The sequence below is a fragment of the Zalophus californianus genome, chromosome 4, assembly GCF_009762305.2.
Source record: "Zalophus californianus isolate mZalCal1 chromosome 4, mZalCal1.pri.v2, whole genome shotgun sequence".
In the NCBI taxonomy this organism is placed as follows: Eukaryota; Metazoa; Chordata; class Mammalia; order Carnivora; family Otariidae; genus Zalophus; species Zalophus californianus.
The window spans coordinates 6,870,858-6,941,118 of record NC_045598.1 but is presented as its reverse complement, the minus strand read 5'-3'; the positions used below and the strand labels follow the sequence as shown (position 1 = coordinate 6,941,118).

The window sequence follows — 70,261 nt, the reverse complement described above, 5'->3', positions numbered from 1 at the left end:
CTGCCATGTGGATTTGTGCTAATGTGCAGCATTTGGATGCATTATCTGGAATTTCCACTAGTATTGAAAGGAAGGAGTTAAATTCATTTACAGAAATTATTTCGGGGGCGCCTGGGTGGCTCAGTCGTTAAGTGTCTGCCTTCGGCTCAGGTCATGATCCCAGGGTCCTGGGATCAAGCCCTGCATCGGGCTTCCTGCTCAGTGGGAGGCCTGCTTCTCCCTCTCCCACTCCCCCTACTTGTGTTCCCTCTCTTGCTGTGTCTCTCTCCGTCAAATAAATAAAATCTTTTTAAAAAAAGAAAGGAAGGAAGGAAGGAAGGAAGAAGAAAAAGGAAGGAAGGAAGGAAGGAAGGAAAGAAGGAAGGAAGGAAAGAAGGAAGGAAGAAAGAAAGAAAGAAAAAAAGAAAGAAAGAAAGAAAGAAAAAGAAAGAAAGAAAAGAAAGAAAAGAAAGAAAGAAAGAAAGAAAGAAAGAAAGAAAGAAAGAAAGAAAGAAAGAAAAAAGAGAAAGAAGAAAAGAAATTATTTCTGCAAAAGGACCCGAGTGGCCCCAGAAGCTTTTCTGCGACCCATGGCACCTGCACTGCCTGATTCTGGCTGAGATGCCGTAGGCATGAATTTATTGATTCCCACACGGGATTCAAGCTACGTAAGTGACTATTTGATTCAGTTAAGTAGAGGAAAACATCAAACACGGAAAATGCTTCTCCGCACATAGATCTTGGACTCCGATCTTTTTTGGTTTTCCAAAAATTGAACAACTTTTAAGTTAAAAAAATTTCACCACCTGAAAACTCTTTCCGCCTTTAGAATCCATGGGAACAATGAAAAGACCCCAGTAAATTTCCCCCTGCCTCCTTAGCACTGAGTGCAGCAGAAAAACCCCTGGGAGTCACACCCGGCATTGCTGTCAACCCAACAGCGTGTAATAGAGGCGTCGCCTCTTCTGGCCCTTGGAGACTCTGTCTTTGATATATATGTGCTTTTTCTGGGCAGCAACAACTCAGTCAGTTTTTGGAGGTTCCCCCCCAAACCCCCGGGGCCTGCACCGAGTGGGAAACCTGGCCCTGAGCAGCTTCTAAGCATTGTTTGCTTGTTTGTTTTTTAAGATTTTTTATTTGCGAGAGAGAGAATGAGAGATAGACAGCATGAGAGGGAGGAGGGTCAGAGGGAGAAGCAGACTCCCCGCTGAGCGGGGAGCCCGATGTGGGACTCGGTCCCGGGACTCCAGGATCATGACCTGAGCCGAAGGCAGTCGCTCAACCAGCTGGGCCACCCAGGCGCCCGCTTGTAAGCATTGTTAACATTAGGTCCTTATTCGGCTTTCAGGGGCAGGACAGATGCCCCAGGGGTCAGCTGAGGCTTCGTCCCTGGTTCTGTGCGTCAGGCCCAAAGCAAGCAGCACCGCCCACAGTCACCACAGTCTGCATGCTTCTGCTGAGGTCCATCCCTGCGGTGGCAGCCAAGGCCATGACCGTGGGCCCCCGGGAGGCCATCCCTTTGCCCCTGCACTCCTCTGGGAGGGCCTACCTGCCGGCCAGCAGACCCACTGTCCCGTGAGGTCCCTCCCCACAGCCCCAGATCCAGCCTGACATCCTTCTCTTTGTTAGGGTCACAGCAGGTTGGTGGCCAGACCAGTCAGGACATTTGCAAATGCCTGTCCCCCCTTCCTCCTCCTGAGACACTCCCCGTTCTCTGACCCCCAGCCAGCACAGGTGCCTCACCTCTGAATGTGGGTGACAGGCACCTTCTCCTGAATGGATCCAGGAAGTCAGACCGGTTCCCCGGTGACCTCCAGTAGGAGACTGGAGCTGGGCTTCCACCCTGAAACACCCCCACCGACCTCATGGCCTGGGGACCCTCTTGCATGCAGGTGCAGTTCAGGGGAAGGGGGTCAAAGCTTGTGTCACTCAGGCCTCTGCAACCAGAAGTGCTACAAACCGTCAGGACCCCTTCCCTCAGACCAGCCTTCCGCTCCCTTCTGCCCCTACCCCCTCACACAGCCTTCCCCCCTGCCAGAGGGTGGAGGATTTCTGGGGTGGGGAGGGGCTTTGGGTGCCTCCTGGCCTCTGCTGTCCTACCTGATGTTCTTTTTTTTTTTTTTTTTTAAAGATTTTATTTATTTATTTGAGAGAGAGAATGAGAGAGAGAGAGAGCACGAGAGGGAAGAGGGTCAGAGAGAGAAGCAGACTCCCCGCCGAGCAGGGAGCCCGATGCGGGACTCGATCCCGGGACTCCAGGATCGTGACCTGAGCCGAAGGCAGTCGCTTAACCGACTGAGCCACCCAGGTGCCTTCTACCTGACGTTCTGACAGTAGTTCATTCTTTGTGACTGTTCCTTTAAGCCTGTGTCCCCTTGCTCCCCCCCCCCCGCCCCGCAAACCCTAGGGGGACAGGAACATGCCCCCTGTGGAGGCGGAATATGCGTGACCTCAAGCCTCCCTGGGGACCTGGTCTCACCCGTCTGCTCCGGTTCCGCGAGCTAGCTTCTGGCGTTCTTGCCTGGCTTCGGGGCGTGTCTCTCCTGTCACCTCTCCTCGGAGCTGAGACCGGGAAACACCTGCACGCTGGCTTCCTCGTGGACATCTCGTTCATTCAACAGTATTTCGTGAGCCTCCAGCTATGAGCCGAGGGGTCTGCCCCGGTGGGAGTTCCCTTCCAGAGGCGAGGCAGCCACTGCCGGGACTGAATGGAAGCGACAGGACACGGAGGGAGAGTCACGGGGGGATCCAGACAGAGGCCTCTCAAAGCAGGCGGCCTCTGAGCCGTGCCTGTGGCTGCGCAGTGAGGCGAGGAGGGCTCTGGGCAGGGCGCCCAGGGGCACGTGTCCGTCCGCTGTCTCCAAAGCATCCAACGCAAAAGCTCGAAGCTGAGTTTCACAGAACCCGTGCTCGGCCCTGTCCCCCTCCCTCCTAGTTTCCCTAGATTAGGAGGGGCCCTTCCATCCAGCCAACTGTGCAGGCCAAAAGCCCAGGGCTCCACCTGGACACCCCTCCGCCCCCACCTCCAATCGCCGGGTCCCGTGGGTTGTCCCGGGAATCCGGCAGTGTCCTCCATCCTCCTGGTCTCACTGCACCTGCTCCCCCCTGAACCAGGTGGCCCCCCCTGCTGGCTCCCTCCTTTCATTCTTGTGCTCTTCCAACCCGGGCTCCATATTGTGCCGAGTGACCTTTTAAATAATGCACATTTGCTCATGTCACTCCCTTGCTTGAATGCAGGATCGGCATTCCCTTTGCTCTTAGGATGAAATCGAAAATCCCAATGCATCCTTCGCGGGGGACCTCCTGCTCTCCTCCCTCCCTGGGCTCTTGCCACACTAATTCCTTGAAAGCCGGCTCCGGGGTCTTTCCATAAGCACGGACACACACCCCCCCACCCCACCCCTGTACAGTGATCTCCATCTTGTCTTTGAGCTTCCTCTCCAGCCTCCTGACCATTCTCACTGGAGACACCATGTCCTGGGACCTCACAGCCTTCTGCTGTGCGTGTGCAGAACGTGCTGTGGAAATCCCGGATCTCTCCCTTCCTTCACTGTGACCCAGCTCTCCCACCTAGTGAGTGGGGGGCACCCAGAACTCAAAGCCACCAAGTGCGCACAATCCCATGTTGGCCCCAAACCAAGCTGGCTGTACCCCAGCCTTCCCCATGTTCCCCAGCCCCCCGCCCCAGGTAGCAAAATGTCCTCAGAGCTGCTACCATAAAAAACATTTTGCAGAGGTGGAACCACTCTGTACCCCCCAGATGTGTCCTCACAGAGGGGGTCTTGTGTCTGATCACCTCCCAGAAGGACCAGATCAACTAGGTCCTTTGGCTCCTGCTGCACAGAGAGGTCCCGGTGTCACATGGCTTATTGGTAAGGGGGTGGCAGGCTAGCAGTGGTTTTGAAACTTTTTTAAAAGATCAGCAGAACTTTTCCTGACATAAAACTCAAGTGGAGCCCAGCAGAGAAGGCGGGGTGGTGCCAGGCACCCTGTCCCCCCCACTCCCTTCATCCTTCCCCAGATTCCCCCTGGAGCCCGGGGTGAAAACCATCTCTTCACAAATATTACTAGAACTCCAACCTGATCATCTGCCCATCCCACCACGTAAGCTGTCTGGTAACCAGGGTCAGGTGTGCAAAGCAAAAGTCAGCTCTGGATTTTTGAAAAACAAATGAACAAAAAACCAGCATAAAGCCCCACGACTACGTAATTTTCTGTCCTTTCTAGTATGCAACCAGGCATCACATATAGAAAGCTTTGAATCTTGATAAACCTTTGACAGAATGATTTGACTCTCAACTAGCCAAGGAAAGCCTTACATACAGAAAAAATAGGAGCCTACAGAGAGGTGAATGGCGGCCCCAGTTATAAATGCAGGGAGAACGGGCGAGTCTTCTAGGCGCTCAACAGTGAGGGAAGATCAGCCGCAGCGCTGCCACACGGGGTGGCCTCTAGGGGGAGGAGAAAGCCCACTTAATGGCATGGAAATAGGTTTACGACCGTATCAGGAGAAACAAAGTGACAAATGTTAGGTAGGTACAGAAAAACCCCATTTTTGCAAAAAAAAAAAAAAAAGATATATATGTAGATACAGATGTAGAGAAAAAAGGGTAGGTCAGTATTTTAGCTGTGGGACTGCGGGGGATTTTCTTTCTTGCTCACTGGTATTTCCAGGTTTTCTACAACGAACGTGTTTCCCACGTACAAGAAAGCAACAGAGGTGTTAGTAGAAGACGAACACATCTAGGGAAGGAGGAGAACCCCTCACAGAAACGACACGTTGGGACGGACTCTCCTAACGCCCGTCTGGTTCCCTCCTCGCGGTACAGGGCCCGGGGAGCCCGGGGCGAGGGGACACGCAGGTGCCTTGTGGGAGCCATGGGCTTGTCCTATGCACACACCTTGCAGGCCGGTCATGGCCTCAGGGGGCACGACAAGCACCCTCCCAGTCAATGAGCCCTGCGGTCTGTTTGAGGTTCCACGTGTGAGCGGCGTGTCCCTGCCATCGCAGAGGACCAGCTTCGGCGCCACGGGCGACTGGCCCAGCCCGGGCCCCTGCTGAATGGCCCCCGAGAGCCACCCACCCACCACCCGCCTCCCCTCGCTCACATTTGCTGGGCTGCCCCTCTGCATCGTGCTGTGCTTTAACCCCCCTCACGCCCACGCCTTCAGAGTTCAAGTGAGGCCACAGAAATGGAGACCCCACAGTCACCAGACAGCCCGAGCACAGAGCCCGTCCAGGGGACACTGACCAGGGCCACCCCTGCGCCCCTGGCTCAGCGTGGGGCCATTGGGGCACCTCCGAGCGCTTTCTCCGGGCCCACCCTGCACCTGCCCTCGCTAGGCCTGAAGCCTGGCCTCCTCACCCAGGCTGGGTAGTGTCTGTCTGCGCACCTCAGGGCGGGGCGGAGCACTCAGCGCCAAGCCTGGCTGCCAGGAGGTTCAGTGGGCCACTGGGAGGGGGCTCAGGAGAAAGCAAGGTCTGTCGGCCCTGCAGCTCTGGGGTTGGGTTGGGGATTGCTGGTTGGGACAGGCTTTCTGCCTGAGCCCTCGCTCACATGTCCCCTGGGATACCCTTCTTGACTCTGTGCTCAGCAAACTCCTGTCTGCCCTGCCCGCCCAGGCACCCCCCCCTCAGGCAGCCGGTCGCCTGGTTCAAATCCCTTCACCTCCTGGGGACGCGGTCACGCTGTACTTGCCACGGCGACGGCCACCGTAAGTCCCAGGACCCCACTCGCAACTCCATATTGAAGAAATGAGAGAAATCACTTCTTGCCGTTGCCAGGACCCCTCCCCCCTCCCGCAGGCCTTAGCGGCCCGAGGGAACAGAATGAAGACCAGACGGACTGAGGTATATAGTTCAAAGGTTGGTATCTTTTTTGGTTTCCTTTTTTGCTTTTGTAAAGAAAAATAAGGTTGTGTTTTTTGTTTGAAAGAAAACATAAGTAAGCCCCCCTCCCCACTCTGCCTCTCCCCTGCCCCCTGTGGGGTGCCAGGAGGGGCGAGAGGAGAGGGGCGGGCACTCTGTGCTGGGGCTTCCTCAGAGCCACAGAGGAAGGGTATTTGGGAATGGAGATCGGCTTTGTTAGGCAAAAAATAAAATTAAAAAACTTGACACGCATGCCCACTCTACAAACGGAGGCCCAAAGCACCACCTCCATGTTGGCATCATTTCTGGCAGTGGGACTCGGGGTCCTGGTGCGGCCCCTGGCCTCCCAGGCCCCAGGTGCTGGGGTGGGAGACTGGGCAGGAAAGAGCTCTCAGGACAGGAGTGGGGGGAAGAGGAGAGAGGAGGAAGTCAGAGCAGCTCCTTCCCCACATGGTAAAAAAAATTACTAAAAAAGCACCCAAGGCTTAAAAAAACGAAAGCTCCCTGGCAGGGAGAACTGAGGGCATCCTGCTGACCCGCAGAATGCCTTACCTGGCAACAATGTATAGAAAAATAAAACTAAACTTTATCCCTGAATGGTAAAGACCCTTCCTCCTGCCCTCACGACCACCACCCTCCCACCAGGCAGTCTCAGGACTCACCAAGACCGCCAGGCCCTCCCCAAGGGGCGCGGGCACCTGCAGGACACACACGCGGCCCATGCCCGCGGCCCAGGCCCAGGGCAGCAGGGACGGGGGTACTCGGAGGGCCACATGCACACACACACTCGTTCCTCACAGCACTGGGGGGGAGGGGGTGTCCCTGCGCCAGACCAAGGGCCCCTCCCCCTTCCGCCGCTCGGGGGCAGGACGGGACCCCGGCACAAAGGCAGGGGTAAGGGGCAAATCTGTGGTAGCGGTCGGCTGGGCAGCGGCAGGGCCTGAGGGGAGTGGGGTGGGAGAGAAAGCCAGCCGCGGTGGCCTGGAGACCGAGGTCACACTGAGCCCACAGTGACAGTACAACAAAAGGGAGGAAGGAAGTGGGGCCCTCGGGGGCCGAAAGGGGCCAGGTTGCTGGCAGGGCAGGGGCGGGGTCCGGTCTCCTCAGAGACCCACGGGCTGTCCCGGGCCTGTCCCGCAGGGCGATGCAGGCTGAGGGCTCAAGCGAGGCCCCTGTGGGCAGTGCACGGAGGAGGGGCCCAGGGCGCGGGCCTGGAAGGGGGGTGGGGTGGGCCCTGGGTAGTGTTCTCAGTGTCACGGGGCTGCTGCCTGGGAAGGTCACTAGAGGTAATAAGATGGGGGCACGAGAGGGCAGCAGGGAGGCTGGCGGGGGCGGGCGGAGGTGCTTACGCTAGAACTCTGAGGGGCCCTGGGCTGGGGACCCCAGGCACCCACCTGCCCGGCCAGGAGAGCCAGAGGGCGGGCCGGGTCTGGAGCTGATGGGACAGGGCAGGACCAGGGCAGGGGCTGCCCATCCTAAGAGGGCCGGCCCAAGGGCTCTGTTCTTCCCCGGGCAGGATTGAGGAGGAGGGGCACGGCCCCGTCCTCCCTCCTCCCCCAGGGAACCTGAGGCGGCTGCGTGGGACCAGAGCACAGTCCGGAGACGTGGCCCCGGCCCGCAGCGCAGGGTCGGGAGGCAGCCGGCTCCTGCTGTAGGTACAGTAGTAGTGGCCCTCCTAGCCGGCGGGCTGGGCAGTGGGGGAGGGGGCCCCGGGGATCCCCGGCTTCGGGATCAGGGTCAGCACCAAACACAAGTGATGTCAGCTGAGGAGGCAGGCAGGGAGGAGAGTGAGCCCACGGACCACGCTCAGCCCTGCGGCCTGTTGGGTGAGGAGGAGATATCCCGAGGACAGCACTGGCCCAGCGAGGTCACGGGCCCCGGAGAGGACAGCGGAGGCAGCCCCTCGGGGGGGGCGGAGGGGGGCTCCGAGGCCGGCAGTGGTGGGAGCGGCATGCACCTGGGCGCCGGGAGGCTGCGCACCACAGGTCAGCGCAGGGCCTGGTACAGATAGGCCGAGGTGAAGAGCACGTTGGCGGCCAGGCTCACAGCCAGGAGGCCCCGCACCGGGGAGGGCCTGAGACGACCTTGAGGGAGAGAGCGGAGAGACACAGTCAGAGGGCAAAGGTCAGAAGAAAGACCCGTGGGTGGCGGGGTCGCCGTGCCGCGGACCACCGGCCCAGCCCCCCCAGAGATGCTGCTGCGGGGCCCAGAGGCCAGGAAGACCCCCTGCGCCTGGGGTCACGTGGTCAAGCCCTGAGGAACAGGGCTGAGGAACTCCACTGTTACTGGTACTAAATGTTACTTCGGTCAAATCTCAGCAGCTCCCTGTGGCCAGGGGCGGCTATACCAGCGCGGATCCAGACCCTGATCCGAGGGCGGGTGCCGTCTGCCGAGGGGCGGCTGGACCCAGAAAGTGCTGGGCGGGTTAACCCACTGTCTTCCGCCACTCGAGAGCCCTGGAGGCCTTTTTCTCTCAGGGTCCCAGACAGACCAGGAGGGGAGGAGAGAGGCTGCAGCCCCATGGCCCCCACGCCCCCCTGCCTTCCACCCCCAGGTCGGAGCACAGACCTCGCCAGGCGGCGGCCTCCTCCGCGCACCCTTGGGTGGTGGTGTCCACCACGCAGGTGGATGACTGAGATGACTCGTCCTCTTTCTTGATGGACCGGGTACTGCAGGCACTGCCTCTTTCTGGCACTGACCTCATGTCTGCGGAGAGAAGGGGTGTCTCAGTGGACATCTCACCCCCAGGGACAGACGTGGGGCAGTGCTACCTCCAATCCCCGGACAGTCCTTGGACGTGGCCAGCCAGCCCTGCCCGTCCCAGCCCACTTGCCCTACCCTGGGCAACGGGAGAGGCCAGGTCCTCGATGTCCTGGCTGTGTGGCTGCCAGGAGCAGCAAACTCCAGGGCCAACAGGCGCTGACAGATGGTGGCCACAAGCAAGGCCGCGGGAGGCGGGGCTGGGGGGTGGCCAAGGCTGGGGAGTGGGGTCTCAACCCGTCCTTCCACCTGTCTGGCCAGTGTCCAGACCCACCGCGGCCGGATCTTCTGACATTGTAAGGGGCACAGCAAATCCACGCATTCATGTGAAAGTTCTAAATTTTAAAGGTTGAGGCCTAATTTTAAAAAATTTAAAAAATTGCTTGGCAGGACACCACCATTTGAGCAAAACAAAAATATCTGCGACCAGACAGGTGCAGGCTAGCAGGGCAGGATGCGTTTTTGATCCAACCCAAGGAACAAAGGACCCTCAAGGTCAACTGTAAAAGAAAAAAATAAAATCAGGCAATGGAGGGCAGCGTCTCAGATGGTTCAAGGTCACCAGAAGGCAGGCCGGGAGTGTCTGGAGCTTGGGAGAACGGCTGCACGTGCCCAGGGAGGAGCAAGGACAGTCCCTGTGCCGGGTCATCCCACACCTGCACGTGACCAGAGGCGCTGTCACAGCTCGGCCGGGCTCTCCCGACTCCCGGGGGGCGGTCAGAGGGTCGTACCCATGGTGAGCTTCGTGTCCTGTGCCGGCGATCTCTGGGGGACGTGGGGCGGCTCGATGGGGAAGAGGCTGCCGTTGTGGGGCGAGTGTTCGTCTGAGCTGCTGGGTGTGTTGGGGACCTCCCCGGGGGGTGACGGGAACAGCAGCAGCTTCTGCCCCTTCAGGTTGAGCCGGGCTGGGCTGATGAGGGGCCTGCGGTGGCGCAGAGAGCCAGAGCTGGAGGCCACGGAGCCGGCCACGGAAGGCGCCGGGGAAGGGAGTGGGGAGGAGGGGCAGCACCCCGACAGCAGAGAGAAGTAATCTGGAGGGCAGGAGGACAAAGACAACTTCGGGTAAGACTGGCGACAAGGCGTGAGTGTCCCCCACTGTCGCAGCTACCCTTGTTACGGCGGCCTTGTTCCTGGGGCTTCTCCCCTAGTAACCCGGGAAGAAAGGCAACGCCGCATCCAGACGGGGGACAGAGGGAGGCCTGCCGGGGCCTGAGGGCGGGCAGAGGATCACAGACCCTTTGCCACATCCCTGCTGCCCCGAGGGCACTCCTGACTTAACTAGGGTCAGTGAACCCCAGCCCTGCTCCTGGAGGGATCTTGCGTGTGCGTCTCCATCAGTCATCACTGGTAAGGGTGACAGCATGGTATCTACTCCTGGAAACTACCGCGCTCATGTCACAGAAGAGGAAAGCGAGGCATAGCGCTGTGAGTCACTTGCCCAGGGCTGCACAGCTGGGAGGCACAGGGCTGACACCTGAACACAGGCCCGTCAGACCCTAAAGCTCACGCTTAACCACACTGCTGTCCCACCCACAGGATGCTCTGGAAACCCCGGCCCCGCACTGCCCCCGCTGGAAAGCAGCTTCCCCGTCCTCCTTACCTGAAACAGGAACCTCTCCAGATCGAGACACCTGAGACGGAGGGCGGCTCCCGCTGAAAAGATACCCCGAGTCTGGAGAGGAAAGAGAAGGGCGACACGTGTCGGGCCGTGGTGATGACAGCCGCCCACCCCCTCCATTCTCCAGTCCCCGCTCTCCTGACATTTAACCTTTGTCACTCACGTCAGGCTTTCACGAAAACACACGCCCTCAACTGACTGCGTCTCTCAGCGAAGAGAGATCCGCTTGGCCCGCTCTCAGCTTGCAGAGAAAGAAACCCACAGCGGCCCCTTGCCCCCATAGCTACTCCTTCAGCCTTCTGGGGTCCCCCACTCCACTAACCTGCGCCTGCCGGCCGTGCTGCACCTCAGGGGGCACCGAACGTGCTGCTTTTCTTTTTCTCTTTTAAATATTTTATTTATTTATTAGACAGAGAAACACAGAGAGGGAACACAAGCAGGGGGAGTGGGAGAGGGAGAAGCAGGCTCTCCACCGAGCAGGGAGCCCGATGCGGGGCTCGATCCCAGGACCCTGGGACCATGACCTGAGCCGAAGGCAGACGCCCAACAACTGAGCCACCCAGGCGCCCCATCACATGCTGCTTTTCCTCAGCCAAGTACACCCCGAGGGCAGAGACACCACCCCACGTATCCTATGTTCCCCCAGCGCTCGGCTGAGAGCTGAGTGTGCAAAGATCCAGCGGCCGCCACGTGCCGTCCTCAGCGGTTGCTGCTCCACCACCCTGGGGGCTCTGAGGGTCCCTCGGTCACAGCATGCCGCCAGCCCCTTCCCCCACAAGGCCCGGGGACACAGAGCCAGGTCAACCCGTATCTGGGTAAGGGTGGCCATGTCGCCCAAGCACAGAGTCCTTTCCAGAACCTGCTCTGTAGATGCTAGGAGAGCAGTCTTTGTCGAGCATGAGCTGTAGGGGCGCAGGGATGAGGCCGGAAGCAGGGAGGAGCAGAGGCGAGTAGGGCGAGAGAGAGAGAGACAGACACACACACACACACACAGGAAACGGGAACCTGGCCTGGCGCCTGAGCCCCGGACCACCAGTGCCTCCTGGTTACCTGAGCCAAGGAGCTGCAGAAACTCATCCTCAACGCCCCCAGCAGGGAGACCCTGGGATCCCACCTGTCACCAGACACTCCGAGACCAGCCTGCGTCCCACAACTGCCCTGCTGTCCTTGCCTCCAGCCCCACAGGGCAACAGGGAGGCCGCGGGTCCTCCACAATGGGTGGGGGACCCTGCCTCCACGGCCTGCGCTGGTTCTGGGATGCCACCCACCGCTCCAAGGCGCTTGAAATGGAAGCCCCCCAGTTCGGCCCCCCGGGGTCAGCGTGCACGGAGAGTCGTCCCGGGAGCGTGGGGCCCAGGGCGGGGCTGCTCCTGGCTGGGCAGGTGCCGGGCTCCTGGCGCCCTCAGCAGTCGGACTGTTCCCTCCCCACGTTCTCTTCAAGGGCCACAGGGAACAGACAGGGACATCTCTGTTCAGGGGGAAAAGGAAAACCATCCGAGTGTGAACTCGGGATATGAGCAAAATGGCCTTTAACGGCCCTGTTCTAGAAGCTTCCCTGACATCATGCCCATCTCAGCCCTGAGGCATAGCCTCTGGCTCTAGACCCTCCCAGGGTCATGGGCTGGGGGCCTGCTTGGCTGCACCCAGCTGATGGTTCCTGGCACTTCAGTTGCCCACATCAGGTGCTCACAACACCACCACGGCGCGTGTATCATCACCAGCCCGGCTGGTGGTGAGGGAGTCTGAGCACCCCCATTTTGCCTCCATCAGACCGGCAGCTGGTGGGCTTTTCTCCAGAGGAAGGGGCCGTGGTGGGGAGCCTGGGGCTCACTTTTTCAACCCTGAGCTTGTCCTACAGGGAACAGGAGGGGTAGGAAGGTGCCCCTCGGAGGTCAAGTCCCTGCCTTTCACCCCATAGGACATTAACCGGAGTCATTTCTTTATCTTTCTTTCTTTTTTTTTTTTCAAGTAGGCTCTATGCCCAACATGGGGCTTGAACTCACGATCCCAAGATCGAGAGTCGTATGCTCTACTGACTGAGCCAGCCAGGCGCCCCAGTCATTTCATATTTTAAAGAGCAAAACAAGAGGCAGACTTCTCCCACAGTCTGCATCTCTGTCCCTAAGACGGCCATCAGAAGGCTCTGGCAGGACCCGAAGTGAGCTGGTCCCACAGAGGCCTGGGAGCTTGGGGCCCTGTCCCCACCTTGGCCCCAACCAGCCCCACCCTCATCCCCACCCAGAAGGCCTGATGGGACAGCTCCAGAGGACACTCTAGGGGAAGGGCCCAGCTGCTGGGCCTGTCAAGTTCCCACATTCAGGGAATTCCAGGGTCACCCCCACCCCCAGGGCCACAGGCAGGGGATCAAGAACTCTGCTGAATGACCATTCCCGGAGAAGGGCGGCTCGCCCAGCAAGCCAGCTCACTTCTGGTTATGCAGAACTATCTGGAGTCCAGGCGTCTGTACTCAGGGCAATCACACCTTTGGCCCTACCCCGAAGGCCTTGAACCCTACCCACCGTTATGACTTATGACCTGTCCCTCCTGCGGTGTGACCCACCCTCTACCCAGGAGGACGCCTCAGCTCAGGAGCCAGATGACTGGGCACAAAGCCCAGCCTGCAGTGGGACCCTGGGCAAGTCACGGGGGGAGACTGAAGCTCAGGGGAGCATCCGACTGGAACTGGAGCCTCCAGCCCGGCGGAGCTGCCGAGAGGCCTGAACGAGACACCGACTGCAGATTACCAAGCCTGGATTAACTGAGATGGCATCCACATTCTTGGAGGCTGGGATCCTGCCTCGTGGCTTCCTACTCCCAAGCCTGCTACCCACGCAGCCAGCCCCCAGGACACAGCCCGAGGAGGAGGCAAGCCCAGTCCGCCCAGTGGCTTCCCAGAGTGCCGAGGGCCATCACAGAGAGCTTGCCAGGCTCCGAGGAGGAAACACTCGATTTCATTTGTAACTGACTTCCCAGGAAGACTGTGCTGGAAAAAGGTGAAGGATGAGACTCTCGGGACAGGGACCAGGCAGGTCTCGGTCATGCCAGGGTCCGCATGCGGCAAGCACTCAATAAACGCGGGCAAATTTTCCAGCCCCCAAGGTCGCAAAACAACGACAGTAATAACGACAGTAAGGATGGTGGTAGAAGAGAACGTCCGACGTGTGTGGATGTCTACCGAGTGCCCGCCGACCTTCTAGAAGGTGCTTTGAATGTGTCACCTCAGTTTGCCACAAACACCCACAGGCAGGTTCTGCTACTAACCTCGTCTTCTTGGAGGGAAACCGAGGCTCAGAGAAGTGAGGCAGCTGCCGAATGGACGCCCCAGGATTTGACCCCAGTTCCGCCCGTCTCTATGGCAGGAGCTCTAAGCACCCTCCTGCCCCGCGGCCAGCCCCGCTCTGCCCGCCCTTGTCGAGCGCCCCTTACCTGCCCGCGTCAGGGAGGGTATGGTTCCCAGCGAGAGGGCCCGGCTGAGGCGGCCTGGCAGCGAGGAGGGAGAGGCCCGTCGAGGAGACCGGAACAGCTGCTGGCTGGCGAGTGGCAGGAAGCCGGGTGGGGTGGGGATGAACAGAGACGGCGAAGGGCCCGCGCTCGGGCAGGGCACAGCCAGGCTGGGGCTCGCGGGGAAAAGGCCGGCCGCGTCGCGTGGGAAATACCTGCAAGAGCCCGTTGGGCACGGGAGACAAGAGGAGGGTCAGCCCCGGGAGGCTCTGGAGGCGGCGGCCTCCGCCCAGGTCCCGTCCCCTCTCCCCTGGTGCCAGGTGGGGCCGGAGTCGGGGTCCCAGGGAGGCGTGCGTTAGTTGAAGCAGAAAAGCAGTCCGACCACATTCACGCCATTAGGAGCGGGTGGCTGGGAGGAGCCAGCGTGACCCACCCCTCCCTGCATGCCCCCTCCGATCCCACCCACCCGCCCCCTCGGCTTCACAGCAAACTAGTTCCACTACTAGTCTCGGTATTAAAGTGACACTGTCGCCCTTGCCAACCTCACGCCAACCCTTCGCCTTGAAGCAAAGATGCCCAACCCCATGCCAGGCACTCAGTGAAGGCCAAAGGCCTTGGGCTCCCACTGGCCACTTTGTGCCCGTGCCCAGAGCCTCCTGACAGGGCGGCTGAGCTCGGGGAGCCCCCTGCGCCCCAGGGCCCGGCTCCGGGAATCCCGCTACTGCTCTCTGGTCTTGGACACTCGTCTAAAGCCCCTTGCAGAGCGGAGGGGGAGGCGGCCAGGCTGGGGATCCTCGGGAAGAGGCTCTTGGGGGACACAAGCCTAACTCAAGCTTAGACAAGACCGGTAAACGATCGCAAGGCTGCCCAACAGACGGAAGGTGACAGTGTCTCTTTAACTCGAGAATGGGACAAATCACACAACAGGACCCGGTGGCCCCAAGCCAGATTGTCAACCATGCTTCTGATTAAGGCAACCGATTACAGAGGGAGGAGAGGGACAGAGGCAGTTAATACATTAGTCCGCCGTCTGGACGGAGCTGGGGGAGGTCCAGCCTTACCTCAGTCCCAAGGGACAATTGGGGCCATGGACAAGGTGCCGATGGACGGGCAGGCTGGCTCAGGCCCTGCAGCAGAGCCGGGGGCCTGCTAAGGGACCCACCCCGCGCCCCTCGTGACCAAACGCTCAGGGCACCGCCAGCCAAACTATACAGTCCACTTATTTCCCTATTTTTCACTCCCAGTCCTTGCTTTAAATAAATCCTGTGAGGCAAGCGTGGGGTCCACGGTTGCCCTCCTAGAGACTCATATGGGACCTTTTCAATGCTTTCCAAAGTGCCACGAGGCTACGTGGATGTCAGAACCAAAGGCGGGGCCCCCGGGTTTGGGGGACATGGGGAAATCGTGGCAGGAACTCATCAAGCCAATCACCAGAAGGATCTGGCCAACTCCAGGCTGGACGCACCCACACTCCACATGCTGACTTGTTTTGCCCAAGCCTATCGGACACCCACCTCCTTGCCCCCCAGACACCTGAGGAAGGTTTTGTCTCTACACAGATCGATTTGGTGTTGTCACTGTAGAACTGTGATACCATGTGGCAGGATGGCGCCACTACTGTGGGGGAAGAGCCAGAGGTCGGCAGGGGGGCACCTCACTCACTGTGGGGGCAGGGAAGACGCACTGGGGCCTTTGGTCAGCTTGCTCTGATCGCGTGTGAAGTTCTGTCCCCTGCCGGGGCCTGCGCCTCCCCGAGGACCGGGTGGGGGCAGGGCATGCCTAGGCCTGTCCAGCAGATGGCAGCAGGACTCTGCGCCGGGCCTCCTGTGCCCACCCCCTACCACAGAGTCCACAGCGTGCACCCCGAACCTGGGCAAGTGAGGGGAGAGGCTCCACGTCGGGCTGCAGGGTTCAGAGGTGGTCAGCTCTGCCCAGAAGAAGCTTCCAGGGTCTTTCCAGCTCTTCCCTGCTTTTCCCAGATCCTGCTCACACCTGGGGCCGCCCCAGGGCTTAAAACCCGAATCTCTCAGCCATGTGGCACAGGAGCCGTTCCCAATCTCTGATTCCACTAAGAACGCTGGCCCTAAGGAGCTGGTTCTTTGGTCCGAGCCCTCCTGCTGTGACACACAGGGACATCAGTCACCTGGCAGATCCTCTGTAAAGTGCCAAGGGAGCTGCCATCATGGCTCCGCAGCAGCTGGTCCCTGGGAACCTCTGCCAGGCTCCAGAGAGCTCAGAAGTATCGACGCTTCCTTTGGCTAGCAACCCCCCCCCCAGCCCACCCTGCACCCTCAAACCCCATCTCAGAGAGGCACTCAGCCCCGAATCCAAGTCTGTACGCTTACTGGGATAAACGGGTTCTGGGATGGGGCAGGTGGCTGTCCCATGTCCCATCTGACACTAAGGGGGCCGGCCGGTCTCTTTTGATCCAATCCCAGTCCGAGATGGGAACGGAAAGAGAGAAGGACTACATTTTAAGCAGCAGTTTATTGAGACGGGGGGAAAGAGGACCCAGCAGGGCACGGGGGACAGCCGGGCCCCGAGCCGTTCGGGGCCCGCGTCGCCAGCACCCAAACCTGACTCCTGTGGGCATGCCTGTGCCCCGAAGTCCCCTGCCCCGGCCCAGAAGCCTCTGAAGGAACGTGAAAGAACAAACAAAAAAGACATGGTACCTGATGCCCGCCGGTAAAAGCAGAGCCCCGGAGGCATTTATTGAAAATACAGCATGAAACACACGACATCTACGGCCAGGAATTACGGTTACAGCAAAGAGAGTCACCGGCCAATCCTCCGCAGGTGCGCTACACAACCAGAGAGGGCGAGCCACTTGGCAAGAGTCACAGACAGAAGGGACACGGGCTCCTCCCCGGGCGGGTGCGTCGAGGCGGTTGCTCAGCCCACGGTGGGGACCCCAGACTCGGAGAGAGAAGATAGCCAAGCGGGCCTCCCTCACGTCTTGGAGACAGTCACCCCGACCCCAGGTGGTCTGACAGTTGTCCCCAGTGGAGGGGACAGAGGTCCGGGGTAGGGCGACACATTTCCAGTTAATAAGCCACGATCCCAGTGCTGCCTGCACTTCCTCAGCTGTTGCCAGTAAACATCAGAAGGTGCTGGAAATATGCTCCAAGTAATGAAAGGACAGACACGTAATTTTAAAAAAGTCACACAGAACTCTAAAAAGCCCAAGCAGCCGCGCTCTGGTGAGGCTCATCTCAGGAGGGTGACTTCCCCTCCCCGCTAGAGGGCAGGAAAGACATCTGCTCAGCAGGGGCTCCTGGCCAGCAAGAGAGCTGGTTATGGTTATTATAAATAATTTAACTTAAATACACACATACACACAGATGTCCTGCTTCTACTCAACGCCAAGAAAAGCAGTAATTAGCATCACACTGTCCGTTTCCTTGAGAATGAGAGATTCCACGTACGAGGGCATGCACAGCCACAGACCACCGGCTCTCGGCCTGGTACCTGCGGCCTCCTCTCCCCTCCCGGGCAGACTGATGGGGGTGAAGGGACAGGCAGTGGGCCGCCCCCACCCCCCGCCACCGCCCAACAGCCAAGCCAGGCCAGCAGGGCTCGCTCCCAGTTCAGCCAGGCTCCCCCCTCCTCCTTCCTGGTCAGTCACCTTGCACCTCACCCTCCGCAGAGAACAAGCCGAGCCCAGCCAGGTGGGGCCGAAGGGGGCAGCTCCAGACCCACCCGGGGGCCAGGGTGGGGCAAGGGCTGCCGCACACGCATCTGAGTGGGGCGGGGTGGCTTCTTAGGACCCCGTGAGCATAGAAAGACCGTGACGGTGGGGCCCAGGCTCCATGAAGGGCCTGGCCAGGGTGCTCTCTGATGTGCCCCTCAGGCTCACATGAGCCTCACGCGCCCGTCATCTGCTTTGCCTTCCCCCAGCTCCGACGTGCAAAGGGGAGTGGTTGGCACCCTTGGGGTCCCATCTGGAGGGGGACTGATGCTCAGAGCGATGAGTGGCAGGGCACATCGGCCCTGGAGGGAGTCATCAGAGTGCAGAATGCAGGACGGAGACAGCCTTGGGCTGCCCACCTGCGGGGACAGCGCTCAGAGACGGCACCCTAGGCTAACTATTTCCTCTGCATGCGGGTGGCACTTCTGTGTCCACAGTGTGTCCACGCCTAGGGCAGCACTCAGGGGCCCTGGAGAAAGGTCCACCTCTCATTTCACAGACAGTAAACTGAGGCTGGGAAGAGCCCGAGGCCTGGCTGGAACCAGCTAGTGAGTAGCAGGCGTGCTTCCCCGGGAGCGGTGGCTCTGTCCCTACTACCCTCCTGCTGCCCCACAGGGAACTGGAACGCGGGAGCCTCAGTGGCCTCCATGAGCAGCGCCAGGAGCCAGGAGGATAGTGACAGGCCAGAAAGGGACAAGGTGACAAATGACCCCATGTCATGTGTGTCACTCTTGGGCCCCTGCCCCGTGCTATCTGCAGGGAGCAAGAACTTTCCCCAGGCACCATACGGGGGCTGAGTGGAGGGAACGGGACAGCCCAGGCACAGGGTAGGGGAGCGGGCCAAGAACACTCAGGCGTCCATTGCCAGGTGGGGCAGCCTTTGCTAGGGAGGCCTGCACCCCAGCCCCTGCAGGGGTGGGCGGAGGGCTTGGCCACCAGGACTGGGCCCTGGCTTTTAAGGGCAGAGCAGCTGCGCCTCAGGAGAGGAAGCAGCGCGTGCGTGCCCTGGTTCTGTCTAGCCCACAGCAGTGCCTGAAAAACAGATGAATAAAGGAAAGACTGCTCGGATCCCCACCTGGACGAACTCCCCCAGCAGCCTGGCTGCTAAGAAGACACCTGCTGACCATAGGAGCAGCAGGATTCTCTACTGTCCCCCTCGAGAGCCTTGCCCCACACACTCCTGGTCAGGCCCAGTCGGGACCCAAGAACTGTGTTCTCCATTCCTGGGGAAGGAAGCTGAGGGACCATGGGTCTCAGGAAGGTCTTGGAGCTGAAAGCGAACTGTAAACCTGAAGGCGCAGCCCTGTGTCCTCTTGCTGCCCCGGCTCTGCGAGGGGTGGCCGGACCACCGTCAGGCCCAAAAGGATGGACCAGGGAAGTGATGTGGGGACCAGGCGGCGGGGGGGGGGGGGGGGGGGGCCTCTGCTCCGGCCCCTGCTCAGCAGCACCTGCCCATGCCGAGCAGCCCAAGGAGACCATGTGGCAAGGGTCCAGCCCATAGCCACTGTCACCAGCCCGAGCCAGGGGCTCAGGGGTGGAGCAAAGTGAGAGGAGCAGCAGGGACCTGACGCTCACCCACCGTGTGAGAGCCTGGGAAAGGGCGCGGCCAGGGTGGGGGCTCCTGGAGCTGCCGGCTGGAGGCCCTGGGTCAGAGGCAGGCTATGTGGGTGCCACCCGTGATCCAGTCTCGGGGCACTGACGGGGTCTTTGGCCAGAAAGACAGCGGCAGTGGTGGGCAGCTAGAGGACACTTGGGAGGGTGGCTTGGTAGTGCCGGAAAGGACAGGGGGCTCTAGGCTGGGCAAGGGCAGGAGTGAGGCAGGTAAGACGCAAGTCAGAGGGGCCCTGCTCCAGGCCTGTCCGTCCGTCTGTCCTCCCCCCGCAGTCACTGCTGCTTCTCTGACCTTCGGGGCCGGAACCTCCGCGGGCCTGTCGCCTTCCTTGTGGCCACTGCTGCCGTGAAGCCCACCAGGCAGCACAGGGACGTGGTGCTGAACTTGAGTGTGTCCAGCCAGCCGGGTGAGGCGGCCTGCAGGTACTGCTCAGTCAGGTGCAGCCCCAGCAGCAGGGCCCACAGGCAGGTGGAGAAGGCATCGATCCTCCGGAGCCTGCGGGACAGAGCAGGGGCGGCGGTGAGGGCCCAGGGCGGGCAGGGTAAGAACCTATCCCCTTCTGCCACTTCCAGCCTCCCACGTCCATCCCTGGCTCTGCTTAGAGATCAGAGTCCAGGGCCAAGAGGAGAGCGGGGGCCTCTTCCCACACCCACACGCTGCTTGACTCTGGATGGGCCTCCAGATCCCAGCCTATACACCCGGGCTGAGGACCGTCCCTCAGAGCCACTGGCATGATGCGAACACCATTCGGTACAGTCTCCAAGTGCACGGGGGGGCTAGGGACCCACCTGGTCCCCCAACAACCGGAGAGGTACGCGGTCATTATCATCCCGACTCTGCAGGAGAGGAGCCTGAGGGGGACAAGCATGCCAGGTGGCCGAAGTGCACGGCAGGTAGGGGCAGGCCAGCTCTAAGGGCCACCACTCCCTCGGGCAGGTCACGCTGGTTTCCTCTGCCCGCCCCCCGACTCCCAGCCGCCAGAGAAGAGGGACCATGTCTTGTTCCAGCCACACCACGGAGCTTTTCCTCCCACCGAGTCCCGCCCCACCTGGCTCCACACGCACCTGATGCGGCCAGCCAGCAGCATGGCCAGCAGGCAGGTGAGCAGGCCCAGGGCCACGACGCCCATCTGGTGGCTCTGCCCGAAGGCCCAGGCCTCGCGCAGCTTCTCTGCCGCGTGCTCGGGCAGCAGGCCCAGCAGCTGCTGCCAGCCCTCGGCCCCCGGGGCGGTGCTGTTGTCGGGTGCGGCTGAGCCATTGCCACCGGGCGGCAGGGCTGGGGGCAGGGTGGCCTCTGGGGCAAAGGGGTTGCTGGTGCCATAGAGCGCAAGGGTCAGCAGAAAGGTACAGGCCAGGAAGGCGAGGGCGCGGAGCACGATGACCTGGACCGGGGCCTTCACCGCGGATGAGAAGCTCTGAGGGAGCGAGAGAGACTGGTTAGCGAGATGGCCAGCGCCACCGACAGCCATTCCCAGTGCCCGCTGTGCGCAGGGGTCTGGCCAGGGCCCCAGAGCACTTGCTGAAGAATCCACCCGGTTCCAGGGGCGCCTGGGTGGCCCAGTCAGTTAAGGGTCTGACTTGATCTCAGCTCACGTCTTGATCTCAGGGTTGTGAGTCCAAGCCCCCCGTGGGGGGGAAAAAAGAATCCACTTGGTTCCTGATGGTCAGAGACAGTGTCTTTACTGGGTCTTAAATTCTTACATACTCCCAGCTTTGTTTCTGGGTTTACTGCTGTGTTCCACTGATCTGTCTCCTTTCTCGGCCTCCAGGCACCGCGGAAATCCCTGCGCCGGGCGGGTTACTGCTCTACTGCGCTCTTTAGAGAAACCCCTCTTGATGTCACTGTGACCTGTTTTTTTCTAGTAAGATTTTCGTTTTGTCAAGTTCTCATCAAAAGTTCCTATCATGCTCTTAACTACACACAAAGATGACTCGGGCCAAAATGAAGTTAAAAGAACACAGCAATAAGTTGTTTCGTCTAGGAACACGGTGCTGAGGAGAAAACCAAAGGTCAGAGTGTCCGGCTTCTGGCTGTGCAGAGGTGGGCGTGGGGGCCGGGGCTGTGGCCTTGTGGTCAGGGGCTTGGGTGCAGCCTGGAATATTTCTGGGGTGGGTGGTTTTTTTTTGTTTTAAGATTTTATCTGTGAGAGAGAGAGCACAAGCAGGGGGAGCGGCAGGCAGAGGGAGAAGCAGGCTCCCTGCCGAGCAAGGAGCCCGATGCGGGGCTCGATCCCAGGACGCCGGCATCATGACCTGAGCTGAAGGGAGACGCTTAACCAACTGAGCCACCCAGGCGCCCCTGGGGTGGATGGTTTTACTTCTAAATGCACCTGTTTCACATTAGAGTTTTTAAACCAGAACATTCTATCAACCTAGTACAGTGATAATAATTAAAAACAGTTTTAGCAAGACAGTCCCGGGTTCAAATCCTGGTGTGTGGCGCTCTGCAAGTTAGTTTAACTCCCCAAGTTTGGTTTCCAGCTATTAACTGGGGGTCATGGGGCCGAAGGGCAGACCCACCATGAAGGGTGCCGTGGGGAACCCATGCCAGTGTCGGGGAAGCATCCACGTACAGCAGGGCCCTGACAACCACCCCCCCCCCCCCCCCGGTCAAGAGCACGAACACAAACGCAACACGATCCTGAGCCCCTCTTCCTGGGACCCTTGCTTGGGCTGAGGACACGAAGGGGCCTACGGACAGGCAGGGATGGGGCCCCTGGGAAGGCTCTCGGCTCTGAAGAGCTGCCCTCCACGCACGGGGCTTCTTGCCCCACTCAAGGGTGGGAGCCGCCGCACGCAGCGGGGGGGGGGGGGGGCCTCGCTCCAACCTGTGTGTGGGTCTGGTCGGCCTCCCGGCGCCGGAACTGGTGGCTGAGCAGCAGGGCGCGCAGCTGACGGTTCTGGTGCTTGATGTAGTACTCGACGGCCGCCTGGCAGGGCCGGCACAGCTTGTACATCTGCTCCAGGTGGTGGCGGTACACCTCGATCTCTTCGTCGTACCTGCCCTGCAGGGGCGGGGGCACGACAGCGGCTCAGCGTCCTCGGGGGCGACCCCAAGCAAGGCGTCCCTGCTGGAACCTGCTTCCGGTGGTGCCCGACCCGACCGATGGCCCGCTGCCTGCAGTGATGCCGGCGCCCGAGGGGCAGGCCCGGCCCAGAAGCCGGCACACAGCAGGGGCCCACGGGCGACAGGGGCCTCTCTAGCCAGGTTCTGTGGCCGCACGGGAGGCACCGGAAGCCAGGAGCTCGGGCCGTGGGCCCTGCTTCAGGCTCTGCTCCTGGGCTCCAGGAAGGCAGGTGAGTCACAGGAGAAACAGCTCCGGGCTGACGCTACTCAAACGCAGACAGAACCACCCAGAGGTAGGGCCCGCCCTCCCCCGAAGACCAAGCGTCCAGAAAACACTAGAGAGTCAAGGGCTTGCGTGGGAGCTGAGGGTCCTCTGGGCTTCAGAAAGAGCCCAGATTCGAGTCTCAGCCCTCCTGGCTCCAGAGATGCAGCAACACACCTCCCCTTCCCCAGGGGAGTCAAATATTGCAGTCTGCAGTGGCCAGGAAACTTATCAGCTTGGTGTCTCACTGGGATCGAATATGCCAGAACGACTGCTCTGGTTGCCAGACTGCACACGCGTTCCCTTCTTTGTGCAGGTTTCCCATCTCCCCCTGCTCAGCCATGGCTCCGTGCTGTACTCCTTCCCGCCCGCAGAACCGTGGGAAAGGTGGGCTCTTCTCCAGTGGTCAGGGGACCCCCAGACAGGGCGAGGCCTGGCGGGGGGGGGGGGGCAGGCAGCTGGGCTGTGCTAGCTAGCCAGGCCTGCTGGGCTCCGCGGTGGGCCCAGGGGAGGCAAGCTCCCAACACCGGGCTGCTCGGCAGTACCTAGTTTCCTCTCCCAGAAGCTGGGAGCGTCCTCCGCCAACTCCAGAGCAAACTGCCTGCCCAGCCAGTGGACAAGACTGACCCAGGGACACGGACAGGACGGCTCCGACAGGGCCTGCACGGGAGCCCAAGGACCCCCCCCCCCGCAAGCCCTGCACGGGGACAAACCCCTCTGGCAGGCGCTGGGGTCTCCACGAGGTGCCCGGGCCGGGAGCCCTGGTGGCCGCTGCCACACGGGGTGAGGAGGGGGCCCTGTGCGCGCCTCCCCGCAGCAGCTCCAAAGCGCCTGGCCCCCGCCTCGCGCCCACCTCACCTCGTCACGCGGCGCGAAGGCAGCCAGCTGCTTGATCTTGGTGGTCTGGTGGTGGCTGCACCTCCGGCACAGCAGCACCTGGCTGCTCACCCACTGCTGGGGCTGCGCGGGGGCGCGGGGGCCGGGCGCGCTGCTCACCACGTGGTTCAGGTGCTCCAGGTACTGGGCGGGGATGGGCTTGTTGTAGTCGCCATTCTGGGGGGCGGGGGGAGGGAAGGGGACAGGAGTCAGTGGGGGAGCCCAGCCCCCCCCCCCCACCGACAGGAGAGCCGGACGCCCCATCTGGCGCCACTCCAGAGAAAAGGTGGCGGATCTCATTACATGCAGCGGCGGGAGCTTTTCTTCCAAAAAGACTTCATGTGGAGCCCCCAGAGTGCAGCCTGCCCCCCACCCCGCCAACCTGCACCCCGCGGGCTGGCCGCCTGGGTTTGTGCGTGGAGTCTTCCCACAGCAGAGCCCGCGCGCTTGCTGACGCCGGTGGCGTGGCACAGCTGGGCGGTCGCGGCAGAGCATGGCCCGCAGAGCTGCCACCCAGCCTCTGCAGGGAGCCTGCCTCCACCTGGTCTGACGCAAGGCCGGCAAGGGGCTTTGGAGCCAGAAGGATCTGGCTATGGACCCCGACCCTCCACCTGTAGTGGCGTGACACTGCCACCCCAGCTCCCTGGGCCCATACCTCCTGGAAGCCATTGTACTGCTCGCAGTGGGGACAGTCCCAGCAGTTACGGTTCCCGTATGGCACGACCGTGTCCTGGTTGCAGAACCAGCAGTTGACGATGGTGTGCGTCGGCTTCATCCTGTGGATGAGGACAGGGTCACGTCAGCCAGAAGAGCTCTGCCTCGCGTGCTGCAGGGACCCGAGAAAAAGCATGGGAAGCAGGACGGGGGACCCAGAGCCGGAGACGCAGCGGGCTGGAGGAAATGACTCGGCGAGGGGCTTGGCTGCATGTTGAGGGCTCACCAGGAGGACCGGCAAGGAGGCAGAGGCTGGGTCAAGCTTCTCCTTAGGCCACAGGCAAAGCCTGCCCGCTCGTGCTCTGCCCAACCCCCTGCCCCAATGGGGACAGCTGAAGATGCACCCGACCCTTTAGCTCCTGCTGGTCTCCATGGGAACCCAGGGCCACCAGCTCCTGGCGTCCTGGGGCTCAGCAGGGGGAGTAACAGGGGGCCAGGCCCTAGGACCACCCTCCTGAGGCCTGCAGACCCCGGGCCTGTCCCTGGGCTGTGGAAACGGTGCTTCTCTGGGAGTTTCCAGATGGCAGGAGCCTCCTGTGCTACACAGATGAAAACCCCAAGAGATGGAGGCCGAGGACACTGAGGGGCGGGGACTAGAAACAGCTGCTCAGACTGGAGCCAAGCGTCCCTCCTGGGCCGGGCGGGGGGGGGGAGGTTACGGGGGGTGGGGGGGTGGGAGACAGGGCAGGCAATCCACAGTGGCCTTCGTTGGCCACACATGCGGAGACAGGTGGGGTCTGCAGGATAATCCCGGCCCAGACACTGGGGGATCTGTGCTCCGGGCCCCTCCGCCCACCTCACTGGCTGTGGCAGGGGCCAGGGGGAGTAGAGCGACTGCCCAACAAACCCCCCCAGCCCCAGGGATCTAGAAACCACGTAGGCAATGGGCGGCAGCTACTTGAGCCCTGGGGTCCTGGCCTCACGGCTCCCGCCCTCCCCGCCAAAGGCCACCCCCAGCTCTGGGGTACTGCCTGGGCCCCTGCTGCCGTCGGCAGCCACGACCTCGTGCTTCCTCAAGCCAGAGGCCCTGGCTCTGCCAACTTCTAGATGTTAGCCCCAGGAAGCTCCTTCTCGCCCAGCCGGGCCTGCACCTGCCAAGTGTGAGCGATCACAGAACCTGTGCATCCGTGTGTTACGACGATCCGAGGACACGAGACACATAAAGGTGCTCTGTAATGCAAAGGGCCAGCTCGGTCACTCTCCTGTCCCTGGGCTTGCCAGGGGCCTCGGAGGAAGTTCCTGGAACCGCAGCTGCCTCCTGGCCTTGCCCCTCCCTTGCCCCCTACTGACCATGGGCAGGTTATGAGGGTTGTCCAGGCCTCAGTCCAACACCTGCCACCTGGGGACAAGAGCATGTCAAGGGTGGGAAGTACCAAACAATGCCAGCCTAAGTGCCTAATAAATGGTCATGAGGCTGGGAAGGGGTTGGGGGAGAGGAGGATATGCAAGGAAGGACCCCAGGGTACAGAGGGCACCCTGCATCGCCCCCAGCAACCACAGCAGCACACTCTCTGCCCCTGTTTGGGCCAAAGCCCTCGTGATGGACAAGGGACCGCCGCGTCTTGTCAACAGCAGGAGGCCAGAGCAAGGCCTAAAAACGGCCCCGCCGCACAGCACCGCGATCACGGCTGTGCGGTGTGGCCTCTGGGCAGTCACCTACCCCCTGGACCCTCCGCTGCTTTGGGGATAATGATAATCCTTGCCCCAAACGGAGGCCGCCGAGAGGATCAAACCAGGGCATTTAGGAAAGTGCTGAGCCTGGCAGGTGGTTGGCTCAAGGCCCTTGGACAGCTTCCCTGGGCTCTGCGCAGAGAGCGGTGGGAGTGGCACCAGGCAGGGCAGGCAGTGTGGAAGCCTGCCCCGCTATGTGGGCACTTGGCTTGCCCTCTGCTAACTTGTACCTGCTTTGCAGGTGTCTCTGTGATGGCGCCAGCCGAGAGATCTCTCTCTCCCGCCCCCGGGGCCCCCCCATCCTCACCGTGGGCCTCCTCTACCCCCCCAACCAGGCCACGCCTGGCCTCTGGAGAGAAGCCAAGCAGAGGAACCTGCAGCCTCAGCGTCAAGGGCAAGCCAGGCAGGAGGTAAAGGCGCCGGCCCTGGGGACCCACGGGGGTGAGCGGGACCTGCGGCTTCGGCCCCAGGGAGCCCCCGGAGCCCATCCTGCCCCAGGAAGCCACCATTTCCACTCCGAGCCTCCAGCTCCACTGCTCAGGAAATGAGCCTGGCCTGGAAACGGGGGGCAGGAAGGGGAGGCAGGGGATGAGCTCTGGTCCCCGGGGCCAGCCAGCCGCTCTGGCTCCTGTCCCTCTCACCTGTGGCAATCCCTGCCCGGGGCAGGGATGCGGGCGGGGGTCTCCCGGCCACCGAGTCCTCCCCCACAGCTCCTATGCGGCCAGTCCTCAAAGGGTCCAGGGCCCGGGAGCGGCGGACGGGCCAGCGGGCCCTGGGGTGCCGGGCACGAGTCAGCCGCTCACCAGCGCTGCTCCTCTCAGGGCTGCACCCACCTCCGCCCCCACCTGGACCTGCACCAGGCCCGACGAAGGAGTGTTAGGGTCTCTATTCTGAGCCAGCACTGGTCCTACTCTTGCCCAGGGAGAGGCTCCCCCTGGTCCCCTCCTGAAACCTCCGAACGCTTCTCCCCCAGCCAACAACCCCCATCCCAGGGAGGCGCGAGGACAAACCACTCTGAGTAGTGGACGAGGTCCGAGGTCTGACAGCCTGTCCCTGTAACACAGGCAAGAGTGAGCCAGGGCCAGGCGGCCTGAGGGAGGAAGGCTGGGCCCCAGCAGGTGGGCAGACAGGAGGGTCTAGAAGGGTCCACCCAGCTTCTGCTACCTGCGTGCCGAGCTCCTGGGCTCTGCTGGAGCAAGAGGCCTGAAGCAGCCAGGAGCAGGGTAGGCCCCTCGGGAGAAGCAACGGGCAGCTACCTGCTCCAGACCCACCCCTCCACAAGCCCTTTTAAACACACAAACTGGGGGAAAAAGATGGGACACATGCTCTCAACAATGGTATCACCCCATCAGCTCTGATGGACATTTAGTTACAACACAGCTCATGCCCTGACATTTCCTACAGATGGCGGCGGGGGCGTCTGTTCTAGGAGTGAGCCCACCACTCTGAGGGATGCAGCTCTACACCCTCGACACCTGCTGGGAGCCCGGCACCGTGTCACATGGAGAAGACTCAAGGATGGGGCCCCATCCCTATCCAAGCGGGCTTAGCGTCTGGGGAAGACTTGTGTCCATGGGTCCTCCAGGCCCCAAGAAGGGCCCAGCCTCCCCTGAGAGGGGCCTGGCGGACAGACAGCTTATGACTCTGGGCACTGGTGCTGGCTGCGTGAAGTCTGGCAGACGGGCTCTATGAGAGTCAAGCTGGTTCCCTCAGGAACCAGGGGCAGGGCCCCAAAAGACAGCGCAGGACAACCTCACAGGTGAAGGGGGGCCTTGCTGGACCTCCAGGTGCCTCCTCACTTGCTCCTCTGTGCCCTGGGTGCACAGCACATGCCGTCCTATCCGGCCAGGAGAGTCCGAGCAGGTGCCCCTGGGGCTGCAGCACCAGCAGCACCAGCAGCACCAAAGACAACTTGGTGCCTCCAGGCCTCCTGCCCAGCCTCAAGGCAGTCCTGCCAGCACCAAGCCAGAAAGCCCCCAAATCCACCTCTCTGGGGGCACACCTGGCCTGGGGATGGCGGACTGCCCTCCTTCATGTCAGCACAACCGGTGTTTAACGAGCACACGCTAGGCTTGTAGGGAGACAGAAATGAGCAAGGCTCTCCACTTCTGACCTGGACACGACAATGAGAACAAGTTCACAGGGCAGCTGGTGACAGATGTCACAGGAGGCCAACAAGCAGAGCATTTGCCGTTACCCTAAGGAACGGGTTTGCTGGTCAGCAGGGCACAATGAGCAGATGGCATTCAAACAGGCGGGGCTGCTGGGCCGAGGGGGGAGGGGACACCCAGCGTGCATCCAGGGAGTGGTGGCCCCTCAGCTAGCAGCCGGAGTGTGTGGCCAGAGGTGGGCGGGAGACAGGGACTCTGGACGCCAGGATGAGGCTCTGCGACTTAACCCGGGAGGCCGCTCTTCTCCGTCTCCAAACCCCAGAAAGGAGATAATCCAACAAACACCCATGGGTGCCACGGGAGGCCCCTGAGGCCCTGGGCAGGGACATGCTGGCAGAAGATAAGACCCTGGACACAATGCGGAGCAGCAGAGTCCGGAGATGGGAGTCGGGTGGGGGCAGGAACAGGCAGCCATCGTGAGCGCCTGGAGGCAGGGCAAGCTAGCCCAGGGAAGTGGAATGCAGGCTCCCAGCCCGTGCAGACAGTGGCGGCCTCCGGCGCGTGCTCAGCAAGGACCCAGAGCGTGCGGCTTGGTCAGGAGCTGAAGGGCTAGAATGGATCTGCTGTTCAACAGAGGCAAGAGGAGGGCACGAGCCCAACCCCTCTGAGCCCCGGTTCCCTCATCTGGAGAATGGGTTTCTGGAGGGCGGTGGTGTGCAGGTACTACCCCGCATGTCAGCACCGAGTTACTAACAATCCGGGCAGGACCGGGGCTCGGGAGGATTGCAGCCCTTCCGAGAGGTGGCCTCTTCCTCAGGCTCCCGGGTCACTCTGCCCTCTAGGTCTCCGCCACCTCTGTGCCGAGCCCACTAACACCCCACCCACCCGAGTCGCTTTCCAGAAACAACTCTCCTCACACAGCCTCCCCCAAAGGCCACGCAAATCCCATGGTGCAGCCAAAGCCAACGTTCCTCACTGTCACAGCGTCTTCCCTGCTAGAGGGAGAAGGGCTCAATCTCTGCAGGGCTGGTCTTGCTTCTGGAGCCGGACAGCGGCCAACTTAGGATGCTCAGACAAAAACCAGTGCTTTTTGAAAATCTCAGAGCATCCTGGGAGAGGTCTGGTCCTTCTCAGCCCAACCAAGAGGTCCCCATGCCACACCATGACTCTGGGGTCATACCGCTGGAGTGAAAAGGCCTGCCAGGTACGCTCCTGGGTCCCCTCGAACCAGCTTGCCCAACACTGCCCCGAGGCTCCAGATTCCTGCCTCCAGGAGAGGGAAGGTTGTGGCTAGCAGCCCAGGGGAGGGAGAACACGACCCTGCGAACAGCCACAGCTAAAGACACAGGAGCGGGAGGTACAGTGAGCAAACCCAGTCCAAATTCAGCCACACTAACACACACACCCGAAGCCTGAGCCAGGCTCCGACCCTCGGTGTGTTCCCCACCCCAGGGTAGCCAGCAGACAGCAGTGTCCAGGAGACAGGCCAGGCCCTGGACTCCCCTCTGCTGTCCACATGCTCGGGGAATCCGAGCAAACCGCCACGTGCCCCTGCACTTCAGTTCCCTCATGTATAAAATGACCACTTTGAACCAGCTGGTCCTGGAAGCCCCTCCAGCTTCCCGAAATTGGGCAGGAACTGGAACACTGGGAGACATGGGGTGTCACGGACCCCCTGAATTAGAAGCTCCTTCTATCCCCAGCTATCCTCCCCTGGGAGGCCACCCCCTCCTCAGCCTGCCCGTCTGGCTCACCCTGCAGACACAGCTGATGTTCCTCCTACCCTTCCTCCTCCAGGAAGCCTGTGACTCAGTCGCCCTCACTTCTTTCTCCCTCAGATGAGAAGCAGCACATGGTGGCGGTTAAGGAAGAACCACCAGACCGTCCAGGTTCAAATCCCAGCTCTGCCACACCTGCCGCTGAGTGCCTGCAGGCAAGTCCTTCTCTTCTCCTACCCTGTATCTGAGCTTTGCGGGTCCCCGTGCTCAAAGTACAAACCCACCCACCCTGTCCCTAGGATGTGTTCACAGCCCTATCTTTTTTCCCTGTCATCTGCCGCTGGAGCAGATGCGGAAACAGCTGGGCTGCCTCTGAGGCCCTGCTCAAACAAGAGGCCACTTGGCTTTTATCCCTGACCACGGAGGCCCCTCAGAGGGGTCAGCATGATCTTTGAGCCCTGCCAGGGCTGGGGCAGCCACTGAACCAGCTCAGCAGCAGCAGCAGCAGCAGCAGCAGCAGCAGCAGGCTTTCCTGCCCCAGGGGTTAGCAATGCAGGCTCCAGGCCCAGGCGGCTTCAGTTCACACGGTGGTTCTTCTAATTAATGACAATTTACTCAGCTCTTTTGTCCCTGGGCTTCCTTCTCTACGGGCTGCTGGGGTCGTGACTCTGACTGGGCCCCTATGAAATTAGAACAACGCCTGAGACAGCGTACGCCGACCAGAAAGTGCTAGCTAGCATCAGTCCATTCCAACGTGTGCCCGGAACAGGGCTGAAGGCGGACAAGAGCGCAGTGCCATCTCGGCGGCTCTCTCCCGCAGGGTGTCGGGGTGGGCGTGGGGCGGCCCCGCAGATCCCGCGGCTCGGCAGGCACGCGTCTCCGCGGGGGAGGAAGTTTGTAACCCACGCGCTGGCCGTCCTCGCCCGCCCCGCATTTCTGGGATCCCCGAACCCACTCCCCGGCCGCTTCCCCACCACGAAGCTTCCCAACCCAGCAGCCCCCAGGGGCACGCGGGCGTGCACAGAGGGTCCCGGCGCGTGGGCGCCCAGGCCGGGCCCCCACCGCCACGCCGCGGCCTCGCGGGCAGGGAGGAGCCGTGCGGCCCCGGAGCGGGCCGGGGCGGGCGGAGGACGGCGGGCCGAGGCCGCGTGGGCCGCACGCACTCACCTCCGCGCGATCCGGTAGAGCAGAACGCCGGCCGCGGCGCACGCCGTGACCCCCAGGCCGCCGGCCAGGCCGGCCGTGGGGCAGCGGGCCAGCAGCGCGCTCACTCCCTCCATGGTTCCCCGCGCGGGCGGCGGGCAGCGGGCGGCAGGCGGCGGGCGGTGGGCCGCGGGGCTGGGGGCCCAGGGCCGCAGGCGGGACGCGGGGCGGCGGCGCGCGCCTTCTCGCGCCGTGACCTTCGCCGCTTTGTAGCCGGCGCGGGCCCGCCCCCTGACTCGGCGCGCTCCCGCCGCGCAGCCAATCGGGGCTCGGGGCGAGCCCGGGGGGCGGGGCGCCGGCGGAAGCGGCGGCGCTGGGCCGAGCGCGCCCCCCCGCGGCGGGAGGTGGGAGGCGACGAGGCGCCCGGCGCTTCCCCCCGGCCCCCCCCCCCCCCCCCCCCCCCCCCCCCCGCCTCCTGCAAAGTCCGCCAACCTTAGCGCCCTGGGGCACAGACTGTAAGTAGTCTTTTCTCCCGCTAGTCCGGTCTGCCCAACGCTGGCCAAGACCAGCCTGCGCTCGAACAGCTGTTTTGCTCCAAGTTGCAGCTCTTTTAAGCCACTCCATTAAACAAGTAATAGTTAATGGAGACATGAACGTCCATCCACAAGGGCGAGGTTGAACGAATCACAGGACAGCTCTACCTCGGAACTTCGGAACGTAAGGTGGGAGCTATAAGTATTGGCCTGGAGGGAGGATAGTTAAAAAAAAAGGGGGGCGGGACAGGCACACTGATTTTGGGAATAACTCAGTTTGAATAAAGACACTCCTAGAATGTGTGTACGCTTGTAGGAAGTCGAGGACTGTTAGCGTTGAGCTGCAAAGTTACCCCAGGGGTGTGGATTTAGAGAAGATTTTTATGCCAGTTTCAGTATTATTGGCTTGAGATGAATTACTTTCATAAATAAACAAAACAAAAAACCCAGCTGGTTGTAAATATTCGTATTCAGTTACACAATACATGTCTCAGTGTCCACACTTTTCCAGTGTTTCTGAGGTCAACATTGGAGTTCTTCCTGCGGTGGACAGTGTCGGTGTGGGGTCGTTTAGCAGCAAATGTTACCATTGTTTCCTGTTGCCAATTAATCTGTCCTGCACCCTAGTCACCGGCATTTCTAGGAGCTGCAGAGAGGGCAGGGAGCAGGGCACAGGACCCAGGGGCTGGAGAGAGGCTGCTCCTGTTTCTTCCACGTGGGTCAGAGCCAAGGCCTTGCTTTGGCCACTTTGCTGCTTTCACCACAAATGCACAAAGAGTAGTGAAACCTTCTTTATAATGTGTGGCACTGTATTTAAGTACCATTTTCTTTCCAAGTTAGATTCGGAGACTGCTGTGGACAACTGTGTCCTGGGGGTTACACTAGTGTAATCTCACCTTCATCGGCGGTAGTGCCCCTGGGCTCGTGATCCTTGAGTGAACTGAATGGTTTGCTGGACCTTGGCTTCGGTCAGACCATTCCACAGGCTCAGATGCCCCCTTTAGCTTATATTCATCTACCCAACACACACTACAAACCCACTACTGGCCATTTTACAACTTACCATCTCTCAGACCTCAAGTCATTAAACCTCTGAGCCTCTCTTATTTGTAAAATGTGGATTATGGTAATACCTGCCTCATGAGGTGGTGTCAGAAATAATTTCCATGAGAAAATACAGAACATCTTACACAGTGTTTGGTACCCAGTGGGTAAGCAATGAGGGTTTTCCAAGTCTTATGTATATAACTACTTAAAAATAATGAAATCCCAATGACTGAACTTGTGCCCAAGAGAGAAATCATGGGATCTCCCCATGGACAGCTCAAACAGCGACAATTCCCATTTTAAATCTGACAAGCCACTTTATGGTTTCTTGCTTTTCTTCCTACTTTTCTGGTGCTCACCTTTTTCATTTCAATGTTCTGGTGCAGTGCAGAAGCAATTAGAGAACTAAATGGTCAGCATCAAATTTATTAATTCAAGAATGTAGAAATGAAAACTATTTTCAAATAATTCTCATACCCAATTAGCAAATATTAAGCAACCTAATTTTTAAACCTTTAAATCTTGAGGGAAAAACTCAGATTTTAATATAAACACTAAAATAGAAAGATGTTGCTAAATGCCACTATCCAACAGTTAAACTGAGCTCCTGGAATAGAAATCTCTTGACTGCTATGCGGTTTACAAGCACTGATGCTTGACTAAAGTGATTTATTTGGACTTCCGCACAGTTGTTACAGTTCAAGCAAATTCTACCAGTGAGCTCAAGCACACCAACTAACCTCCTTCATGCCTAAAGGTGAGCAAAATTAAACTCCATTTAAATACAATTTGAAAATATCCTACTCTCGTCCCCACCAGTGCATCTGCAACTGAATCTGAAACTATAATGCATCAGTTATTAGAACCCAGTATCTTTCTAGATACTCAGACTGAAAACTAATCTCAATGGACAATAAAGCAAATTCCAGTGGAAGAGCTAATGGAAGGCTGTCCGTCCTACCTGCCTTCTGCATTACCTTTGTCCCTTATTAAAAATTTCCTTTAAAAGTGGGGAGTGGTGGGGTGTGGTTAAAATTCTGGTCATTTGTAGGCTTTTTTTTTTTAAACATTGAACTAGGGTATTTAAACACACCTCCTGTGAGAGTAAAAGTGAGAAAAGTGAGAGGTGGGCAATCAACCCTGTGTCACCTCCCTCTCCCCAGTGCTAGGGACCCAAGAACGGACTTAAAGACCTGACAGGAAAGGTCAATTACTCACCCTACTCCACATTCACAGCTGACACTTTTAAGGTACCTGGGCTTGACCAGACTTAAACTTCTGGAAATAAGTCCAGGAGTAAGACAGTCGGTGAATAGTTCATTAAAACTCCTGCCTTTGGTTCAAACTGGGGATAAAGGATAACTTTAGAAAGATGTTTACAGTTTAAAATATTTAGTATCAGAAAGTTGTACTTATTTTTTTTTAGCTTAGCAGACTGAAGGCTTAACTTATCAATTGGCATGAGACTTGGAAATGTACAGATAAGAAAAATGGCTGGGAGGCCTGCCCCGGTCCACCCAGTGCCACCAGAATGTGACACATCCTACCTGTTCGGCGGCGTACTGTCACATGAGACAATAAGCTATATTTTGATTTTGCAGGTTTTCTCTACATTTCTAGGGTCGTGTTTCACTGAAGTACAAGTTTGCAGCACAGTGAACATAAAAGAGGACACAAACCAAATTTATACTTAAATTAAGTAGCATGATTTAATTTAGCTGCTTAATCCTGAATCCTCTTAAGTTAAAAAAACAAAAGTTATAATTAACTATTAACGTTAATGAATTTAAACCTTCCAGAAAACATGAATCCAAAAGGAAATGTCCAACGGGTGATATAGGCCACGTATTTTATGGCCTTTCCTGTTTCAGTCTCAAACATTCTAAAACATCAATGGAAAAAAAGTTTTCTCTAGAGTTTTTCAATTTTATTCTTCGAGGGCACAATTTTCTGGCCCATTACTGGGCACGGTCTTCTAACAGGTACACAATTAACTCGTAGGTAGACAACACGATGGCAGTATTTGGTATCTGCCGGATGAGCTGGGCAAAGAGTCCTCTATAGAAGGCAAGGTAGCCTTCCTCCCGGAAGACCAGCCGAGCGGTCTGGACAAAAGACCTGTACTTGGTGCCTTCCTCCCGGAGCCGTGTCCTTATGACTTCTGCAGAGAGAAACACATACTTTATGCTAGAACTGCATCACCAAGCGATACAATGAGAGAATTCAAAGCACACAGCTCTGTAACTGTCAATGTACATCTCTGGCTATTTGCCATCGCAGTTCTACTTGGACAGCAAAGTCGCCTAGGGACAATGAAAAATTGCAGTCTTTTTATAACACTTTCTAATTCTGGGAAATGGTCAATTAGGGACATTACATATACAGACAAAAGTACAAAGTAACTTTTAAGGGACTGTAAAAGCTTACTTTGAATGGGACTTCATTTTAAGATAGTTTGTGGTTTTCTACTCCCAATTAAGCAAACGCTGTAATTTCACTGAAGGTGTAATTTGTATTAAGCACAGCAAATCATCAACGAGATTTTTTCATGTACTTGCCAACTTCCTCTCCCACTAAAACCCTTCTCCATCACTCTCTCCAGCTCAAAAGCTGCCTCCTACATTTTCAAACCTTTGCACACCTGGCCCTCCCCGACGCAGGCACCCCCAGCCTGACACCTGTCACTGCCTGACACGCTCTCGTCTTCCCCTCCCCATGGGAGGCAGCCCAACCTCTTTTCCCTGAGCCCTGGGGGGCCGCTTAGTGCCCCAGCATGTGACAGGGGCTCAAATACCTGCTTTGGAGCTGACCATGTCGCCATAGCTGACAGCGCAGTGGGCTTTTGAAAACAAAAACCTGTTTTGCATGGTACGATAAACTAAGCTATTCTTTTTAAAAGTAGGTCAGTGGATGGGGCGCCTGGGTGGCTCAGTCTATTAAGCGTCTGCCTTCGGCTCAGGTCATGATCCCGGGGTCCTGCGATGGAGCCCCGCATCGGGCTCCCTGCTCGGCGGGAGGCCTGCTTCTCCCTCTCCTACCCCTCCGTTTGTGTTCCCTCTCTCGCTGTCTCTATCAAATAAATAAACAAGATCTTTTAAAAAAAAAAAAGTAAAAAAATAAAGTAGGTCAGTGGAACATTAGGTCTCTAATTCCTTAAAAAATAGACTTAGCAAAGTAGCCTCACTCAGCACTCCATTCAAAGTGGAAGCTGATTTTTTTTTTTTTTTGGTTGGCACTCACGCCATTTTTTTAAATCGAGGAATTTTAAATAAAATCCAGATTTGGGGCTTCTCTGAAAACATGTGAAGTTCTACGACAGAGGGCCCACGTTCTGCACAACACGTTTTGGCCACAAGCAGTTGGAGCTGAGCAGAGCTGAGCGCCTGCCGCTCACATAGCCTACAGACAGTAGAAGCCAGCTCACTTGTACTCCGGCACCTCCATACCTACAGGCACTGGCACTGCACTGGGAGCTGCAGAGGTCTACATATACGGACAGTGACACAAAGCGCACAGCTGCTTTACTGTTCTGGAAGAAAAAGCAAAACATACCGTGCGGATAAGCGATGCAGGAAGCACATCCCTTAGAAATCGCAGCAGCTGCCATAAGTCCAAAAAAACTTGGGGAACTCTTCTCAGTCCCGTTTGTAGAAGAGGCTAATGGAGCTTCTTTCAGATACTTCTTCAAACTTTCATAAATAGCAAAACAGATGATAGTTTCTGAAATTCCAGCATACGAGGCCGTTAATCCCCTGTAGAAGCCACGGATGCCTTCTGTCTGGTAAACATAGCGAGCACACTGGAGTGTGTTCATCTGCTTAGAGCCTCTCACTCTGTGTAAAGATCAATGAAGAGCTGTTAAAATCCACACTCAGGAGGAGCTGGGCTCCTGTATCAAGCTGCAAAAAATTAGCGCTGAGTATAAAGAGAAATTATAGGGCAGATGAAATGTCTTCCGTGTCCTGTGTTCAGCTGAGCCCGGGCCCACCAGATGGGACACCTGATAAGCCACAGAAAGTATGTGCATCTGTACCAAGAGTCATGAAAACATGTCCACAGCCTCTGACCTAACTTTGGAAAGAGCCAGATGGAGGATGTTCATCACAGAGGAAAATATAACTGCGATATAATCAAAACAATCAGAATACCTAAAAATAGGGCGCCTGGGTGGCTCAGTTGGTTCAACAACTGCCTTCAGCTCAGGTCATGATCCCGGAGTCCTGGGATCAAGTCCCGCATCGGGCTCCCTGCTCAGCGGGGAGTCTGCTTCTCCCTCTGACCCTCCCCCCTCTCATGTGCTCTCTTCTCTCATTCTCACTCTCTCAAATAAAATCTTTAAAAAAAAAAAAGAATATCTAAAAATAGGAATAGATAAGTAAACTATGATACACACACTAAGTTAACATAGTTGAGCAGGCAGTCAGCTATGTGGAAGTGCTTTGTGTGGAAAGGAGGACACAATTATATGGTGAATATAATTACAATCACGGCACAAATGTGCTTTCAGAAAACGCCAAAGGAAAAGCCTCACCAACATTCCGCCTGGGCAGTGAGCGCAAGGTTGCTTACACTAGTAAGCTTTCTTAACTCTAGTCTCCAGATGGTGTGTTTTGATTCCATTATTTCTAAATTTATGGAATGATAAACATCGAATAAACTACACAAGAACTAATAAAAGGCTGGGGCACCTGGGTGGCTCAGTTGGTTGGGCAACTGCCTTCAGCTCAGGTCATGATCCTGGAGTCCTGGGATCGAGTCCCACATCGGGCTCCCTGCTCGGCGGGGAGTCTGCTTCTCCCTCTGACCCTCCCCCCTCTCCTGTGCTCTCTCTCTTTCTGTCATAAATAAATAAAATCTTAAAAAAAAAAAAAAAAAGAATAAAAGGCTTCAGGCTCACTGCTCCTGGCTCGTGATGGGAAGTATCCTAAACTGCCCGATGCAGAGTGAACCCCAGGGCCTGACAGCATATCCACTGGTCTGCACCACAGAGTCCTCCCTCGGCACTGAAGCCCAGCGCACCCCTTGCTCCAACCAGTCACAAGGGCTCTCCCTTCTTCATTGTGTCTTTCCAAGGCTGCTTCTCCACACCCTAGCTGGAGCGACCTTTCTTTTTAAAATTTTGTTATGTTAATCACCATACATTACATCATCAGTTTTTGATGTAGTGTTCCATGATTCATTGTTTGTGTGGAGGGAACTTTCTAATACAGATCTGACCACACCACTGCCCTGCTTAAAAGCCTCTAATGTAGAGTTTCTCAATCTGGGCACTACTGACACTTTCCACCAGATGATTCTCTGCTGTGGAAGCTGTCCTTGCACTGTAGGATGTTGAGCAATACCCCGGCCTTTACCCACCAGATGCCAGAAGCATCCCACCTAAGTTGTGACAATTGGAAATGTCTCCAGACATTGCCAAATGTCCCCTGGGGGGCAGAATGTTCCCCACTCCCACCCCAAACCACAGCTCTAATGGCTCCCCACGGCCCTCAAATTAGAGCCCGAAGCCAAACTCCAAGACCCTCCCAGGGCTTTGAAGGATATGTCCCCCACCCCATACATTTCTGCAGTCTTGGCTTTCTATGATCCCCACCTCCTCCAGCGTGCACGTGCACACCACACACACACACACACAGCACACTCCAACCATGCTTCCCTTCCTTCGGGTCCCCAGAAACGAGTGTTTCTTGTCTATAGATTTTCCACATACCCTGTTCTTGGCCTGAAGTACGTGCAGTGCCAGGACCCCTCCCCATTACTTTTCAGATGGTAGAGGGTGGACATCACTGCCGCAGGAGGCCCTCCTGTGCCCGCCCTGCCTGGATGGCATGAGGGACCCTCTGGGGTCCTTAGCATTTCTGGCCCCTATTTCATCAGCCTACAATTCTCTTTATTTTCTGTAAAGCTGTGAGCTTCTGGAAGGCAGGGCCTATGGCTTATCTCCCGTTTCCCCAGTGACTAGTACATAGCAAGCATGCAACAAATCAGCATTGTTGCAGGACTGGTTAATAGAGCCCACCCAAACGAAGCTTTTTAAAATGTCCTGAGCATGGGGGCGCCCGGATAGCTTGTCGGTTAAGCGTCCGACTCTCGATTTGGGCTCAGGTCATGATCTCAGGGTCCTGGAACTCATTCCCGAGTCAGGCTCTGTGCTTAGCAGGGAGTCGGCCTGAGGATTCTCTCTCTCCCTCTGCCCCTCCCCCCACTCAGGCACGCTTTCTCTCTCTAAAACAAATAAATAAATCTTAAAAAAATAAAATAAAAATACAATGTCCTGAGCATGGACATTGCATGGAGCATGGAGATTTAAAAGAGTGCACGTCCAGGCTCTTAGCTGACTTGTGCATGTACCTGCTGCTAAGCAGGAATGATACCAGCCAGGACTGTGTGGGGCACAGCTGGAATGGGGAGTGATTACCAAAGGTTTCCAGGAGAGGATGCTGGTCAGAAGCCTGAAGGACAAGCAGGTGTTCTTTTTTTTTTTTTTATTTATTTATTTGAGAGAGAGAGAGTGAGAGAGAGAGAGCACGTGAGAGGGGAGAGGGTCAGAGGGAGAAGCAGACTCCCCGCTGAGCAAGGAGCCCGATGCGGGACCCGATCCCGGGACTCCAGGATCATGACCTGAGCCGAAGGCAGTCGCCCAACCAACTGAGCCACCCAGGCGCCCAGACAAGCAGGTGTTCTTGAGCGACAAGAAGGGGAGAGAGATTCCTGGTGGGGGACAGCACACTCGGGGAGATGGGAAGCCTAAGAGCACATGACAGTTTTAGAAAATTGCAAAGAACCTTGACTGTTAAGCCCAGGAATTAGGATTTGACTGTGAGAGTAAGCAAGATTCATTGAAGGATTATCAGCTAGCGATCTGTCCAAAATGATGAGATCTGATGCATTCTAGAAGGTTCTTTCACACAGAATGGATTGGGGGAAACATGGAATCTGAGACCAATTCAGAGGTTTTTGTGGTCATTAGAAAAAACAAACGAAGGCAGACCCCTAGCTACACATCCAGAGGGGTATTCTTGCTGCTTCTCTCTTTTCTTTACAGGTTGCTTAGAGTTCAGCTGGACTAGCTGAAAGCTTCCAGTGCCCACACATATTTCCAGGCCACACAGTTATACAAGAGTTCTTAGAATTTGATGAGAGTGTCCCTTATCACCATCACGTCTTTGAAATTATGGTGGTTATTGGGCCACTGTTTGATCTTATTTACTGTATTAAACAAGTATATTACTATATTGCATTGATAATTATACTTCAACAATTGGTTTCCACTGCTTTCAAAAATATTACTCTGAAGGGACGTCTGGGTGGCTCAGTCGGTTAAGCGTCTGCCTTCGGCTCAGGTCATGATCCCGGGGTCCTGGGATCGAGTCCCGCATCGGGTTCCCTGCTCCGTGGGGAGCCTGCTTCTCTCTCTGCCTCTCATGAATAAATAAATAAAATCTTTAAAAAAAAAAAAAAAAAAAGAACCACGGGCGAGAGTTTCAGGGCAGAAATCCAGTAAATCTGAAGACCTTGGAGATTACAATGACCCTTTGCCATTCTACCCTTACTGGCTTCTTCCCACTTAAAAGAGAGGCCATCCGGAGGAGCCCACGGCGCTCTAGTTGACGGTGGGGTCAGCCAAGAGCGGAGACCCACCAACTATCTGAGAAGTCAGGAGCAGATCAGGGGCCATAAGCTTCCAACCTCCCCGAGTGGTAACTTCTGTTGGCCCTCATAGCCCCACAATGGCTGGCAGCACACATCTCAAAACAAAAGGAGTTTCTACATAGAGCTTATATTTAGGAAAAAACAAGGATGGGGATGTCTAAGGGCTCTGTACACCTCATTTCACAACTGGAGTTGGGAGGAAAAAGAAAATCTCCACGAATATTTAGGGAGGAACAATTAATAACTTACTTCCGTTCTAGCTGCATCCGGGTTTTAACCATCCATATAGGATTCATTAAGGTATTTGTGACAAAAGCTGGAAGAAAATAAAAGAAACAGAAAACATCACTGAACACAGTCCATGCTTATTAAAGCTGTCTATTTCATATGATAAACTTTGAGATCAGGATTTAAATGGCTTAAGAGTAAAAATGAATAGGAAGCAGTTGTATTTCCAGACTGCAGATGGAAGGTACAGTCCCCTAAAATGTAACATCTACTGATATGTTGGACCTAAAAGAAATCTCTCAATTTTCTAGAGCCGTCTAGTTTTTCCAACCTGTAGATGGTGCTGTTGATATTTCTGTAAATGTGATTCCTATGATAAATATGTAAACTATTCTAAAACTCAATTTATAAGCTTCAGGTCCAGAAATAATTTGTTTTAAAAAGTTGGTGATCTAATCCAAAAGGTTACCTTATATCAAACTTAAAACAGAAGCCACTAAATCTCCATTTACCTGAATGTGAACATACACATTTTAGTATCTCACTAATCATATCAGGAAATTGGAAGTTTTAAAGACCGATCTGCTTATAGGAACCATTTTTCAAGTCTTCCTCATCTTAATATTGCCCACTGTTCCAGACCAACCAGAAAGAGCAGTACCGTGGCATCAGCCTGACACATGGTGAGCTCTGAACACCTCATCCCCTCCACAGTCCTAAGCAGATTAATTAGGACCCCAGAGAGTGGTTTAGAGAACTCCCTCCAGGTCTGCTTTATTTGCCAACCCTTCCTCTAAGTTAATTTTGCAAAAGTCACAAAACCGATGAACAGCTTAGAGCTTATGGCTCACTTACTACCACCCTCATAAGTGAGGGTTGACCCGTTCGTTCTGCCACTCTGCATTTCCTCCTCGGAACTCCGTATTCGGCAGAAACTCCTTTCTTGTGTGAAGCAGCAAGAAGATAAGCTATCTTCTACTTGGGGTCTAGTAATTATGACTTATAACTACTCAGATAGATTACTAGAACTTTTATTTGGAGTGACAGAGGCAGACAAAACCTTGCAGGCTGGCAGGAGGCAGAAACGTTTCAGAGATTGCCTGTTTAAGTTCTCTAGAATACTATTCTATTTACACAAGACATAAAATGATACCTAAAAAGACATAGCCTTCTCTCAGCAATCTACAAATCCATGGTTCTTTGCCAAGTATTTCCTGAGGAACAAATCCTGTTACAAATTTTCTATAATGAGTGGAATGACTCCCATACTACCTGATCTGGTACCAGCCTTCCTAAAAGATCTCCACAGCCCCAAGCCCTCATCACAGAACCCAGCTGTGGGCAGAAATGCCAGCTATCCACAGGGTACGCTGGACACCATAGGGAGTCACACACAAAAAAGCTCCATCTTTAAAATAACTTAATAGAACAGAAAGACATGAAAATGCATTAATATTCCTTTAAAAGAAACATTAACACTCACCAGTAGTATGCAGGAGCACAGGTAAATTTTGAGGCAGAAGTCTTAGTTATCAAAGAAAATGGAACCAAGTTACAAACTATTCTCAAACATTCATGTTTTATTAGTTCTAACATAAAGCGTTAGAAAAATGTTTTTAGATGCAAAAGAAGCAGAGAGCTAATGTCTAATTCCTGGAAAAAGCTGTTTGGCACAACACATGCTTTAGGAAAGTGGGAAACTTATCTCCACTCACTAGGGTAACATACCTGCAGAGCCAGCTGAGAAAATATGCACAATATTACTGTTAGGCACAAAAATGCCATTGAACTGCTCTTTGGCTTTGGAGTAACACGCAAAGTACACAGCCCTGTTTGAAGAAAGAGAGAACGCTACAGACATTGGCATGGCACTATATACGTCCCTCCGCAACCTCTGAAAAGTTTAGGAAAATATGAGAAAGAAGGTTAACATGTAACCAAAAGCTTGACCTCATCTGTAAAACCAAAAGCTGCTGCAGGCCCCTGCAAAAAGTTCCTGCTTGTCCCTCCAGAAAGTATTCAGTGATGGTAGAAGTGTCCAAAATAATTGAGGAAGAGGAGATTTTGGTAATATACAAAATCCATTTATATTCTTCATTTTGGATGTCAATTCATTAAGCACCAAAATCTATACTAAAACTTCTAAAAATTTGTAATACTTCTTAGAAGTATTACCACACTTGTCCTGCCTTACACCACAATGAGTATGTCAAATATAACTTGACTTTTTTTGATGACTCAGGGTCACGTAGGGAACAATCATCACAAGCGTATTTTCATGAAGAGCTTCCGCCACTGAATACACCCCCCGCCTCCCCCAACCCTGCAGCTCCTGTAGGTGGAGGCTAGGTGCACCCCCATCCCCACGCTCAGCTCTAGTCTGGTCTTTGCTTTCCCTCTTTTGACTTCTTTCTTACTGGGGCTGGGGAGTAGGGGCTGGTTGGTATTTTCCCTGCTCCTTCACCAGCAATGCCAGGGAAAATGCTTCTTTATTTTGGCTGGCTAATGCACCAATCACAGAATGTATTTTTCAACTTAGGCTTTGGACTGCTTATCATTATTGTGTTTATCTAACAGTATTCTGTTTTTTTCTAGGTCCTAACTGTTCTAAATGGGTGTGGCAGCCAGGAAGCTACACCAGATTAACAGGTGTTACCAAATGAGCACTGTCCATGAGGAGATACAACTCAATTTTATTTACTATACGTATGCAGCAAGTCTATCATCTATTATAATGCATACCCCATATAATCTCACAGACTAGTGCTCTTATTTTTAAATAGATGATACACATATGCTACAAAATTCTAAAGGAACAAAAGGATTTACTAAGAATCTGAATTTTTACAACATTCTCAGGTGATTTGTGTATAAATCACCTCAGAGCACAAATCTGCAAGAATTCTAGGAAGCTTTTAGTCTTTACCTTATAGAAAACAACATTTTCATGTTTGAGAATTAAAGATTAATTCTCTTTAAAATCTATCCAAGTATTACATAAAGTAATGTAAGTAGCCTACCCTGCCACCCAGCACCCCTCCCAGGAGGCAATTTCTAATCTACTTTTCAGAAATATGCTACATACTCACCTGTTCACTTTTATCAAATAGGCTTTAAAGAGACACAGAAATAAGGATGTTTTAAATAAAGTAAAGGCTAGAAGCCTTTAAAATTGCTTCAGATCAGCGCTACCCAGTGCACATGAATCACCTGGGGATCTTGCTAGAAGGCAGATCCCGACATAGGTCTGGGGTATGGCCCGAGAGTGTGCAGTTCTAACAAGCCCCAGGTGATGCCAATATTGCTGGCCACGTACCATATAGGAAGTAGCAGATACCTGTTTAGAAGATTCCAGGGGATGAGAGGATTTTCGTTGAAGAATAAAATAACTAGTCTCTCTCTCTCTCTCACATACACACACACACAGACACACACACACACACACACCCCACAAGATACACTAGCATTTGTCACTACTCTGTATGTCAGCTGCAAACTAGGCAAATGCCATACAGAGGAAGAAACTGGCCATCTAGCAGTACTGCACTTCAGTAAGAAAGTATATGTAGTGAGCGAGCTGGACGTTTAATGCTTACCTTGAGGGCGCAACTCCAACCAAATTTGGACCCAAGCCTCTAAAAAGTGACTTTGGTCCCTCCTTCTCCAAGATTGACCTGAATAATAAGAGAAGATCTTTAAAATCCTTAGGCAGGGCCTATGCAACAGTGGGGTGCCAGCCTTCACATCAGCTCTGTGAATACAGAACAGTGTTTACGAGACCCCAGACTCTTATCTGATCGTATTACAGCACAGCATCAGAAGGCTGAGGAATACTGCTCTTATTACCATAGCGGAAAAGCAGGCTTCAGAAGCATCTGTCCGACCTCTTTTCAAGAAGCCTTTTCCCTGGTTCATGAAGGACCGAGATGTTCAGGGTTTGTACTACACGCTGATATCTTAGTGAGGTAGGACGAGCATCTGGCAAAGCAGCTGATCCAAGGAATCAGGTCTGATTTCTTTGGATCGTATTTCTTTTGGATTTACTCCTTATTTCTAATAATCCTATTTTCAGATCTTTACTTACTGTAGAAGGGCCCCAACCAGGGATCTACAGAATAGAAAAACCAAATGATGTTCAAGGGCTGGATGAATGTTTTTTAAAGTTAAAGCACAGTATCTCAAGCTCAAAGAGAATACTTTTTCTTTTTAATTTTTAAAAATTATGGTAACATGGGGCGCCTGGGTGGCTCAGTTGTTAGGCATCTGCCTTCAGCTCAGGTCATGATCCCAGGGTCCTGGGTTCGAGCCCCACATCGGGCTCCCTGCTCGGTGGGAGGCCTGCTTCTCCCTCTCTCACTGTGTCTCTGTCAAATAAATAAAATCTTTAAAAAAAATCATGGGTAACATATACATAAAAATTTACCATTTTAAAGTGTACAGTTCAGTGGCATTAAGTATTTCCACAATGTTGTGCAACCATTACCATCCATCTCCAAAACTTTTTCATCTCCTTGAACTGCAATTCATACCTATTAAATACTAACTCCCTATTAAACGCCCCCCCCCCCACCCCAGCCCTTGGTAACCACCATTTTGCTTTCTGTTTCTATGAATCAGACTACTTTAGGGACCTCAAAGGAGTGGAATTGTTCAGTATTTGTCCTTTTGTGGCTGGCTTATTTTATTCAGCACAGTGACATTAACGTTCATCTATGTTGCAGAATGTGCCAAAATTTCCTTCTTTAAAGGCTGAATAACACTCCATTGTATATGGGCCACATGTTGTTTATCCATTTTTCTGTTGATAGATACTCGAATTGCTTCCACTTTTGGCTACCGTGATTAATGCTGCTGTGAACATGAGTGTCCAAATATCTGTTCAGGTCCCTAGTTTAAACTCTTAGGGGTACATGCTCAGAAGTGGAAATGCTCGATCATATGGTAATTTCTATGTTTAATTTTTTGAGAATCTGCCATGCTATTTACCACAGCAGCTGTACCCTTTTATATTCCTACCAACAATACACAAGGGTTCCAATTTTTCCACACCCTTGCCAATGTGCTTTAAAAAAAAAAAAGGTGTTAATATGTTTTCTCATTGAAAGTGACTGAGGGGCGGCAGCTGGATGGCTCAGTCAGTTAAGTATCTACCTTCAGCTCAGGTCATGATCCCAGGGTCCTGGGATCGAGCCCTACATCAGGCTCTGTGCTCAGTGGAGAGGCTGCTTCTCCCTTTGCCTCTGCTGCTCCCGCTCCCCCTGCTTGTGTGTGCTCTCTGTCAAATAAATAAATAAAATCTTAAAAAAAAAAAAAAGTGACTAAGGAAAGGACTGTGTAGAACATTTTTTTTTTAAGATTTTTTTTTTTTTAATTTTTTATTTGACAGAGAGACTCAGCGAGAGAGAGAACACAGGCAGGGGGAGTGGGAGAGGGAGAAGCAGGCCTCCCGCTGAGCTGGGAGCCCGATGTGGGGCTCAAACCCAGGATCCTGGGCTCATGACCTGAGCCAAGGGCAGACGCCCAACGACTGAGCGACCCAGGCGCCCCTGTGTAGAACATTCTTTAGAGGCATTTTCCCGTTCCAACGTAATGATTCTTCAAGTTGGTTAAAATTTATTCTTTTCAATGGCTCAATTTTCATGGTATCCAAGAGAATTTACATTACACTGAGGTCCCCTCTAATTTCATTTCCTTCTCTTACTGCAGATTTTTCTGCACTTGGTAATTAGTACCTCCGATTTGACAGCATTCTATCTAGCTCACTAATAACGGTATTGTTGTCAAAAGAGTTTATATAATGCTTTACTTTCATTAGGACACTGAAGGTAAGATAAAACAGTATCTTCCACTTTATGCAAAACCTATTGGTAAAGTGAATCCTGCCAATTTTATTTCTACCACCTTCCACTTTTCCCATAGAGAAAGTTTCTAGAAACAAAGCTGAAATTTTTGGTGCAGAAGAGGTTAAGTTGATGTTTTGGTCCCTAGCATGCTGGATAATGTTCAACTTTTATCCATTCATAGTTTTCTTTCCTGTTCTTTCCTTTTTTCAGGTCAATGTAATTTTTCATGGTCTAGAGTCCCTGAATGTACAAACTAAAAAATGTGAATCTTAAGCTTCTCTTCCCCAAATTTTTGGATGTTTATAAAATATTTCAATTGCCTGAAAATGAAAGAGTATTTGTACCTGTAAGAGCTATCCTCAAAAATGGCAGGCTAGCAATTATCTAGATAAGAAAAAAGAAATAAAAGGTATCTAAATTCGAAACGAAAAAGCAAAACTATCATTTTTTTTTTTTTAAACTAGGCTCCATGCCCAGCATGGAGCCCAACATGGGGCTTTTGAACTCATGACCCTGAGATCAAGACCTGAGCTGAGATCAAGAGTCGGACGCTTAAGTGACTGAGCCACCAGGCACCCCAGCAAAACTATCTTTATTCACACAAACATAATCTTATGCATAGAAATACTAAGGAGTACACTAAACAATTACTGTAACTAATGAACAAGTTCAGCAAGGTTGCAGGATATGCGATCAATATACAAAAACCAATTATATTTCTACACAGTAGCAATGAACAATCTGAATACAAACATAAAAACTGATTCCATTTACAACAGCATCAAGGAGAAGAACATCCCTAACCACAGAGAGCTGGGGTAGATCAGTGGTTGCCAGGATGGGGGGGGGGGGGGGACTGGGACTGACTAATGATGGGTACATGTTTCCTTCGGGGTGACGAAAATGTTCTAGAATTCGATAGTGGTTGTGGTTACATAACTCTGTGACTACACTAAAGCCCACTGAATTGTGCACTTCACAAGGATAAATTTTATGGTATGTGAGTAATAACTCAATAAAGCTATTCTTTTAAAAAGTAATGAACTGGACCCTAGTTCCATCTAAATTATTATTTCAAAATATTAGAGGGACAACAGTCTTCTTTTCTCTCTCTCTCTCTCTCTGTCTCTAAACAATAGTCTTATTTTCTAATCATAGAATGTTTTCCTTACTGGCAGTTATCAACCCAGGCCCTTTTAAGTGATCCCATGACACACTCTGTTTGTGTAGCCCAGCCTAAACCCTCTGGCCACCCCTGAGTATCACATGAAGGGCCTCTGTCTGAGATACTACACAATTAGAGAGCACATCTACTATAAGTAGTACCTTTCTTTTTTTTTTTTTTTTCATGGCATCTGGGGAATGCAAAAGCAAAGCGTTTAAAATGAGACCTAGCCATGCAATGTAACATTACTTGGCAATAAAATGGAAAGAAGTACTGGTACACACAAAAACAAGGATGACCTTCAAGAAACATTAGATTAAGTGAAAGAAGGCAGACATAAAAGGCCATTATGTTGTTTCATGTTATTTATATGAAATGTCCAGAGGAGACAAATCCAGAGACAGAAAGTAAATTAGTGGTTGGTTGCCTAGGCTGGGGGTGGGCGATGGCGAGTGACTGCAAATGGGTGAGAGGTTTTCTTTTAGTAGGGATAAAAATGTTCTAAAATCAAATTAGTAGTGTTGGCCGCACAAAACTCTGTGCACATACTAAAAACAGCTGAATGGTATTCTTTAAATGGGTAAATTGTATGGTATGTGAATTACATTTTAATGTTAAACAAACCAAAAAACTTGGGGCACCTGGGTGGCTCAGTTGTTAAGCATCTGCCTTTGGCTCAGGTCATGATCCCAGGGTCCTGGGATCGAGCCCCGCATCGGGCTCCCTGCTCCAAGGGAAGCCTGCTTCTCCCTCTCCCACTCCCTCTGCTTATGTGTTCCCTCTCTCACCGTGTCTCTCTCCGTCAAATAAATAAATAAATAAAATCTTTAAACAAAACAAAACAAAACAAAAAACCCATCAAGGAGAAAAGAAAGGCTCCTTGAAAAATGTCTCATACCAGAGTGGCGGGCACCTGGGTGGCTCAGTTGGTTGAACGTCTGCCTTTGGCTCAGGTCATGATCCCTGAGTCCTGGGATTGAGCCCTGCGTCAACCCCCCTGCTCAGGGGGAAGTCTGCTTCTTCCTCTGCCCCTTCCCCTGTTCATGCTCTCTCTCTCTCTCAAATAAAATAAAAGGAATGAATATGGACTGTAGATTAGTTAGAAAGCAGTATATAAATACTGAATTTCTTGAATTTGAAAACCATACCTTGGCTTTAAAAGAATACCCTTGTTCTTAGGAAATAAATGCTGAAGAACTGAGGGTAAAGGGGCATAATGCGTGTAACCTACTTTCCATTGGTTCAGAAAAAATATGTATGTATACAGAGCAAAAAAGAAAAAAAAAACAAAAACAAATGGGCCAATGTTACAAATTGGTGATTAGAGGTAAAGAATATAACCAGGTAATCTGTACCATTTCTGTAACTCTTCTGTTTGAAATGATTTCAAAGTAAAAAGTTCTTAAAAAAAAAAAAACAAGGTATAGGTCATAGGTTATAAAAATATTAGGGGCGCCTGGGTGGCTCAGACGTTAAGCGTCTGCCTTCGGCTCAGGTCATGATCCCAGGGTCCTGGGATCGAGCCCCGCGTCGGGCTCCCTGCTCCGCGGGAAGCCTGCTTCTCCCTCTCCCACTCCCCCTGCTTGTTCCCTCTCTCGCTGTGTCTCTCTGTCAAATAAATAAATAAAATCTTAAAAAAAATATATTAAACTCATGACAACAGCCCACCAAGTCACAGAAGTAAGGGGTGGGGTAAAGACAATTCTTGGGTTTCTCTAAACCTAACACGCCAAATGAAGTTCCCGCACTTTGAGTGAACTTTCATACCGGCTCAAACAAGCCACTCGGCTCTTACTAGAGGCATGTGAATTTAGTGTTTTCAACTGTAAATACTTTACTTTTACTCAAAACAGGACTGTGCTTTCAAAAAAGCCAAGCTCTCTGAACAAAAACTTCTCTCCAGTAACACCTTGAAGTGACTTACAAGAGTACGTAAATGATTTCAAATGGTCAGTATATTCAAATATTTTTAAAGTTTAGATTCTGTCTGTGGTCCCATTAATGTACAGGGTGCAGAGCCAGGCCCAGGAGGCGGTTAAACACAATTAAGGGACTCTGGCTCTAGGAAGCCCGAAGCCTCTCATCTATAATGCAGTAGGGAACTCATGTCCTCAAGTGACTCAGGCCTTTTCAGAACTGCAGAAAGATGGTCTCCATAGCTACGCATTATTAACAGTGGGCAAAAAGTCAAATCTGTTACATAATTCAAACTGCTAACCTATCTGGATGTTTACAAAACTCTTCTGGAACAATCAAGTTCCTACTATAAATGTAAATGGTACTCTTCGGCTTCATAATAAAGCATGTTAGTATCCAGACTAATTTTCCCACAGTCATTTCAACTTTGATTTAGAAAAGAAATGCAATAGGAAATTAGGGTCTTGTTTGGAGCATTTCATTCTCTTCACTAGCTTTAATCACAATACAAATACTGCAGACTAATCCAAGACAAAGATCTCATCTGAACATAAAAGTTTTTACAAGATAGAGACTAGCTCACTAATATGTTACTTTTCAGATTAAAAAAGTACTTGAAAAAACAAAAATAAAAATAATACCTTTTTACAAGATAGAGACTAGCTAATATGTTACTTTTCAGATTAAAAAAGTACTTGAAAAAAACAAAAATAAGATACCTGAGTACTTTACAGAATAGGAGCTCTGATAGAAAGAAAAAAAAAAAGATTAACGCTTAAGATTTTTTAAAGCAGACACCAGAGATAAACTGATACATTAATAATCTCTATGGCAAATCTAACAGCGAGAGCATCTTGCCTTTTTCTTTTTAAGTAACCATACTCAAAATGTAAAGATTACTGGTGCGCCAGTGGAGGATATTTTTTTTTTCCTAATAGGTTACCCTAACATGAGACACATGCAAACACTGATTTACATTTTGAAAAATAAGCTTCCTATAAAGAAATTCTGTTGCGTGGTAAGTCTTTTAAAGTCATTCTGCCTGAAAGAGCAAGACTAGATATAAGCTGCTTAGTTTTAAGTGAATAACCATTTTATTCACTTGGGTTTTTGGTAACCCAATGTCTTTTAAAACTGAACAGACAACCTTGATGGGCTTTGTGGTACAGGGAAAGGCCTGACTCTTGTCCTCCTTTTATCATTTACCAGATAAAAAGCCCTCTCTGTAGACCCCCACCACTGCCCTTAGCTCAGCCATGTTAATGGAAGAAGGAGAGAGCTATCTAATAATCTGCGTGCAGGAGGAGGGCTGCTTCAACCAGGGGGAGGGCAGAGAGAAGAGCAGTCACTGTCCATTACAGCACCTGAAAGCACGCTTCCCATGCTGGCGCACTCTCTTTATGTAAGTGCTGAGTAACACGCTGCTTTTAGAAGATTTTATTTATTTATTTGACAGAGAGAGAGAGACAGCGAGAGAGGGAACACAAGCAGGGTGAGTGGGAGAGGGAGAAGCAGGCTTCCTGCTGAGCAGGGAGCCCGATGTGGGGCTCGATCCCAGGACCCCGGGATCATGACCTGAGCCGAAGGCAGATGCTCAACGACTGAGCCACCCAGGCGCCCCAGTTTTGCTGCTTTTAGAATGTAACAGGGAAAGACATATATTTCCCCTGAAGAGCAAGTGCACTTTCTTCAGATGAGAATTATGTAATAGGATATTCCCCTTTTTTTGCCTTGGCCACCAAGAAACTCAATTATAAATCTTATGTTTAAAAAGTGCAGAGGGTGCCTGGGTGGCTCAGTTGGTTAAGCAACTGCCTTTGGCTCAGGTCATGATTCCAGGGTCCTGGGATGGAGTCCCACATCGGGCTCCCGGTTCAGCGGGGAGCCTGTTTCTCCCTCTGACCCTCTCCCCTCTCATGCTGTTTCTCTCTCTCTCTCTCTCTCTCTCTCTCTCAAATAAATAATAAAATCTTTAAAAGAAAAAATATAAATAAGTAAATAAAGAAATAAAAAGCGTCAAAAATGGGGCACCTGGGTGGCTCAGTCAGTTGGGCGTCTGCCTTTGGCTCAGGTCATGATCTCAGGGTTCTGGGGATCTAGTCCCACATTGGGCTCATTGCTCAGCAGGGAGCCTGCTTCTCCCTCTCCCTCTGCTACTCCCCCTGCTGTGCTCTCTCATGCTCTCTGTCAAATAAATAAATCTTTAAGAAAAAAAAGCACAGAAAATACATATTATGACAGCAGCTAGTATTTATTATTTACATGGTGCGGTGTGCATGCTGAATCCTTTATATTCAATATCTTACGACATGCCCAAATTCATTCATTCGTTCTACTGGTACTGAATGCTTATTACTACGTGACAGGCAGCATTCTATGTGCGTGGGGACACCTTGGGGACCAAGACAAATCAAAGTCCCCGTGTTTAAGGAACTTTCATTCTGGTGGGAGAAGAGAAAACAATATAATTATGTAAACTACACTGTACGTTGGTTGGAGGGTAAGTGCTGGAGATAAAAATAGAGCAGGAAGAAGGATGGGGAGTAAGGGGAGGGCTCAGTTTTAAATAGCATGGTCCCTGCAAGGCTTTCCTGCAAAGGTAACAACTGGGAGTCAGCCAGGCAGATGGCGTCCTAGTACAAAGGCCCTTCCTCAGCAAATGTTGCACTGTTCCCAGGTGCAAAGGCCGAGAAGGAACAGAAAGGAGGCCAGTGTAGCTGGCTATGGGAAGGGAAACATAAGGAGGTGAAGTCGGAGAAGTCAGGGAGGGGTGGCAGCCATGGAGAGCCTACTGAGTGGCAAGCACAACTCTGGCTTTTCCTTGGTGGGAGAGGGCAGCCCCTGGAGGGATCTGAGCAGATTTTCTGCTGAGGAGTGGGCAAGTGAGACAGGACGCCAGTCTAGCAACACGGGTGAGATGTGGTGGCCGCCATCAGGACAGCAGCAGAGAAAGGAGGCAGAAAGGAGGGCAGAGGGGTCGGGTTCTGTATAGATTTTTTTTTTTTAAAGGTTTTATTTATTCATTTGACAGAGAGAGAGAGAGAGAGAGAGAGAGCATGAGCAGGGGGAGAGGCAGAGGGAGAGGGAGAGGGAGAAGCAGATTCCCCGCTGAGCAGGGAGTCTGATGTGGGGCTTGATTCCAGGACCCTGGGATCATGACCTGAGCCGAAGGCAGACGCTTAACCATCTGAGCCACCCAGGCGCCCTCTGTACAGATTCTGAAGACAGAGTTGGGGGATTTTCCTGTGGGGTTGCGAGAAATAAGAACTCAGGACGACTCTGGGGCTTCAGATCTGGAGTGGCAAGGATGGAGTCACCTTTAATGGACATGAAGACTTTGGGAGCGACAGGTTTGGGGAAGTTTCGTTTTGCACAAGTTACACTTTGGATGCCCAGTAGACATCCAAGCTGAGACGTCCAACAGGCAGCTGGACTAACGTGCGAGGCTCAGAGGACAAACGCTGTCAGCTTACAGGTGGTATTAAAGCCACAAGAGTGAAGGTGATCCTAGAAGGGGCGGCTGGAGCTAAGGCAGAGGGTCACCATGGGAGCCCTGGGGCCCTCCAACATCAAGAGGCTGTCACGGAGACTCAGCAAAGCAGAAGCAGCAGCTGGCGCGGTGGGAATGTGGTCCTGTCGGGCGCTGAGCCAGAACCACTGCTGTTTCCACGTGAAAGAAGAAGCAGAGGTTCGTGTTGGGCAGGGCTGGGGGCGGGTTGTTGCCGTCTACTCTTAGCTGCTTCAAATCTTTCTTAGAAATCTATTTTAAAGGCGCCTGGGTGGCTCAGTCGGTTAAGCATCTGCCTTTGGCTCAGGTCATGATCCTGGTAACCCCGGGATCGAGTCCCGCATCGGGCTCCCTGCTCAGCGGGGAGTCTGCTTCTCCCTCTGTCCTTCAACCTGCTCTCATGCTCTCTCTCACTAATAAATCAACAAAATCTTTAAAAAAAAACTATTTTAAGGTGAATATACATTGAAATGATATTGAACAAGTCACTTAACCTCTAATTTGCATTTCCTCATCTATAAAATAAGGGTCTATAATTTCACACCTGAGTGCTAATCTCAGGGTTCTTGCGAAAAATCAATGAAGCAATACTATAGAAACGTGATCATTTTTTAACTCGAAAGCTAATGAAGATCAGTTGAGAATCTTAAAAATGTATATATACATCAAGCTAAGGAAATAAAACTTAATAGCTCTTGGGTGAAAAATGCCACTTTACACACATTCTTCTAGCAAAATATTATGACAAAAATTTTTCCATTATTCATATTTTGATGTGAATATAGAATAGGTGGGTTTTTAAAAATATTTTATTTATTTATTTGACAGAGAGAGACACAGCGAGAGAGGGAACACAAGCAGGGGGAGTGGGAGAGGGAGAGGCAGGCTTCCCGCCGAGCAGGGAGCCCGATGCGGGGCTCGATCCCAGGACCCTGGGACCATGACCTGAGCCGAAGGCAGATGCTTAAAAGACTGAGCCACCCAGGCGCCCCTAGAATAGGTGGTTTAAAAAGTACTCATGTGTCAGTAATGTCTCACAACTGTGTAGCTGTGGCTGCGTGAACCAATGACTCTGCTGTGGGTCCAGAGGGACAAGGAATTGTCCTGTGTGTGGTGTGGTGTGGGCACTGTTCCTGTATTTTACAAGACAGAGAGGCTTTTTTCTCTTTGACTTACATTTTAATAAACAATTATCCTCAGTGGGGGAAAATACGTACATATACATAAAGAGAAAGAGAGAGAGATTTACAGGAGACAGACAGAAATACTAGGGATATAGAACATGCATCTTAAAAACTTCAACTAGAGAAACATCCCCATTTACCTCTGTCTACCTTACAGGCTTGGCCCTGTTGACACCCACAATTTCTGGGTAACAGCTTCCAGTTAAGTAAATAGATAAATCCACTAGTCATGAGTTATTTGGCAAGCACGTTAAGAGGAAGTTCTTTTTGGATGTCAGTAAAGTTGGCAAATTACCTGTTTCATTATGTCCAAAACACTTTGTGTTCCTCAGAAGAAAGGTGTCACTTGAGACACTGCCACTGCCTAAACATGTAAAAAGGCAAACCAGGCTAGGGATGTTTCCACTGTCATGGCTTTTTAACGACGTGAGCTTGTCTGTCTCCCTACTGGGATCAAAGTGTACCTCCACATCTCTGTATTTCTCTTTCCTGGGCCTATCTCCAGGTAGGCTTTCTGCCTTTTGTGTCTCCAAGCCCCTTCTCGGTATCTCACTAAATTGTCTGATCGTCCCGGAGTCTTGGGTTTCCTTCCTTTTCCCCTAGCTGGGTTTCTGATTCTCTCACTTGGGACCTTGCCCTCAGCGGCTGGTCCACTGTCCAGTTTTGCTCAATAAACTCAGATGCACTCTCATACACACATCTGGCATGGAGGCCTGGGTGACTCATTGGTAGACTTTACAAACAAAACGTGCCTAAAAATAAATTAAGCACTTTCCAATTCATTCCACCTTATCTAAAATGTGACTGAATTCTGTCCAAAGTGCTAAGTGATATGGTTATTAAGACAGAACATCTCCATTTTATTGCATTTTTTTCTAACGTTTCCCAACTAAACATCTACATCGACAAAACAGCAATGTCTTTCTTGAACACACCCTTTCCTGGTGATAAGTTTCAGAGATCTGAGTGTCATGTTTAGCTAAATTCAACTACTATTTATTGAACACCCCTCTTATATTTATTTTTTTAAGATTTTTTATTATTTATTATTTTTTTAAGATTTTATTTATTTCTCAGAGAGAGAGAGCATGAGCAGGCTGGGGGTGGGGAGCAGAGGTAGGAGAAGCAGGCTCCCCACTGAGCAGGGAGCCAGATGAGGGACTTGGTCCCAGGACGCTGGGATCATGACCTGAGCTGAAGGCAGATGCTTAGCCGAATGAGCCATCCAGGTGTCCCAAGATTTATTTTTAAGTAATCTCTGCACCTGACACGGGGCTTGAACTGACGACCCTGAGATCAAGAGTGGTGCGCTCCAAATGAGCCGGCCAGATACCCCTGTTGAACACCTCTCTTAAAGTAAACGGCCCCAAGCTAAACCGCAGGCATTGCCAAGCACTCTTCTGCATTTCTGATTCTGCCTTAAGCCAAATTCAGCCTGTGAACATTCAGCCACTTCATACGCAAATGAGACATTTTTAATGCAGTAAAAATAACACACTAAGCAGGGAGCCTCAGTATGAAACAAATATTTAAAAAACTATTTCACTAAATATATGTTGCAACTTTTCTAGAAACGTAAAATTATTTCCAAACAGCAAGTAAAAAACATCAGAATATTTTGTCTCTATATAATGTGCAGTCTTTAAATTTTTAATGTCACTCTACCAACCCAGATCTTGCCAGTCCTCAAAAGATTCTGGGCAAGAGCAACATTTTGATGCAACAATTTAAACATGGATTTTTGGCTTACTTTGTTAGTTTACTTTGTCGCTGGATGATGATCACACGCAGCCCTGCTGCCAAGGGAGGTCAGAGCTCAAAGGTATCAGTACGGAAACCTAAGTCTCAAGTTTGGACAGAGACTGCAAACAGAACACCCCATCTGATGGGCTTGACAGACCTTCTGTACTCAGTAAGAATCCGGGGTCCAGCACGGGGACTGAACTTACTTCAGAACCTGGAAGAGCCCAGGTGTCACAGATGTTGGTCTCACCATCCCAGCTCCACTAATGGTCCCCAGATGAACCTGAGGATAATAGACTGTCCGAAGAGCTAATCTTGAAGACTGCAACCGTGTCTTAATGACTTCTAGTGGACACGTAAAAATAGCACCAACCGTGCCCCCACATCTGTAAGAGAAGAAATCACAACAGGATCAGAAAAGCTATACTATTGGGCGCCTGGGTGGCTCAGTTGGTTGAGCGACTGCCTTCGGCTCAGGTCATGATCCTGGAGTCCCGGGATCGAGTCCCGCATCGGGCTCCCTGCTTGGCGGGGAGTCTGCTTCTCCCTCTGACCCTCTTCCCTCTCGTGCTTTCTATCTCTCATTCTCTCTCTCTCTGAAATAAATAAATAAAATTTAAAAAAAATTAAAAAAAGAAAAAAAAAAGAAAAGCTATACTATTCCCTAGACTGATAAAGTATGAAATTTCATTTTTCTCTCTTAAGAAAAAAAGGCACCTGTTTATTTCATAATTAGAACATACTAGGAGGTAAAAAGAATTTGTTGAAGTCTCAGCAGCTAAAGAGAGAACCACTGTTAACGTGATGGCGTGCCCTTTAGGGTTTTTATCACTGGCTTTTTAACGTCCCCTCCCCAACTTCCCTGGATGCTGTGGTCATCTCTCTGTGGCTGCATCTATACCTACCCACACCATCTGTGATGGTTACACACTAGTACTCTCTGCCAAGGTCTACCATTCTAACCCATTATTACTGTTAGCCATTTCCAACTCTGCTGCCATGCTGCAGTGAATATTCTATTTTTTTTTTTTTTTAAGATTTTTATTTGTCAGAGAGACAGAGAGGCAGAGGGAGAAGCAGGCTCCCTGCTGAGCAAGGAGCCCGATGCGGGACTCATCCCAGGACCCTGGGATCATGATCTGCACCGAAGACAGCCGCTTCACTGACTGAGCCACCCAGGCACCCCTGCAGTGAATATTCTAGACAATGCATCTTTGCACAGTCAAAAATTATTCAGATAATGCCATTTTGAGAAATCAACATTCACTACAACACAGACTTCTATTAAAATACGATTAATTTGGACTCCACTGAAAATAAAGCTAAAGCTCCTTTTAACGATGAAGTCTTCAAGCATCCTTCAGTCTCCCTGATCAGGGTTCTCCTAACCACCCTTTACAATTTGTTCATGTCAAAATATTACCCAAATTAAAAATTTAAATATTTTTCCTCAAGACAACTTATTTATCCTAAAATACCCACTTTCATCTTTTTTTTTTTTTCCAAGTAGACTCCAAGCCCAGCACGGAGCCCAACATGGGTCTTGAACTCATGACCCCAAGGTCAAAGCCTGAGTTGAGGGGCGCCTGGGTGGCATAGTCGGTTAAGCGTCCAACTCTTGGTTTCAGCTCGGGTCATGAGATCGAGCCCCACGTCTGGCTCCATGCTCAGTGTGGAGTCTGTCTGAGATTCCATCTCCCGTCCCCGTTACCTCCCCGCCCCAGGGGCTCTCACACGTACACGCTCTCTCTCAAATAAAAAAAAAATTTTTTTTTAAAGATTTTACTTATTTGACAGAGAGAGAGAGACAGCGAGAGCAGGAACACAAGCAGGGGGAGTGGGAGAGGGAGAAGCAGGCTTCCCGCTGAGCAGGGAGCCCGATGTGGGGCTCGATCCCAGGACCCCAGGATCACGACCCGAGCTGAAGGCAGACGCTTAACGACTGAGCCACCCAGGTGCCCCTCAAATAAATAAATCTTAAAAAAAAAAAAAAAAGACCTGAGCCGAGATCAAGATCAGATGCTCAACCGACTGAAACACCCAGGGACCCCACATCTTTTCTTCTTTTTTTTTTTTAGCTTTTATTTATTTATTTGAGAGACAAAATGAGATAGAATGAGCCTGAGAGGGGGGAGGGTCAGAGGGAGAAGCAGACTCCCCGCTGAGCAGGGAGCCCGATGTGGGACTCGATCCGGGGACTCCAGGATCATGACCTGAGCCGAAGGCAGTCGCTTAACCAACTGAGCCACCCAGGCGCCCCCATCTTTTCTTAATAATATCCATGAACTGCATGTTTGATGGCCTAGTTATAATTAACGATGTCAGGTACCATCTAAAACCATCCCACCACCGCCAATAAATGTTTTACTCTTTGGAAAACACTGATGATCAGGACCCGTGTCTTACTCACCTTTATATCCCCGACATCAGGACTTGCAAGTGCATAAACAGTATTTGCTAAGCCAAGGAATTATTAAATTGAGATTTCAAGGACAATGTCTTTCAAGGGATCTAAATGTTTGAAAATAGCATATACTCTCGGGGCGCCTGGGTGGCTCAGTCGTTTAAGCATCTGCCTTCAGCTCAGGTCATGATCCCACGGTCCTGGGATCGAGCCCCGCATCAGGATCCCTGCTCAGGGGGAAGCCTGCTTCTCCCTCTGCCACTCCCCCGACTTGTGCTCTCTGTCAAATGAATAAATACAATCTTTAAAAAAAAAAAGAAAGAAAGAAAATAGCACATACTCTCTACCTTCTGTCACAGGCTCCATTACCCGGGAGCTCCATGTAGGGAGGGGCTGTGTATTCACATACTCTTGCACTGAGGATAGCACCTGGCAAACAGGTGGCTCAATAAAAATGATAAGCACCAGCATTGTGATTGGGAAACAGTAACAACAGCAAAGGACAGGGTGCTGGCAGACAGAGAGTACTTAAGTTAGCTTCCCTACGCCACCAGATGTAAATGTTGGAAATGTGGAAGTGAATCTAGCACCCAGCACAGACCCTGAAAGAATGAAGTAAAACTCCACGCAGTATTTTAGAATCAGGAGCCCGAAGTTCCACAGAGCAAGTAAAATGATGATAACTAAGAGCTGGAAGCTATTAGTTTAAATAATAGCATTACTGCCAATGACTATTCTATGACAGGCATTCAATCCTCCAACAATCCTATGAGGTAGGAGCTATTATTTACCCTCAATTTACCATGAGGAGTATGAATGTCAGAAAAAGAGAATGAAATGTACAGACTGGGGGAGGGTGGAGAGGAAAATAGTAATTTTTGACTGTTTAGGCAAACCTGCTTTAGAATCATGATGATCGGGCGCCTGGGTGGCTCAGTTCGTTAAGCAACTGCCTTCGGCTCAGGTCATGATCCTGGAGTCCCGGGATCGAGTCCCACATCGGGCTCCCTGCTCAGCAGGGAGTCTGCTTCTCCCTCTGACCCTCCTCCCTCTCATGCTCTCGGTCTCATTCTCTCTCTCGCAAATAAATTAAAAAAAAAAAAGTAGAATCATGATGATAATACACCGTAAATTGAACTGTTTACATACAACAGTGTTTTCTGAACTCTGGGCCAAAGCCCATCAACCACAAAAGCAATTTAGGGGATCACAAACAGAATGGGAAGGGAGAAGGGCAGGAAGGACTTGATGTGTATCAGACAAGTACCATTCAACCCTCAAGGATTTTGCCACTGGTATTGTCTTTACTTTTTAGATGAGGAACCCTGGTCTCAATGAGGTCATACACTTTCTCAAAGTCACAAAGTGATGAAGTGGCTAAACTGAGACCCAAATCCAATGTTCTTCCCACTATACTCTTGGGAAGGATGATGGAAAGATAGTTTCGTTAGATAATTTAGACTATTTACATTCACACTCTTACTTGGCCAATAGCTGATTTGACAATAAGGCCTTTAAAACTCAGTTTGGGGCACCTGGGTGGCTCAGTTGGTTAAGCATCTGTGGTTAAGCGTCTGCCTTCGGCTCAGGTCGTGATTCGGAGGTCCTGGGATGGAGCAGAGTGGGGCTCCCTGTTCAGCGGGGAGTCTGCTTCTCCCCCTCCCTCTGCCTCTCCCTAGCTCATGTGCACTTTTGCTCTCTCTTTCTCAAACAAATAAAATCTAAACCAATCAATCAATCTCTGTGTTCTTCTGCACCAAGGAAACTTTATGAGCCTAACTAAATACTGGTCTGTATAATTTGCTAAGCACTAGAAAATGTCTAAAGAAAATGGGATATCGTGGGGAGTCTTAAAAAAAAAAAAGTAAGAACTTAACTCATGTCCATTCACACGAAATTACCCTTACCTATCAGAAAAATAACCATGTGCTTAAAAGGTTTAATATTTTAACACATTGGAAAACTCACATACTACAGAGTAAGATAAAAAAAATACTGAAATTTATTTATGTTCAATAACACGATTCCACAGTGCTGAAAAAGAACAGAACTTCTGGGTAGTCTTTCATAAGAAAGTCAACAAGTTCAAACACCATATAGGTCAACCACCTTTGCTTTGGCCCCATGTCAGTTACGTTCCTCACTCTGGTCAACCACCAACCAAATCCACGCCACTGATCAAAGAAAGACCCACTGGACGGTATGCTTGCCCCACAAAGCAAGTGCCCTACTGATGGCAAGTCGGTGAGCTCTTTGAGGCTGGCAGACCACAGTCACAACCACACACCCTCTTGTATGTTATACCCTGGGCCCAAGGCAGGGGGGGGGGCGGTGGTGGTAAAAAGGCCTCGACTGACCTTCTAGACCACTCACCAGGGGACAAACTAAGGCACTCTCAGGCACCTCTTCTACAAGATGGAGTGATGCTGCCTCAGTGTTACAACAAATGACAAAACGGGGAAAACACTGCCAACCGTAACCAGTGGTAAGAAGCAACTCTTCAGTAGGCGAGCCCTCCCTACCTACTAGAAACCTTAGATGAGAAACAAGCATAGATTTTCAGTCATTTTAAATCATTTTTTAATTCATTAATACTTTAAGTTACTAAGCTATGTTGGATACATTGTCACTAAAATACTCCTGATTAGAAGGAAAGAAGTTCTGATACTAAACTGAAATTTCCAAACAAAATTCTTCCCGAAATTTAAAACATTTCATAGCAGAATTTTTATTTACTTATTTGTCAGAGAGAGAGAGAGAGCACACGAGCGAGTGAGTGCACAAGCAGGGGGAGCGGCAGACAGAGGGCGCAGGCTCCCTGCAGAGCAAGGAGCCTGATGCGGGACTCAATCCCAGGACCCCGGGATCACGACCAGAGCCAAAGGCAAATGCTTAACTGACTGAGCCACCCAGGCGCCCCATAGCAGAATTTTTAAAGTATCTTTCACCTCAACTTTTTTCTTTCTTCATGAACCAGCACATATAAGACACTCATCAATCTGGGAGTATTAATAGAAATATGGACTTCTCTGAATTGGCTTTCCAAGTTTTTCTAAAAATATTTAATCATGTTGAGTCCTAAGCACTTGTGATTACAACAAATTACATTATTTGTTGAAAAAAGTTCCTGTTAATTCTCAATTTTTCGATACAAAGACGTCCTTCAGTATTAGCTTGGCTCCTAACCGTGCTCACTCAGCTCAGATAAAGCCCTGTCCACCGTGACTCTGGGCAGAAGTTATCAACAGAGCTTTTGAGTCTCAATTCAAAAGAAGACATCAGCTCTGTCCACCAGGCCTCCTCGAACTCTGCTATTCAGCTGTCCTCTACTGAATTCCCCCGTTCTTAGCAATGACACCATGGACAGGTATCTGGTAACTTCCAGGTCTTCAAATTCAGGCCCGTCTAAAACTTCAATCTCAAATCTCATTCAAAACTTCCCTCCAGCACTGCCAGCTAGAAGTACGGCTTGAGGGTACTTGGGTCTGCTCTTTTTCTTCCCTTCTTTTAAGGGTTCTCTGGGCATGAGGACAGAGAGGAGTGAAGTGGTCTTATTTAACTGGTTTCTGTCTTGCTGTGGGTCAACCTGGCTGATTGTTATATTAACGGCCTCGGGAAAGGTTATGATTTCAGTGTAGATGGTGCGCAAGCCTCCGCGGGGTGGTGTTCAATCTCACGGGGCACTCCCATCCTGGTCCCACCAGCAGTCCATCCCCCAATTTCCTTTCAGCCTCACTTGGCTGGGAACCCTGCAGACAGCACTAGGTGCCTTTCCTTCCTCTGGTCCCCATGCTCCTTGACACCAAGCCAATGGGCCCAACCAGAGTATTCTTCCATGTCCGTCAGGGGGCAGCAAAATCGGCCTTTGGTGGGAAGTCCCCCCCCAATGTCTGTCCTAAGCACACCACCCCGGTTTCTTCCCATCCAGCTGGCATGGGCTAATGCAGCAGGCTCCCAGAGGCAGGAAGCACTGGTCAGAGCCAGGTACCAGTCTTTCATCCAATAGGGACTGAGAACAGGGTATGGGATAGTGAGAGCAAAACCCTCTCTCCATGTGCCACAGTGCTGACAACTATAACCTATCTGCTCTGTATATACAGTCTGGGGTGAGGCGGTCAAGGGCAGTCAGGCAGATCCTGCTGTCTCAGTCTTACGGTAGACTCCGCTTGGTTCAGCTGAGGGCCATAGCGGCCAATGCACGGCCAATAGGAAAAGTCCCATCCAACATCCAATTACATGGTGACAGTGTTGGCATGTTGTCGGGAAAGCAAGTCTGATTGGATGCCAATATTTCAGACCACTAATCTCCAAAGTGGGGGACATACTCTTAAGTGTGCACAATGGAATACTGGCATGGAGGGGGAAAATTACAGAAAAAAAAATAAAATTTCACTTATTTATAATCTCTACCATTAAATTTCTATTTTGTGTATATGCTTTACAATATATATAAAATTAATAGGATAACATAAAATATATATGCAGATATGCATGAACACTTTAATCATAGGACTGTGTGATCAAAGGCTGCAGAGCACTATTCTAGACCAGTGGTTCTCAACTGTGGCAGTTATGCCCCCGCCCCAATGACATTTGGTAATGTCTGGAGACATTTTTGGTTATTGCTATTGGGGGAGGAGGTACTAGCATGTAGTGGGCAGAGACCAGGGTTGCCGTTAAACATCCTACACGGGATGCACAGGAAACCACACAGCAATACCCTGCCCCTCCCCAAACAATTATCTGGCCAAGGTTGAGAACCTCTGTTCTAGATCAATAAAACAATCTATTTGAAGGCAGTACAAGCAATGTGGAGGGCACTCCGGGTTGCTTCCCCAGCACCCATTCCCCTCTTCCTCTGTCTTAACAAGACCCCAAATTTCTTAAGCCATATAGTTTGGATAATATTGAACCCATTTCTATGTCTCACTTAATCAACATAATACCATCTATGTTGCCATGTCATCTGTTCAGAGATGGGTACATGATTCAGCCCAAAATAAACAGCATAATCTCCTCGGAGCAGTGACCAGTTTAGAGATGGGTGCATGTCCAAGTTGGTCCAATCAGATTAAGCTTAAGACTTTTCAATGGTGGAGAAACACCAGGAGCTGCTGGAAGCCAGTCCGTGTCCGTGCAGGGACCAGTCCTAGAATCACACAGATATTTCTGGAACACAGCAACCAACGAGGGGTACCACAGTGACATTGCTGAGCCATTTATATAAGCCCTCACCAAAGCTTGTTCTCTCTTTAGAATTTAGGTATATGTGCCAATAATCAAGCCATTTGGAAGTGAGTTTTTATTACTTACAAATGAAAGCCTCCCCTAAATGAGCCTACTCAATAAAAAAAAATTTACACCCTCGTTTTCCAAGAAAGCACTTAACAGAATTTTACTATTATCAATAATCTTCCAACAAGTAGTTAACACTCATGTAGCTAGTAGGCTATGTTTCCAGCAGCTATGAAGAAAGTCCCTGGATGTTAATATAATTTTGCTCCTGAGGTAATGCTCTCTAACCACTGATGCCGAAGTTCAGAGAGAACGCTCTGTGGGATATTCCACTCACTGAAACCATGGAAGTGAACAGAATGGCAGAAAAACCATGAACAGCAAGCCATTAAATTACATGTCTGGGAGCAGTCCTAAGAGTTGCTCTCTGAAATCTATTTGCCCAATTTTCTAAAAAATCTATTGCCTGGATTTTTCTGTGCCTTTCCCCAGTCTTACTACTTATTCCTGAATGCCCTCCCCCCACTTTCTCTCATTCTTTCTGCCCAGAATTGAAGTCATGTGTTCAGTACATAAACATGGATTTAACCTTTTCTTTTTACCCACGTAAGCCTTCCCCAATGGGTTAGGCTCCTCTCTTCCAGTTTATAGAACAAAGCTAGACTATCACTACTACAATATATACACTGGATTTCTTCTTTTATCTTCATGTGACCAGAGACACAAAAAATTTTAATTATACACACAAATTTTTGCCTTTTAACTCTGAGTGTGAAGTAACAAGGACCCCTTTCAAAAACTAGATGTTTTCGGGCGCCTGGGTGGCTCAGTTGGTTAAGCGACTGCCTTTGGCTCAGGTCATGATCCTGGAGTCCCGGGATCGAGTCCCGCATCAGGCTCCCTGCTCAGCAGGGAGTCTGCTTCTCTCCCTCTCACCCTCCCCCCTCTCATGCTCTATCTCATTCCCTCTGTCAAATAAATAAATAAATAAATAAATCATAAAAAAACACCAAAACTAGATGTTTTCAACAAGAACCTGTTTCCTGTATATACACTCACTCATCTTAGGCACTAAAGCCAAGACCGATATGCTCTTTATTTTAATTGCTACCCAACTGGCGGTCAACTGTTTTCCAGATTCACAGCTTATACATAACTACATGGATTCCACCAACAAATGAACCTGTGAGACAACCTGTGATCCCAGTCTATGGAGTCTTCAAGGAATTCCCCTGTTCACCTGCTAACTCTATACAGTCACTACTTGAAAACACTAGTGCTTCTTTGTAACTTTGTTACAGAATGTCTTATTTGAATACCTGGCACAGGGCTTGGAAGATTTTGATTATGCAAATTCTGTATTTACTCAGTCAAAGCAAAATGCCTAGTTTCTATGCAGCTAATTACCTTTTAGATGCTATTTCCTATATTCTACCTCATTTAGAAAGAAAATTTAAATAGCACCCTATGAATGAATAAAAAAACCCAACCCTATAGTACTTTCCGAACCTGAAGAGAATCATTATTTTTCACAAATACACAAATCCAAAATAATGTTACCTTACGCCAATATAGGTTCAGCAAATCTTACATACAGAACCATGTTCACAATTCATAAATAATCAAAGTACCACTTCTCTTTGAGACAATTTAACTGGCCACATTAATCTAAACCCCCAGATAAGACACACACTACCTTTTATTCATTTAATCATTAAATAAGTACTGTTTAAGCATCTGTAACAAGTGTGACACTGTACTCAGATGTACAAGTGATGAAAAAGACATGGCAGCTATTCTCACGAAGCTTACTGCTAGCAGGAATCTCTCATACAAACACCACACAGCATTTAAAAATGTTTGTCACATACAGGGAGCCTGGGTGGCTCAGTCGTTAAGCATCTGCCTTCGGCTCAGGTCATGATCCCGGGTCCTGGGATCGAGCCCTGCATCGGGCTCCCCCCATCGGGCTCCCCGCTCAGCCTGCTTCTCCCTCCCCACTCCCCCTGCTTGTGTTCCCTTTCTCGCTGTGTCTCTCTCTGTCAGATAAATATGACCTTGTCCAAAAAAAAAATGTTGTCACATATAAAAAATACACCGATGAAATAAGTCAACTTATGTTCTCGATATACATAAACCCTATATAAAATATTACGTGCACACTATTCTTGTCTTACCAACATTTCTTTAATCATTTAAGTCTTGCATCTTCTCTGCATTGCTCCCCTGGCAAATACATGAACATGTGCCTAACACTCCTGAAGTAACCATTAGCTGAGACAGATTATATTCGTAGGAACAAGCACAGTGTAGAAGTATATATACCAGGTGACAGCTGTCCATAATCGGGGGCGGGGACGAAACACTGAATCTTGAAACTATCTTGGATTATGTATTTTAAAACCTTAAAGACATACCATGTTCCCACTAAAATACCTTTTTTTTTTAAAGATTTTATTTATTTATTTCAGAGAGAGAGAGAATGAGAGAGAGCACGAGAGGGAAGAGGGTCAGAGGGAGAAGCAGACTCCCTGCTGAGCAGGAAGCCCGATGTGGGACTCGATCCCGGGACTCCAGGATCATGACCTGAGCCGAAGGCAGTCGCTTAACCAACTGAGCCACCCAGGCGCCCCAAAAATACATTTTAAAAGCTACGTGAGTATATCTGATGACAAAAGTAAAAAATCACGGCAGAGAGGGCGCCTGGGTGGCTCGGATGGTTGGGCGTCTGCCTTCGGCTCAGGTCATGATCCCAGGGTCCTGGGATCAAGTCCCGCATCGGGCTCCCTGCTCCTTGGGAGCCTGCTTCTCTCTCTCTCTCTCTCCTCTGTCTCTCATGAATAAATAAATAAAATCTTAAAAAAAAAAATCACGGCAGAGAAATAGCACTAAAGCATATAATCTGGGCTGTCCACCTCTAACTCCAGAGCCAGCTTAGCCCAGCTAGTTCAGGTGCTGAGCGTGTCTACTAAGCTGTCACCCAGCTCTCACTGCTTGTTCAGCAGGTGAAGGGTGTCGCTAACACTGTATGGACTAGTGGAGCGCAGAGACATTCGAGAAGGAAAGGTTAAAGGATTTTTCTTAACAGCCCTAAGGTCCTAGTCCCAGAAGGGTCACTTCAGAGGATTTCTTTTTAGATTTTTTTTTTAAAGATTTTATTTATTTATTCATGAGAGGGGGAGGGAGAGGGAGAGGGAGAGGGAGAGAGAGAGAAGCAGAGGGAGAAACAGGCTCCCAAGGAGCAGGGAGCCCGATGCGGGACTCGATCCCAGGACCCTGGGATCATGACCTGAGCCGAAGGCAGACGCTTAACCATCTGAGCCACCCAGGCGCCCTTCAGAGGATTTCTGTGCCTCTCTTACTGAGAGAGTCTAAACAGTAGAAAAGGAACCATAGGTTTCATTATGTAGTAACAACATCTGTTTGAATGTTTTTTATTTTGGCAACAACACTATCCAGATTTTGGGACAGGAGGGAAGAAAGTAGAAAAGAGCAGAATCCCTAAAGATACTAAAAGTCAACATCAAGTGAATGGCATTCGCTCATGCAGAAGTAACACACCATAAGAACTGGTTACGAAAGTGCTGGGAGGTAACAGAAGCCTTAAAAATGTGTTTTGACTCAGCAACTGTATCATTACTGGTTTATCCTAAGGAAGTAATCAGAGAACTACACAGGTACACATAAAGATATCCAGTTATTTAAGTTGGCAAAAAAATCAGAAATGAGATTAAATAGAAATTATGTCATCAGAATAAATTAGGTAGCCCTATCATAAAATTACTGTAACATCCTCACTCTACATTCCAGTCACTGGGCTTGGAAACTGTATTTGCCTTCTTCATTGCAACCACTGAACAGTAAGGACTGATGAAAAGTATACTGAGAAAATTCACTACCATGTTGCCATTAATGTATTACTAAGAAGAAAGCAATTTAAAGAATAGGAGCCTATTTTAAAGTAGCTATGGAACTACATTTAGTACACATACACATAACCTTTTCTAAAGTGCCTTTTTTAGGTGTTGGTTTGTGGGTGGTTTTTCCTCCAGTTCTCTTCTTCAAGGGTAACTGTTAAAAAGATGACTATTAGAGGGGCGCCTGGGTGGCTCAGTTGTTAAGCATCTGACTTCAGCTCAGGTCATGATCCCAGGCTCCTGGGATCGAGCCCCGCATCGCGCTCCCTGCTCTGCGGGAAGCCTGCTTCTCCCTCTCCCACCCACTCCCCGTTTGTGTTCCCCTCTCTCACGGTCTCTCTCTCTGTCCAAAAGAAAAAAAAAGATGACTATTAGAGATTAAAGGAGTATTTTTGCCTTTGCAAAGAGACCAAGAAACTGTCTTAAAAAAAAAATCAAAAATTAAAACACTATGAGTTGTTTGGGGTGTAGTTTTTATTTCCCAGGCTCCAAAATTAATTTTCAACGATTCTTAAACCTCTTATATCTGATAAAAGTCATTATTCAGTATCATTAATTGGTGACAGCATTAAGCTTGTTTGATGTTAGTTTCCAATGGCTATTCAACAAACAGGAGAAAAGTGACAAATTTACAAACAAAGGGTTCTGACTTCTTCTGGAAAGATGCCAGCTTAACAACAGTGGAAACTAGTTACTTAGAGCAGAACAGTGTGTCTGCCATTGGACCGGGTGGGACCACTGGGTTTACTGATTTTAACTATATGATATACTAAGCACTCAATACTTAGCTCCTTTTAATGTTCTTCCCTAAAAGAAATGTAAGTAATATTATTTTAGGCTAGTGGGAATGAATCAAAATCCAATTAGCTACTCTGAAAGCATCCTGTTCGAAGATTTCTTTCCGGAATTATCTGCAAGTAATCCTGAGCTTCGGACAAAGAAGGAACCTGTTAAATACAATGGCTTCAGGCACCTCCCTAATAAACCCTCTACATTCTAATCAGTCCTTGCAACTTGTGCGGGCTACTGCAGTTTTCCTCCAACACAAATTAAGAGGCTGCTGCTTGGTAGGAGAATTAGCAGCCAGAGGGCACTGTGAAGGGCGGGTAGGGAGATTCATCAAAACAGGGCAATGGATTATGCAGCAAGCCTCACAGAGGCTGCTCCGGAGCAAGTAACTCTTCCTAGTCTGGAAGACAAAGAAATTTTTTAAAAGCCCACCTCACTAACAACATGAAATCAAAATCATGAAGTATAAAATCATCTTTAAGTTACCCTTCTTGGCTTGAGAAATTACTTTAACATGGCCAACTTGTTTAAAATTCCCCAGAATGACCAATTAATATACTGTATTAACCTAGGAATGCTAACCCCTCCCCTGTGACTTTCAGGAAACACTGGGAGATAAAGTGAATGGATGAAGGGGGAATGACAGGGAAGAGATGAATGAGAAATTCTCCCTATGTATGAAGAACTAAAATTTTTTGGTTGGAGAAACAGAGTGGGTGGTCAAGGACAGTAAGAAGTACAAACACTTTCAGCATAGTTATTTTGCAGGTGAGCTCTGAACCATTACTCGTTTGAAGTAAGAAACATACCTCAGTCCAAGCTGCAACTAATACTCAAGTCAAGATGATTAACCAGAGTAAATTCTATTTTATGCAGAATGTCCTATACTTAAAAATTGCTGTGCCAAGCTTGTGAGGTCCTCAAATAAGACAAAATATCTGGAAGACTCCAAAAGGAACCAAAGCCACTGGCTGTATTAAAAAGAAAGGAAAATTACTAATACTCATTTTCACTATTTTCTGAAGAAACAAAAAATTAGCTCCCTTCCTAAACCCCCTACCACCCAACCTCCCTAAAAATGCGTGGCCGCCACTGAAAAGTATCAGGTGCATGATGATCAAAAAAATGCAGCTCTCAAAAACAGGGCAGATCTTACAGTGGATGCGTCCAGCAGCAGATGAGAAGCATTTCTTTTTTTTAAGATTTTATTTTATTTATTTATCTGACAGAGACAGAGAGAGAGAGGTAGGGAGAGAGCGAGCGCGCAGAAGCAGGGAGGCAGAGGGAGAGGGAGAAGCAGGTTCCCCGCTGAGCAGAGAGCCCTACGTGGGGCTGGATCTTAGGACTCTGGGACCATGACCTGAGCCGAAGGCAGACGCTTAACCGACTGAGCCACCGAGGCGCCCCGAGCAGCATTTCAACACAACTTCCTGACCTCATTCCCCACCCCCACCCCCACCCCCGGCCCCCAGGTGCCCTCCCACAGGTTGCTTGCTGGCCAGCATCACGGTTCGCCAGCACTTTCCAGGCCCCCGCCGACGTCCAACACCTGCAGCTCTCTAGACTGCCTGCACTCGCCGCCGCGCTGGGGAAGTCCCGGGCCCCCCGAGCATCCACGAGACTCCCAGGGCCTTCGGAAAGAGGCCCTGGAGCACAACACAGGCAGAAGGACAGCGAGTGCAGCACGACAGAGCAGCCAGCTGGGAGGATGTGGGGCGGACCGAGCCACAGTGGCCAGGCAGGACCGCCGCCGTGTGACACTCGTCACACCAGCCTCTAATTGTTCAAAAGGAGAAAAAACAGAAGACGCCACGAGAGGGGAATGGGCGTGGGAGCCCGGCGAGCTCCGGGTAAAACCACCCTCGGGGTCTGCGGCCCGGGGCGGGGGAGGGCCCGCGCCCCCGGGCCTCCCCACACCGCCGGGACTTCCTCCTCCGGGAGTCAGCGCTCCGGCCCGGGGGAGGGCGGGTAACCGGCCGGGGCGCCCGAGGGCGCGGGGTGGGGCAGCGGGTTCGGGGGGGGGACGGGGGGTCCGGCCGGGACGCTCACCCGCCGGCGAAGAGGTGAAGCAGCGTGTTCTCCTTCTGCTGAGTGCCCGTCGCCATGGCCGCGCCGGCTCCGCGGCCCGCAGCCGCCGGGTGCCGCGCGCACGAGGTCGCTCGAAGGATGCGCGAGAAGGCCCGCTCGGCTCGCCCGGCTGCCCTCACGCGGCTGCCGGCTCCGCCTCCATGCGCGCGCGCCCCGACACCCCGCGCCCTCGCACTGCGCCCTCCCCGCCGTGGCCGCCGGCGCCTCACCGGTCTCTGCGGCGCGAGCCCAGCACCAGCCGGAGCCCGGCGCGCAGCCGTCACGTGGCGGGGGCCGGGCCGTGTCGTCACGCGGCTGCGCGAGTCCCGGGCGGCACGCGGCGGGGGTGTGGGCCCGGATCTCGCGCGCCCATTGGCCGGCGTTGGACGTGGGCGGGGCGACTGCGCAGTCTGGGCGGGCGTCTGCTCGGAGCGCCGGGCTGGGCGGGGCCTGCCTGGGCCAAAGCGCCGGGAGTGAGATCCGGCCGAAGCTGCCTGGTC

General features: G+C 51.9%; 2 protein-coding genes across 2 annotated transcripts; both read right to left on the bottom strand.

Annotated features, from left to right (window-relative positions):
- Positions 1-5,091: 5,091 nt before the first annotated feature.
- Positions 5,092-30,772, bottom strand: TMEM201 (transmembrane protein 201). The gene is made up of 11 exons (XM_027575078.2): positions 30,553-30,772; positions 23,827-23,947; positions 23,154-23,348; positions 21,795-21,971; positions 20,032-20,381; positions 19,259-19,462; positions 13,653-13,882; positions 10,209-10,280; positions 9,340-9,639; positions 8,417-8,554; positions 5,092-7,932 (listed from the first exon to the last, which is right to left on the bottom strand). The coding sequence occupies exons 1-11, from the start codon at positions 30,663-30,665 to the stop codon at positions 7,835-7,837; spliced, it is 1,998 nt and encodes a 665-aa protein (XP_027430879.1). The 5' UTR covers positions 30,666-30,772; the 3' UTR covers positions 5,092-7,834.
- Positions 30,773-34,023: 3,251 nt separating this feature from the next.
- Positions 34,024-70,028, bottom strand: SLC25A33 (solute carrier family 25 member 33). Its single transcript, XM_027619183.2, has 7 exons — positions 69,744-70,028; positions 55,556-55,735; positions 43,586-43,663; positions 41,718-41,818; positions 40,011-40,077; positions 35,661-35,941; positions 34,024-34,269 (listed from the first exon to the last, which is right to left on the bottom strand). Exons 1-7 carry the CDS (start codon positions 69,797-69,799, stop codon positions 34,067-34,069), a joined length of 966 nt encoding a protein of 321 aa, XP_027474984.1. The 5' UTR covers positions 69,800-70,028; the 3' UTR covers positions 34,024-34,066.
- Positions 70,029-70,261: the final 233 nt, after the last annotated feature.

Coding starts and splice junctions, on each gene's coding strand:
- TMEM201 (XM_027575078.2), bottom strand. CDS start 30,665: ATGGAGGGAGTGAGCGCGCTGCTGGCCCGCTGCCCCACGGCCGGCCTG. Junction 23,948..30,552: donor CTCTACCGGATCGCGCGGAG/GTGAGTGCGTGC, acceptor CCTCATCCACAG/GATGAAGCCGACGCACACCA. Junction 20,382..21,794: donor CCGACCAGACCCACACACAG/GTTGGAGCGAGG, acceptor TCGCTCCCTCAG/AGCTTCTCATCCGCGGTGAA.
- SLC25A33 (XM_027619183.2), bottom strand. CDS start 69,799: ATGGCGACGGGCACTCAGCAGAAGGAGAACACGCTGCTTCACCTCTTC. Junction 43,664..55,555: donor GGGCTCTTCCAGGTTCTGAA/GTAAGTTCAGTC, acceptor CTTATTATTCAG/GTCAATCTTGGAGAAGGAGG. Junction 34,270..35,660: donor CTGCATCGCTTATCCGCACG/GTATGTTTTGCT, acceptor TTCTCTCTGCAG/AAGTCATAAGGACACGGCTC.